Source organism: Pan troglodytes, chromosome 17 (assembly GCF_028858775.2).
Source record: "Pan troglodytes isolate AG18354 chromosome 17, NHGRI_mPanTro3-v2.0_pri, whole genome shotgun sequence".
Lineage (NCBI taxonomy): Eukaryota > Metazoa > Chordata > Mammalia > Primates > Hominidae > Pan > Pan troglodytes.
The window spans coordinates 89,642,670-89,713,939 of NC_072415.2; the positions used below are offsets into that span (position 1 = coordinate 89,642,670).

A 71,270-nucleotide genomic window follows, 5' to 3' on the forward strand; every position below is an offset into this window, starting at 1 on the left:
AAATTATACCTATTGTCCTTCTTAGTAAGTAGATAAAAACAAAGAAACTAAAAAGCTCCTGTCTCTGATTGCTGGCGTCTTAGCTGGTTTCCCCTCGAGCGAGCAACAAAGGCTTCTGTGCTAGCGGCGCCTTTCGGGATGGGGCCCCGACGCACGTGTGGGGCTCTGGAGTGGAGGCGCAGAGGGGCTGAGAGCCGAGGCTGGGACGCCTTCATGGATTGGTTATCATGGCCGCGTTGCAGATGACCCCAACACTGAGCCGCGTCCAGCAGCAAACGTGCACCTCATCCCCAACACTGAGCAGTGTCTGCAGTGAAGGAGCTGGGTTTGATGGGCTCAGGGCCTCTTGCTAGTGTGAGGTGTTGCTGTGTCTCAGCACCGCCATCATCTCTAGGTGCGTGGGAGAACCCTCTCCAAGAGAACCCTACCCCAGGAGAACCCCCCTGGGAGAAGCCCCCCCCAGGAGAAGCCCCCCAGGAGAATCCCCCCAGGAGAACCCCCCCAGGAGAAGCCCCCTCCAGGAGAACCCCCACGGGAGAAGCCCCCCTCCAGGAGAACCCCCCAGGAGAAGCCCCCTCCAGGAGAACCCCCCCCAGGAGACTCCCCCTGAGGAGAACCCCCCCCAGGAGACTCCCCCTGAGGAGAACCCCCCTGAGAGACTCCCCCCACAGGAGACTCCCCATCCAGGAGACTCTCCCCCAGGAGACTCCCCATCCAGGAGACTCTCCCCCAGGAGACTCCCCCCCAGGAGATCCCTCCCAGGAGACTCCCCCTCCAGGAGAACCCCCCCAGGAGACTCCCCCTCCAGGAGACTCCCCCCCAGGAGACTCCCCCTCCAGGAGACTCCCCCCCAGGAGAGTCCCCCTCCAGGAGACTCCCCCCCAGGAGAGTCCCCCTCCAGGAGACTCCCCCCCAGGAGAGTCCCCCTCCAGGAGACTCCCCCCCAGGAGAGTCCCCCTCCAGGAGACTCCCCCCCAGGAGAGTCCCCCTCCAGGAGACTCCCCCCCAGGAGAGTCCCCCTCCAGGAGACTCCCCCCCAGGAGAGTCCCCCTCCAGGAGACTCCCCCCCAGGAGAGTCCCCCTCCAGGAGACTCCCCCCTAGGAGAGTCCCCCTCCAGGAGACTCCCCCCTAGGAGAGTCCCCCTCCAGGAGACTCCCCTCCCAGGAGACTCCTTCCTCCAGAACCCCCCAGGAGACTCCCTCCTCCAGGAGACTCCCCCTCCAGGAGACTCCCCCCCAAGGAGACTCCCCCTCCAGGAGACTCCCCCTCCAGGAGAATCCCCCCCCAGGAGACTCCCCCTCCAGGAGACTCCACCTCCAGGAGAACCCCCAACATCCACAAGCCCCCATAACTGGCTGTCAGCTGGAATCTCAGCTTCTTGCGTGGCAGCAGCTCCCCTCCCAGCGCGGAGGGAGAGTGGACAGCCTGAGATGCTGTGAGCACCGGGGGGTGAGGTCACTGGGGCCGTCTAGAGGATGCCCAGCCCGGCAGACAGCATGGCCACCTTTATGGGCAAACCCTTCTGGAGGCCTTTGCGGCGAGTCTTGGGGCTGCTGACTCCACAGACGAGGAGAGGCCATGGCTCCTTTCTGCAGGGAGTAGTGGCCGAGCGAGAGACGGTAGAGGGGACTGAAGCAGGTCCACAGAGGTCCCCACATGCTGGGGATTCCTGAGGCCCTCACTCCTCACAGTGCCACGAGTCTGGCCCAGTGACCTTCGCCCAACCTGGCCCTTCTCAGCAACACGCAATAGAGGCACCCAGGTCTACAGAGAGGGCAGGCCCAGGCGGGCCGGTTCCATGGAGAGGGGGCCTCCTGTCTGCTTCCGGTTCCTGGTGAGGGACGCCCCCGGATGTTCTCCTCCTAACAGGACTGCCCTGCTGAGGGCTGGGGAGCCTGAAATGCTGTGGGTTGAGACTGAGGGCTTGTCCATGGGCCCCCAAAACCAGGGCACACGTGATGGGCATGCCCCCCAGACAGGACTGGGAGGGAGGCACTGCGGGTGGGACAGGAGCCTGGAGAGAGGGAGGTGGCTGAGCAGGCCAAAGGGGGGTACTGGGGCTGCTCCCAGGCCAAGGGCAGCCAAGGGGACTGAACGTGGCTCCTTCCCAATCTCACTCTCCCTGTCTGTCCCGATCTCACTCTCCCTGTCTGTCCCGATCTCACTCTCCCTGTCTGTCTGTCCCGATCTTGGCCGATCCGGACAAGCTGCTCCCTTCAGCTGCTCAGGTTCAACCTCTCAAGACTCCGGTGACTTGGTGGCCAGCCTTGTACTTCCCCCGTCCACCTCCTCACCACCGTCCTCTGTCAGGGGCCCACAGGCCTCCTTGTCCGGCGAGCAAGGACTCGCTACCTCTCAGGCTCCTGGCCCAGCCCTGGGCACCTTCCCCGACCCTGGTCTGCACAGCTCCAGACCCTGCTCGGAAGCCGCAGAGCTGGGAAACCTCATGGCATTGCGGCTGTGCTCAGAAGGCATGACCAGCCCCTCCACCAGCCTGAAGTGGCCAGGCGTGTGCAGGGGGCTTCAGGGGGACTGGGAAAGGCAGGGAGGGTCTGTCTGGTTGGTGAGTCCAGTCCCCTCAGCTCTGCCCTGGGTGCCTTGTGTAAGAGCAGGGGCTGTCTCGTGTTCACAGGTCGCAGGGCATCGTGACCATCTCAGATGTGGGCCACCATGACACGGTCATGACATGATTGAAGAGGAAGCCCTGAGCTTCAGGCGTGGGGTGCTGGGTGACGTTTAATGATGTTCCTCAGGAAATTCCTAATGATCGGTGAAATTGAGGATCTATTTTCAGAGAAGGTGCCAAGGAAGGAACTCCCCCACAGAGTGGGGAACACCTCCTCCTTCTCCACGTCCAGGCTGGAGGGGTGTGGAGCCCTCCCTGAGCACCAGGGACCCCTGGAGACCACTCAGATCCCTGAGATCCCTGCCAGCCTCCAAGGGCAGCTCTGACCAGGCAGGAGGCCCCAGCCTTGAAGCCCACAGTGAAAAGTGTCCAGAAGAGAAGCTGAGGTTCTGCTCGGAGCCAGTGAAGCCCGGGAAGCTCGTGGTGCCCAAATCTCAGGCGGGGGATGGAGTTGGGAGCAAGAAGGCGGGCACCCACCTACCCCAGCATCTGCCGTGCGGATGGGAAGTGCACGCTGTCTGCCATGGGGATGGTGGGTATAGCGATTTGCAGTGCGTTTTCCTGGGTGGGCAGGAAAAGACCTTTCCTGTCTGCTCTGCCGTGGCCAATGGCCTCTCCCTCCTCTCAGCTGCTCAGGTTCCACTGAATCTTGACCTTAAGAGGCCTGTTGGTTGTTAGTTGATAGATACCTGGACCAGGGGTCTCCAAGTAGGGCAAGAGCCTCCACAGGACTGTGACTTTAGCCAGGCGTGGTGGTGATGGCGCCTGTGGTCTCAGCTACTCAGGAGGCCGAGGCGGGAGGATTGCTTGAGCCCGGGAGGTCACGGCTGCTGTAAGCCGAGATTGCGCCACTGCACTCAGCCTGGGCAACAGAGCAAACCCTGTCTCTAAAACAAACACGCGGAAAACGAAAGAAGACGAAAGAAGAGCCTGTGTTCGTGTGTTCGTGGGTTCCTGGATTCGTGGGTTCGTGGGTTCGTGGGTTCATGGGTTTGTGTGTTCATGGGTTCGTGTGTTCATGGGTTCGGGGGTTCGTGGATTCGTGGGTTCATGGGTTCGGGGGTTCGCGGGCTTCTTTGGGTGCCACATAGAACATTTGTGGGTGTGGATTTTAGCAGGGAAGGGAAAAGGCACAGGAAGAAGTAGGGGTGCAGAGGCAGCTATGGCTTCTCAAGATATAATTTTGGTGTGATGGAAGGTTAAGGGCAGGCGTTGATAGGAGCAGCTTCACTTTTCTGTGAGCTGAGAATGGGACCATCGGTCCGCTGGGCCCTGCGTGGCGCTGACCTCTGTGGTTGGGGCCTGGTGGTGTGGGCTGCTGGGTGTCTGCGGATGGCTGCATTTCAGTCTTGAATGCTGGGAAACTCCCCGCAGTCCGAGGATGCCTGGCCGTGGTGTTCTCTCTGATGATGCCACACGTATGATCATCCCGGGACCACATTGTCACAGCAAGGAGAGGGAAGAACACAATATTCCCTGCTGAGAATAAGATGCCTCTTCATGATGGCAAGCCTGGTAACTTGGCGATTAATCCTCGGTGCCAGGAATCCTCATGCCGAGAGGGACAGATGCTCCTTTGTTTGGCTCCCGGCACTCAGTCGACACCTCTGGTTACGGTGACACAGGAGAGCGTCGCTAGAGAGGGTGGTGGCGTCCCAGGCTGTGTCTGCTCTGCCGGGCCAAGGCGTGGTCACCTGGCGCCCAGGGAGTAGAACAGGAAGTGCTCAATTACCAGGCCCCTGACAGGCCACGTGTGGGGGGCACGATTCATTGATAAAGCAGGGCCCGTCCTGCAGGTGCCCCCGGAATGGCCCTGCTCCACTGGGAGTGGCGGGGGGTTGGGACGGCAGTTCCCTGACCTGCAGGAGGGAGCAGAAGAGGCTCGCAGGCTTGTGCAGGGGAGTCGGGAGGCGGGCAGAGGACGGACCCCGTGGTGAGGGCTGAGCTCTTGCCGTCCTGGTGGCCTCATCCCATCTGGGCTACAGCATGGTCAGCGCCTTTCTTAGAGGGCACCTAAAATGAGACCTCCCTGGAGATTTGATGCCACCAGGAACTTACTGCTAAACTTGTATGTGTGGGGATAGTCTGACGGTAATGTTTTCTTTAAAGATTCTTACTTTTCAGAAACAAATGCCAACATGTTTTTATAATGAAATAGTAGAATGTCCAAAATTTGCAGGGAGTGGGGAGGTGGATGAAACAAGAGGGGCCTGAGTTGGCCCCTGGGAGGCTGGACGACGGGTGCTTGGGAGGTCTATTGTGCTATTTTCTCCACTTTTGTTTGTGTTTAAAATTTTTCCATAATATAAAATCAGACCGGGCACAGTGGCTCATGCCTGTAATCCCAGCACTTTGGGAGGCCGAGGAGGGTGGATCACTTGAGGTCAGGAACTTGAGACCAGCCTGGCCAACATGGTGAAACCCCATCTCTACTAAAAATACAAAAATTAGCCAGGCATGGTGGCGGGCGCCTGTAATCCCAGCTACTCTGGAGGCTGAGGCAGGAGAATCACTTGAACCCGGGAGGCGGAGGTTGCAGTGAGCGGAGACTGCACCACTGCACTCCAGCCTGGGTGGGACAGAGCGACACTCTGTCTCAAAATAAATAAATCAATACATAAAAATAAAAATTTCCACAACATGAAGTCGAATATAGTCCCAGAGTAGAAGTTGCCCATTCACATTTTCTGTGTCTTCATTCTGAGAGCTGAAAATATCTGCAAGACAAGGGCTCATGAGACCCTCTGTTTAAAACCCAAGGCTCGCAGACGCTCCATCCACCACCACGTCAGCCTGCCGTTGCCACCATCCCCCAAGTCAGCTCGGCTGTCTATGCCAGACTCCTCCACAACTCTCCGCACTATTTGGTATATAACATGCTCAACAAAATGCGGCTCTTATCACCATCAAATTATTTTCCATGATAGGAGTTTTGATAGGGGTTAGGCAAAAAAAGTATGAGGTTAGAGGAAGGGATGACCAAGGATGCATAAACAGGTACTAAGGGCACCAGAACTAACCTTTGCTAATTTATGGCGTGTCGTGGGCATTCAATAGATTGCCTATAGTAAGGAGTTTAAACTTGCGTATTGAAGTAGCCCCACATTAAAATAATAATAACCAAGGGGTTGAAGATTATATTGTCGGCAGAAGTTTTATGTTGGACTCATCCTAGTTTGTACTTTCAGCTTGAGCATGAGTGGAAATTAGGAAGCTCATCTCATCTTCCGACACCATAGTTCTAAGGGAACAAGCAGAAGGAACCTGTCTCAGATCTCAGGGGTGCTTACAAATCCCCACAAATACCTCTGTTATGTCGAATTAGGGCATCCAGGAACTTCTTACCGCTTAGAGAACAGGCCTGATTGCCAAAATAACGTTCAGACTCTGTAAATATCAGCCCGCTGGCCTCAAGTAATTCCCCCCGTGTTTAAGAAGGCCAAGCATTAGGAAACCTGAGCGTTAAGAAGCCTGAGTGTGGGCCAGGCGCGGTGGCTCCACCTGTAATTCCAGCGCTGTGGGAGGCCAAGGCAGGTGGATCACAAGGTCAAGAGATCAAGACCATTCTGGCCAAGATGGTGAAACCCCATCTCTACTAAAAATACAAAAAGTAGCTGAGCGTGGTGGCGCACGCCTGTAATCACAGCTACTTGAGAGGCTGAGGGAAGAGAATTGCTTGAACCCGGGAGGCGGAGGTTGCAGCAAGCCGAGATCACGCCACTGCACTCCAGCCTGGTGACAGAGCAAGACTCCATAAAACAAAAAGAAAAAGAAAAAGAAAAAAAGCCTGAGTGTTAAGAAGCCGGAGATTTATCATCAAGTGTCACCAAGTTGGCTTGTCATTTTAAATAAGTCAATCATTAAGGAAGATTTTTCTATGAATTTTTTATTATAAAAATAATCATTGAGGAAGAATTGCCTATTAATCTGTTTCCTTTTTTCTGTTTTTTGTTTGTTTGTTTGTTTTTATTTAAGACAGGGTCTCACTCTGTTGCCCAGGCTGCAGTGCAGTGGCTCAGTCATAGCTCACTGCAGCCTCAGCCTCTTGGGCTCAAGTTATCCTCCTGCCTCAGCCTCTCAAACGGCTAGAATTACAGGCACATGCTACCAGGCCTAGATAATGTGTGTGTGGTTATTTTTTTTTAAGATTTTTGTAGAGATAGGGTCCCACTATGTTGCCCAGGCTGGCCTTGAATTCCAGGGCTCAAGCAATCCTCCCACCTCTGCTTCCTGAAGTGCTGGGATTATAGGCATGAGCCACTGTACATGGCCAGAATTTTATTTTTCCATGATAAAAATTATAGCAACATTATAAAACTTCTAGGCATGTGAGAAAAATATCACACCTAATCTTACCACTCTACCTCATAATCAGCATTTGGTGTTCTTATTTCTGCCTTTTGTCTTACACATTTTTAACCTTGCCATAACCAAGATCCACTGGAGTTTTGTGTTCTGCTTTTTTTCTAAATATCTAAGCATTTTCCTCTCACATGATTACATAACCCCCTTAACCATTTCTTTAAATGGCAACATTATTGTGATGGTCAGTTGTATTTGTCAATTTGGCTGAACCGTGGTGTTCAGTTGCTTGGTCAAACACTGATCTAGATGTGAAAGTTTTAAAATACGTTATTAAAATTCGCCGTCAGTTGACTTTAAGTAAAGCAAATGACCCTCTGCAATGTGGATTACTCTTATTCAATCAGTTGAATCCTTTAAGAGTAAAGACAGATTTACTGACGAAGAGGGAATTCTGCCTCAAGACTACACCACAGAAATCTAGTCCAACTGTTCAGCCCACTGGCCTGCCCTGTGGATTTTTAGTTTCCAGTCCCCACAGTTGCACGGTCCAATTCCCTAGAATAGGTTTCTCTCCCTCTCTCTCATGTTTGTGTATGTGTGTGTGTTTATATTTGTGTATGTGTGTGTGTTTATATTTGTGTATGTGTATATGTTTATATTTGTGTATGTGTGTGCGTTTATATTTGCGTATGTGTGTTTGTATTTGTGTGTGTTTACATTTGCGTGCGTGTTTATATTTGCATATGTTTATATTTGTGTGTTTATATTTGTGTATGTGTATATTTGTGTGTGTGTTTATATTTGCATATGTATGTTTATATTTGTGTTATATTTGCATGTGTATGTTTATATTTGTGTATGTGTATGAGTTTATATTTGCATGTTTATATTTGTGTTTATATTTGCATATTTGTGTGTATGTTTACATTTGTGTATGTGTTTATATTTGTGTGTATGTGTTTATATTTGCATGTGTTTATATTTGCATATGTGTGTTTATATTTGCGTATGTGTTTACATTTGCATGTGTTTTATATTTGTGTATGTGTGTTTATACTTGTGTGTTTATATTTGCGTGTTTATATTTGCATATGTGTGTGTTTACATTTGCATATGTGTATGTGCTTATATTTGCATGTGTTTATAGTTGCATGTATGTTTATATTTGCCTGTGTGTGTTTATATTTGTGTGTCTATGTGTTTACATTTGCATATGTGTATGTGTTTACATTTGCGTGTGTGTTTACATTTGCATATGTGTGTTTATATTTGCATATATCCTGCTGGTTCTATTTGTGTGGAGAACTCTGACTGATACAATTATATTCTATTGAGTTCTTAAATTTATTTAATTGCTTCGCTATTGTTGGATATTTTAGCTTTTTCCAAATTATGCTACTAAAACAATACATCAGTAAATATATGTACACACTTGTTCATATTTGGATTACTCCATATTAGATTCTTAGGCATTGAATTACCACACTAACAGTGTGCCCACATTGTTGGCATACATACTTTCTTCTGTCAACACCAACAATGTAATCTTCAACTCATTGGTTATCATATTTTTAAAAATGTGAGCCAGTTCCATAAATAAATCCAAACCCCTCATCATGGGTTACACCTTCAATGCTTACTCCATGCCAGACTTTGTCTAGCTACAGGGAGCTTGCAAAAAATAAAAAAAAAGAAACATAAAATTCAAAAGAAAGAAAATGAAAATAGAGCACTCCAGGCAAGGGAACAGCAAGTGCAGGAGGAAGGTCTTTAAGTAAAAACAATGAATCCCCAGCAGTCTGCACCAGGATGCAATCCACGCACTGCTTCCAGAGAGACTTACAAAAACAATTAGTAATTTAATGTGTCTGAAAATTTTTGTGCAAATATATGTTATCTTCATCAAAACTACGTACAGTACACTTAGGAAAAAAGTTTAGTTGCAAGCAACTTCACATTCAAAAATTTGTACATGTATGAATACACAACATGTCCCAATTCACGGTGGTTGCACTTCTGGTCTGACTCCTTCCAGCCTCTGAGGAAGCTTGGAGGACATGATGCAATTATGTTTTCATTCCTTGGCCACTGCTCTGGTCCAGAAGTCGTCTTCTGGAAACAAGTGTTCTTGGTTCCAATTTACCCATATCTTCCTTCCTAAAGTAAATCCCTACAACAACCCATGCTGATTTGTGTGTGTGGTGGGGGGCGGGGCGGGGCGGGGGTGTACAAAAATACAAATGTAAAAGTAGACAGGGAGATGCCTTTATTTATTTATTTATTTATTTATTTATTTATTTATTTTGAGATGGTCTTGCTCCGTTGCCCAGGCCGGAGTGCAGTGGTGCAATCTCGGTTCACTGCAACCTCCCCGTCCCAGGTTCAAGCAATTCTCCAGCTTCAGTCTCCCAAGTAGCTGGGACTACAGGTGCCTGCCACCACGCCCGGCTAATTTTTTTATTTTTTTATTTTTATTTTAGTACAGGGTTTCGCCATGTTGGCCAGCCTGGTCTCGAACTCTTGACCTGAGGTGATCCACCCGCCTGGGCCTCCCAAAGTGCTGGGATTACAGGCGTGAGCCACTGCGCCTGGCCAATGCCTTTATTAATCACGGATATAAAAGGAATTTGGGTGGCTCAGCGTCTTGAAAGGAGAAAGCAAGGAGTCTCCACTTCTGACCATATTATGAAAAGGTAAAATGCCTTGTTTTTGCTGTGAACATGCTGTGACACAGGTGTGCGACTGAAGCTGACATGGCGGGGGGCTGTGTGAAGGGTCACAAGTCGTGTGCACGCCTGCCTTCCTGTTCCTTTGAGGTGAGGGTCCCGGGTCGTGTGCACACCTGCCTTCCTGTTCCTTTGGGTCTTTACTGGAGCTCATTTCTGGGCTTGTTCTAAGAGTCATTTCCGGAGAAGTCACTTGGGGAAAGGAGGAGGAACAGGAGAAAGTGTGGGACGTAGCGAGGGACCACCGCGGAGACGGATGGGGCTCAGCCGCAGCAGGTTCTGGAGGGACCGTGGCTGCATCAGAGGAGCTCCGAGGGGACTCAGCGTGCCCTGTGCGTTTGTGTGAGATCCGTCAGCCTCCCATCCGCGTGCCCCACCGCCCGGACTATCCTTGCTTCCAAGAGTGCCCCGTCCCTTTCTCATCTACAGAAGCTTAAACTGTCGTCACATGTGGTCTCTGAATTCTTTCTTCTTCTAAGCCAGGGCTTTGCAACTTTTTTTAAACTGAGACCCACAATAAGAGGCACATTGTACATCACAACCAGTACGTACACGCAGAAGTGAAATAAGAGTTTGTGAAACAACACTCCCTCTGATGAGTGATTCCCTGATAGAAATCACAACTTCCATTATGGTCATAGAAATAGGTGCTTCCATGCTGCTCTGCTCCTTTTTGAAAATGCTCGTTAGGACTCATTAAATTGATTTCACAACCAGCTGTTTCACAAACAGGTCTAAGTCGTTGCAGCCTGGAAGCTGCTTCTCTGAGGAGGCTGCGGCAGCACTGACCCGAGGGCCCGTCCTCATTTCCGCCTCTTCCCGGCCTCTCTCGCACGGGTCGTGAAACCCACTGTGTCCCCATCACCCCATCCCAGAGGACTCTCTTCTTCTGTCCCCACCCCACAATCCTCCTGCTGTACCTTTCCCCAGGCCCCACCGAACTGCACGGTGTCAGTGACTCGCCTCGGTGCCCGGGCACCCACCCCTGGCCGGCGCCAAGCCCGGCCTCATCCTCGTCCCTCTGGCCTCAGGCTGTGGGATCTGCCCTCATTCTGTAAAGGCTTTTGTGTCCCTGAAACGCTTCCTTTGTTGTGACGAGACTAAGGTGTGAGACAGGATTACAACACACCAAAATGCAGCCATGTCTTAGGCCTGGAGTTGTGGGTGACTGGTAGCATATTCTTTATATATTTGCATTGCATTTTCCAACTTGTCTCCAATGGATCACGTTACTTTTAGGACCAGAAAGAAAACTGACATTAGGATGAGAAGAAATGGAAAGGCATTGCTGGTCCGTCTGTCTGGGTCTCGCTGGTGCCGCCCCTGGTCAGGGGGTGCTGGTGCAGGTGGTCTGTCCCGGAGCCTGTGGCCCATTTTCAGTGAGGAGCAGGAAAGCCCAAAGCTGTTGCTAGCGGCTGGTGGTGCTGCTGCGGGGGGCTCCACACGGCGGGGCCATTGCTGCCCCTCAAGGGCACCGTGGGGGCCCCCAGTCTGCGGGGCTGGCGAGTGCCTTCCTGGCACAGATGTTTTTTATATGTTTGTTCCAGCTATGTCTGGCTAAGCCGCCTCTTTCTAAATGCAGGGCCTGTGCACACATTTGCTCCGGGGATTTTTTTCTACTTTGAAAGGCAGCTCTCAGCAGGGCTGGCTGTGTTTCCTTTGCGATGTGAGCTGCGCGGTGTCGGATGTCATGGATCTGGGGTGTTGGGGACGTGGAGGAGGGAGGCACAGGCCTCTGCTCGCCAAGGCGGATCCCAGCCCGTCTGCAGCCTCACCTCCTGTTTCAGTGGCCATGCTGATGATGTCACCCACATACCGAAGTGAACATGCTATTTCCTGACCTGAAGTCGGCCAAGGGGAGCGGGCAAGTCTGTGTGAATCTTCCTTTCCCCCTGAGATGGCGAAGTCAACACAGAAGACGTGGTTTCCCTGAGCTCCGACTTCTGGGCTCTGAGTTTCCCCCCAGCTCCCTCCACTTCTCCGCTTTCCGTCTCCTCCATTTGTCTAAGGGAAGAGACAGGGAAGAAGAAGTGTGGCCTGGGTGGATTCTGGCCCTAAAGTGAAGCATAAAAGAATAAAGAGAAAGAACAGGACATCTCCACGAGCTCAGGGCAGGCAAAGCTTGCTCAGGGCAGTCAAATAGGACACAGAAAATCCAAGCCATACAGGAAAAGGTTAATCTCATTTGACTTCGTTAAAATGACAAACTTTTGTTCATCGAAAGACATCATTCCAAAAAGAAGAGGCAAGTCAGACTCAGAGATTGGTGGTCCATGCAGCCAACAAATAACCAGAATATATATAAAGAACACTTACAAATCCATAAGAAACATGCTAACAGCTCTATTTTTTTAATGGGCAGAATACTGGCACAGGAGTTTCACAGATGAGGATATCCAAATGGTCAGTCCACATTGGAAAGGTGCTCAGTGTCACCATTCATCAGGAGGACAACCACGAGATGCCATCATCCCCCCACAGAAGGCTTGAAGCCGAGAGGACTGACGGGGCCAGTGTCAGAGGGGGTGCGGGGCAAACAGCCCACGCATTGTGGACAGAAGCCTCAGTGGACGCAGCCACCTTGGAAGCGCTGGTTATTGGTGATTCTTTCTCTGCAGGTGGTCCGACCTGTGTGCCCTCACTGGCTCACCACTCTTCCCGTGAGCTTAGGGCAAGCAAAGATTTCTTACACAGGTCCCGGAACATTCTTGCATTCCATGCATCTTGGAAAGCTACCCTATGCACGGCTTTGTTTTCTGCTCCACCTGCGTGGCTGTTACCTGTGGCACCTAAACATTGCTCAAGGACCTGGCAGCAGCTGCAGCCATGCTCCTGCCAGGCTCCTGACAAGATTGGAAATCACGTGCAACGCTGAGCGCCATCAGCTGAGATTTAGACCTTAAAGCTGCTTCTTATGCTAACATTTTTTTTCTCAGCATGGAACTGCGAAGTGTCCTAAATGTGGAAAATCGAATTGGGTGTCAGAAAAAAACCAATAAGTGCCTCTTCAATAATTAACAGATGGAGATCCAGACCAACAGCAAAGTTAATCAATGCAAAAAGGTGGTGCAGGACAGACAAACAGAAACTCAGGAGCTCCTTTTAGAAGCCAGAGGCTCCTGGCAGGAGCACTCACGACCTCCTCAGGTCACTAAGCTGTGGTATGCGCCACACTACCTGGCCACGGTCTCTTCCTCAGATTTGCCATAAACCTCACCTGGCGTCCTCAAATACACTTTGACCACGTGGGCATCAGAACATCAAGTGGGAAACACGCATGAATTTTCCACTCCAGGATCCTGGAAAAAGAAGCACTTGTTCCTAGAGAACCTGCTTATTCTGATCTTTGGGTAACTAGATAATTCTTTCTAAATCCTGCTGAGGGTGAAGAATATTGTGTTCCATGTTTTAAAAACACATTGGAAGAACACCGTTCTTTCTGAAGCCAGAAGGGAAATACATCAACAGCTGAGGTGAGGTTTCGCTACGGTGCTCCGCAGATTTAGATAACATGGTGTCTGAGTCCAGCAGTACATGCTCTCACCTTCACTGTCTCAGTACAACAGGACACGCTCTCACCTTCACCATCTGGGTACAGCAAGACGCGCCCTCACCTTTACCGTCTCAGTACAGCAGGACACACTCTCACCTTCACTGTCTCAGCACAGCGGGACACGCCATCACCTTCACTGTCTCAGTACAGCAAGACGCACCCTCACCTTCACTATCTCAGTACAGCAGGATGCGCCCTCACCTTCACCATCTCAGTACAGCAGGACGCGCCCTCACCTTCACCATCTCAGTACAGCAGGACACACTCTCACCTTCACTGTCTCAGCACAGCGGGACACGCCATCACCTTCACCGTCTGAGTGCAGCAGGACATGCCCTCACCTTCACCGTCTCAGTACAGCAGGACACACCCTCACCTTCACCGTCTCAGCACAGCTGGATATGCCCTCACCTTCATCGTCTCAGCTCAGCGGGACATACCCTCACCTTCACCGTCTCAGTACAGCAGGACACACCCTCACCTTCACCGTCTCAGTACAGTGGGACAGTGCTCTCACCTTCACCATCTGAGTACAGTGGGACAGTGCTCTCACCTTCACCATCTGAGTACAGTGGGACAGCACTCTCACCTTTATAGTCCCGGTGAGTGATCTATGGAACTGGCGCTTTTTTTTAATTTTAATTTTTTTTTTTTTGTGGAGTGTCTGAAAAATCTCTCCAGTGGTGGTGACTGGGGTGAGTTATCAAGATGAAGCGAATTGGACTGAACTATATGAGAAAAAGCCAGGCCTGCAGAAGACAGGCTGATGGAAGCCCACAGAAATGAGTGAAACTGAAGGCGGGGCAGAGGTTGTCCCAGACCTTAGCTACACACACCCCTCAGAGCTGTTTCTCAAAGATGTTTACACTAGCAAGAGGCTCAGCGTTCATCGTTTATAACAGCTTCTGGGAGCCACAGTTGAGTTTACCGTCTCGCCTTTCAGTACTTATGTATGCAGGGTGGCAACTCAAGCTATCATGGTCACAGAATTAAGAGGGACGAACGTGGATAGGTAGGGTTTCATTTTCCATATCCCTCCAGCAAGCAGGGTGGGTGAGGATGGGGACGCTTTCTTCTCCTGCTTGAGAGCCGACTTCTTAGAGGCCTTAGTAGACATCCACCGAACATCCAACCACCACAGAGGGCAACGGGAAGACCCCCTCATCCAGGGCAAGCAGCTGCGGAGCTCACACGGGGTCGGGGCGAGGGCATCCCGCTGGCATGCGCTTGTGGCCACGGCAGGGGCCCTGGAAGAGAGACAGGAATTAGTCATCCCACGGTTTGTCGTCTGGCGGTGTAGTTTGACACTTGAGAGATGTGATCTTTATTTCAGAAACACCATCTGGCCATCAGCCCAATTCTTGACTTTTTCATTTCTCTCAAGATGATCATTAGGAGTGGTTTCAACAAAACTGAACACAGAATTTTGAGGGCCCCAATCATGACTCAACCAGAGCCCTCACTGAATTCTTCATGAGTCAGCCCGGCCCTCTCCACTGACTTCACCCTAGCGGGCACCTGTCTTTCTTCTTCTTTTATCACTTTTTGCTTCTCTTTTGGTTTCCAGCTCTGACTGAATTCAGACCCAACACCTTCCAATTCTTCCCGGCCCCCTCAGGGAAACCCAGAGGCAAATCTGAGTGCAGGGAGCGGGGGCTTCGCGTGGAGCTGGGAATTCCCCACGCTGAGAGGGACCTGAGACGCCGGCGCCTTCCCAGGCTGCCCCGCGCTGAGAGGGACCTGAGACGCCGGCGCCTTCCCAGGCTGCCCCGCGCTGAGAGGGACCTGAGACGCCGGCGCCTTCCCAGGCTGCCCCGCGCTGAGAGGGACCTGAGACGCCGGCGCCTTCCCAGGCTGCCCCGCGCTGAGAGGGACCTGAGACGCCGGCGCCTTCCCAGGCTGCCCCGCGCTGAGAGGGACCTGAGACGCCGGCGCCTTCCCAGGCTGCCCCGCGCTGAGAGGGACCTGAGACGCCGGCACCTTCCCAGGCTGCCCCGCGCTGAGAGGGACCTGAGATGCCGGCGCCTTCCCAGGGAGCTCTGGAGAGCGGCCTCAGGTTGGGGAGGAGGGGGTCTGCCATCCTCCCCTCTCTACGGGGAGGGCTGCCTTGTGATGGGGGCTCAGGATCCACTACAGGGCCCCGACCCCGAGGCAGAAGTGGGGGTATTGCTTCCTGCCACCCCTCACCAGGCAGGGATGCCAGGGATTCCGCAGCCGGAGTCAAACCTACGTTTACCTGAATGGAAGGAGAGAGGCGTCTCTGGCCGAAGGAAGAGGGGAAGTGGCAACTCCCAGTGAAGAGGTCGTCGCCAAGCCACAGGATGGCTGGTGGCCACTTCGGGAGGAGGCTCCGGGACCTGGGGAGGAAAGGCCAAGCGAGGCGGGTGTGCGTGCAGAGGACGCTCTGTTCAGATTCCTCCCCAAATAGTGACGGAGCTCCAGGAGCTGCCCTGTCAGGGATCTGTGGGGCATGTGTGTTTCCTTTACCACCTCCGGAAACTGCACTACAATGGCAGTGAGTGGAGGGGATGACCCTGCGGAACGAAGAAAACAGCAAGCCACAGTGGTTCGGAGGAAAGGCCGGCAGTGGCACAAAGTGGGTCTGCAGGGGCAGGCGAGCTGCATCCCAAGCCCAGGAAAAGCCCGAGACACCGGGAGCTGGGCTGCCCTAGGAGGCTGCAGACAGAGGTGGGGCCACCAGTTCCAAAAGCAACTCCAAGACCTCAAGGCCGTCTTCCAACAAGCTCGGCCGTAGACGCACGTCCTCCCACCAGGCGGGAGCAGGGCACCCTTAGCCAGGGCTGCAGGGAGGGCGGACGGATGCCACGGGTGCTGGGCCCTGCTTCCCGCAACAGCAGCCCAGCTGCAAAAGGTCACCAAGATTTGATGACAGGGAGCACGTGAACTCTGGGCTCACTCCAGCCCTCCTGGCTGGCTGCCGAATGCTGGCCGCATGACATTTTGCAGTTCAGAACCCAAGTTGAAGAGGGGTATGTGGGACCCCTCAACAGCAGCAAGGAAACCCGTGGGCCGTGGGCAATGCCTTGGTACATTCAGGAAAAGGATAGCCTACCTAGAAGTTGAATCCAACCATATTATCAGTCAAGAGTAAAGAGAAAAAGACGTTTTCAGACCAGTACAGAGGCTGCTAGAGGAAGTGCTTCACCAAAACGAGGCATCAGCCCTGAAGGAGGACCTGGCGCCAGGACACAGGAGAGACACGGGGGGCTCTGGGGATGTGGGGAGGGGCTCCTGGGTGACAGTGCAGGAGAGCTGAGGGCTTCCAGGGGGGTCTGAACCAGCATTCTCATTGTGTGGAGAGATTTCCATTTCTGACTGAGAGGTTGGGAGAGAATTGAGGATGGGTATATGAGCAAAGCCATTTGAAAATCAAGGCAGTTATTAATTCCAGGCAAAATATAATTTTATAAGATGGGCCATGTAATCACAACACATTAGGCTACATTGGCTGCTGTGACCAAGGCCAAAATAATAGTGGTCTAAATAATCTAGACGCTCACTCTCTCAGGAAGCTGTTGGCATGGAAGTGGATACAGCAGCTCTGCAGGGCCAGGCCTGGCTGTCCTGAGCATATGGCAGGCATCTGCTCACAATCTGCCCACCATGAAGCCCACACTTCCCTCAGGGGAGACCAGGGGAGTGGTGTCTTTCCCCTTCCCATGTCCTGCCAGGAAGCTGTATGCTTCATGTCCACTCATGGGCACTGACCAATGGCCAAAGCCCAGTCCCACAGCCCACTGCAGAGGAGGCTTGCGCACCTGCCCACAGGCCCAGCAACACTGGGATTTCTATAAAAGATGTCTCAAGGCAACTGGAGGACGTTGGGCCTTGGATGCTATTAAGGGATGACCGCTAGTTTAGCTGGGTATGATAGCAATATTGTGGTGATACCGGTAAAAGCCCTTACCCGTAAGAAATATAAACAAAAGTGTTGATGGATGAGATGACATGGTGCCTGAGGTCTGCTTCAGAATATCCCACATGTATTTAGGTATTACTCGTGTGACTAAGAAGTAAATTTTTTAAAAGATCAAAGAATTTCTCCTGCCACATCTAGAAGAGGAGGCTGGAAGGTGATGGGGGACCGGCCATCCCTGTCCATGGGCATACCCACAGCTGCTGTGAACACCCACAGATGAGCTGATGCCCACCCAGCGTGGGGTCCACCTCCACCTGGGCCCGATGCAGGAGGGGCCCAGGGAAGGAAGCAAACAGCCCTGGAGGTGGACATTTCCAACAGCCCCAAATGGTCACCCTCCCCAGCAGGACATTAGCAGAAAATACCTATAACTTAGAAATCATTGAAAAGCAGTGAAACACTTTTTTTTTAATTGAAGGTGAGAACCAAAAGGAAGTTTAAAGAATATTCCAAGTGAGCAGAGGAGGTGGCGGGATCACCCAAAACTGCTACTTTGTGGTTATGGTCATTATAAGCATAAAATATATCTAAAATACTTGAAAGTTATCACTTTAATAAAAATAAAACAACAAAGAGATAGAAAAAGCCTTGCTGAAGCAAGGGAGGCTGATGTGCACAGGACGAACAGAAGTGAAGTGAGGAAGAACAAGGGAAACTGCGTGGCCCGGGCCCGCGTGCACGCCTAGCTGGGTTTACCACCCCCGCGAGGGCCTCATGCCATGCGTGGACACCGTCAGCCCAGTGGCCAGAGCCTGGCTGGGTTTACCACCCCTGCAAGGGCCTCATGCCACACGTGGACACCGTCGGGCCAGCGGCCAGAGCCTGGCTGGGTTTACCACCCCCATGAGGGCCTTGTGCCACACATGGACACTGTTGGCCCAGAGGCCAGAGCTCCCCAAAGCCAGGGCTGCTGCCTGGAGAACAGTTACCCTTGGGGTGGGAGCGGTACCTCCCACGAGCTGCAATGGGACTGTGTGTGCCGCCGGCACCTGGCATTGTGCATTCTGCGTGTGTCCCAGGAGGACCCTGTGCAGTGACTGTTCCACACTTTCCACATTTGCTTCTCCTGCGAGTCGCAATGGGGCTGCATGTGCCGCTGGCCCCTGGCATTGCACATTGCGGGTTTGTGCCAGGAGGACCCTGTGTGGGGACTGTTCCACACTTTCCACATTTGCTTCTCTGGTAGCAGGTGAGCTCCGGGATTCCGTCAGTGCTACCTCCGCGGGTCTCCTGAAATATTCAAAGAGTATGAACAGGTTAAAAGTTTTAACCCCTGAATAGCTGGGATGTAAAAAATGAAATCTGGCAAGTGGTTAAACGAAATTACAGACCTAATTGCTTACACTTAAAATAATACTAAAGCAAATGTGAGATTGTGTTTAACTTGGAGGACCAGCACCGTCGGCAACGTGGTTCTGTTCTAATTTTTCACCAGGGAGGGCTCTACATTCCAGGCTGTTATGAAATGAAGTCCTCAGTGTCTGTGAAGTTCAAGTGTTTTAAATGGAGCAGAGGCCTCTCCAGGGATTGCCCACCCCATTTCCACCTCAGTCCTGTTGGGAAACCATCCCTGCTGCCATAAGCAGAGAGCAGGAGCTCCCACCTTCTGATGCAGCGGCTAGATACCAGGAGGGCCACGGAAGCTGGGACCCTGAGAGACTCCGAACCACAGATCCAACTGGGGGATGCCAGGCGCTGACAGAACCACGGGGCCCTAAAAGGCGGAAACCGTGACTCCACAGGACTCCTCTCTTCTGCAACCTGCTCCAAGGCTGCCCCTGTGCAGAGCTCAACTATGCGGCTGTGGCCCTGACCCCTCTGCCAGGCTGCCCGCACCACTCCAGGGGACATGGTTTCCACTGTGGGCAGCTGGTGCAGTGTGACCGTGGTGCAGGTGGGGCCTCTGGGCAGAGGACATCTTGGTAAACTGGGCTGCAGCAGGGCCCAAAGGTCGGGATTGAGGGGAGGCCCTGCCAGGTGACCTCTGCAAGGACCTGGGGAACTGCACGCAAAATCGCAGAGAGAGAAGGATGTGGTTCTTAACCAGCTTCCACCCTGTCTTGCAGCCTTTGTGTTTACTTCCCAGTTGATCTTTAATTTCAGTTGCCAAAGCAGCTGTTTGCACCGTGCAGATGAGTCCCAGGGGCCTCAGACCCGCCCAGCCGCCCGCCCAAGGCGAGAATTGGGGCTGCGGCTGGGCTGGGCAGACAGGGTTGGGGGGCACAGCTCACAGGGCCCCCCACATTCCGCGCTGCCAAGTCTTCTTTTTCCAGTAGTCCCAAGCTAACTTGAAGAAAGAAAAATATGAGGGAGGGAAAGAGAGAAAGAGAGGTGAAAAAATATGGTCATAAATCTGGGACCTGTTTTTATTGGTGCTTCTATTTCAGATTTCCAGTTTGGAAAAATACTTTTTTATGCATCTCAGGCACCTTGGTGATGGTGGAGTGATGATGATAAATGCAAAAAGTTTTTAAAAGTCCTTTTTATGCCCAGGAGAACAAAGTCTGGTACAGTGCAGCCACCTCAGGGCCTGTCATCCTCAGACTAAAGAGGGTTGGCTTGTCCAATTTAACTTTGCCCCATGCCTCCGTGCTGGTGTGACTGTGCCAGGATGCCCTCGGTGCCCTGAGACCCCGTCCATGCCTGGCTGCGCTTCCCAGGTTTGTCTTAGGGAGCAGAGGTTGGCCAGGCGCCCTGTGGGAGGCTCAGCAGGGAAAGCGCCTGTTGTTGGGGAATAGCTCGGGGGAGGCGCTTTCAGATGAACCGCAGGGAACAGGTGAAGAGTGTGGACACTGGAGCATGGGGCGGTGAGAAGACACAATACGAGGCCTGCCGTCCGAACGCGGACCCTGCAGCCCCTGCGGCGGGAGGCCGCGAACACAAGGCTGAGTTTGCGCCTCTGATTTGCGCCACGTGATGGGACTTGCCGGGGCCTCCCTGCCCGTGAAGAGACTGTTTTTGCTGTGAGTCTGCGTGCACAGTGGGTCTGCTGCGCCTGCATAGGTGGGTTTAATTGGCTCCAGCTGCACTGGCGGCGCCTCTCCTCCACTAGGATGTGGCGCATGGAGTTATGGGTGGAGCCCTTTGAAGCAGCTGCAAGTCATTCTGTCGTATAAACTGAAAGAAGAAGAGGGTGAAAAATCCAAGCCCGTGACTCTGCCCGCTCCACAGCTGTGCTCACACAGCTCCACGAGACGGCCGCCCAAACAAAGCTACCTCCGTGGGCCTTGGCCAGCTGACAAGAGGAAGAAAAGGAGATTACTCTAAGCTCCAGGTATTCTGGTGAGCTGGAAGCTGGCCGGGAGAGCCAGGCGCCAGTGACACCTCCAGCCAGCAGGCCCATGTGGAGGCCCCATCCCGGGAGCGTGCCCAGGGGCGAGGCGTGTCCGGCCACCACCGACCACCAGCCGCCCAGGAGGCAGAGGTGACCCGAGAGGGGGCTGCTCGGTTCAGGGAGGAGCCCAGCCCCCAACGCAGGGCACGGATGGAATCTCTCAGGGTTCCCTGGGCATCCTGCCCACCCAAGCTGACTGCTAAGGTCATCAAAACGGAGCAGGAGCCCAGGCCTAGAGTGTCCAGGCCAAGTGACCACCATGAGTGCCTGAGAGGCCGGACGTGCAGGCTGGCTCCTGGCTTCTCACCTGAGCCTCCCCAGCTGCTTGCCTCCACGTCTGAGAATGCCCGGCGCCCCAGCATGGCCTTGGGGAGGCGGCAGTGCTGAGTGCATGGGGCCGAGAGGATGGCTCTGGGCCAGTCGGGTGCTGGGATAGTGGCTGGCAGGGGACCCATTTGGAGAAGAGCCCACTGCTCTGAGCAGCTCCAGCTGCAGCTCCCACCGCCCTCTTGTGAGGGCCTGCCTGGGCCCGTGTCCAAATCCCAGCACCACAGGCCAGATGGCCGGCAGGTCTCACGGGGTGAGCACAGCAGAGGCTGCTTTTACACAGGGACCCCTGGGGCCCCCTCCAAGGGCTGCTGCCTGAGAGGGAGCGTGGCCCACGGAGACCCCCTGGACTCGGCCTCTGGGGCCCACCTGGTGGTTTCTGAGGGTGCTGCCAGGCCAGAAGCTCAAATCCTGCTGGCTGCGCTGTCCTGAGGCCACAGCCAACACCCACTCCTGCCTTCAGCCCGGTGTCCCTTCCCACTGTTAGCGGGGCCTGGGGGATGAAGGAAGACCACCACAGTGCGGCGGGAGAGAGAAAGCCCTCGGCTTCATCCTGGGTATGTTGTGGAGATGCAGACGGGTCCGAGGTCAGACGAGGGTACTGGACTTGCCGAGGTGTCCACACTCAAAGGGAGCGTCTGGAGCGGGGGGCGGCGTGAGGAGTTCAGGGGCTTCCCGGGAGCAGTTCCAGCTGACAGAGCTCCATGGAAATCAGACATGACCTTGGGGACCGCCGACCTGTGGGGTGTGCACCAGAACCCCACACTGTGGGAGCCCAGCCTTCCTCTCACTGGGTGGCAGTGGCTGGGCTCACACAGACCACAGCAGTGTCCAGCTCCCCTGTCAAGGAGAGACTCCTCCTCAGGGTGGGCTGCGGGACCAGCGCCAGCGGTGATGGGGTCCATCCTCACCGTCTCCTGAAGGGCCCGGCCTGGCCTGAGACTTCGATCTCGGTGATGACAGCCACCAGCTGGATGAACTGGCCCCGCGTCCTTCCTACTCCTCATCTCCCTTCTCTTGCTGGGACTTCACAAGAGAGCCCGAGTTACTGAGTCAACAGGAAGTAGAAGAGACTCCCATGCAGCTCAGGCCCCCGTGGCAGGACCAGGAAGGAGGGAGAGGTGGCGCGTTGCCTGGGTGCTCATGGACACCAGGTCTGCTCCCCATGCACTTGTCGTCTGTGCCACGCTGCAGGGGCCAGGCAGCCACAAGCATCGTTTGGGCCCCGAGCCGGCCAGGCTGGAGTCAGGTCCCACTAAGCCGCAGGTGCCTCTCGCTTGGGGGTGGGGGCTGAAGGGTGTCTTCCTGCCGTGGAGCTGTAGCTGGTGCCTGGTTCCCTCTGTCCAGACGCAGCTCTGGGCTTGCAGCCTCTGCCTCCCTGATGGGACAGCAACCCTGGGCATCGCTGGAGGCTCTGAGGTCTGCACGGGGCACCATCCCGTATTCTGCAGGGTCCAGAGACACAGAGAGGGAGGCCAGCCCAGCACCATTGTGGGAGAAAGGCCAGTGATGTCATCAGGGGGCTGAGGCTGGCAGCCACCTTCTAGTGGACATTACTGCTGAGAACTGGCCAGGTGCCTGCACTCGCTGCCATGAGTAATTGCCCAGTGGCCCGTGAGGTGCTGGCAGCTCCTCCGTTTACAAGTTAGGAGACAGGTACAGAGAGACCAGCTGGCCTGTTCCAGCAGCACTGCTCTGGCTCCTGACCACCACCACATCAGCAGCAAAACCGCCAGGGCTGAAATCAATACAGATTTATCCATTCTCACCAGGCTGCGGGCGCCTTGCAGGTCTGTGCTCCTAGCTGGGGGCCCAGGGAGACTCTGCTTCCAGGACTGCCCGAGTGTGGAAGGAACCCAGCTGCCAGCTGCAGGACTGAGGTCCCATCTCCTCCCTGGCCTCGCACAGGCCCTCCTGCCTGCCAAGCAGCAAGTGATGCCGCACCTCAGTCTCTCCCTCTGCTCTCCAGTTCCCTGGACCCCCAGCCCAAGCTCCGGTGATTACCAGGTAATTCCTGTCCCAAGGGAGCCGTGCCGAGTGTCCTAACACAGTTGCCACACGGCTCCATGTCCTGTGCACAGGCCAGGGGTTCGAGTGGGCATCAGCAATGCTCACTTCAGAGCCCCTCCGCCACGACGTGGCCACGTGCACGCAGCTCCGTGGCCAGCGCTGGAAACTGCGTCTCCTGCCTCCAGCTGCGTTACTCGGAGAAGCAGGAACCTCTCCATCCTCACTTTCCATCCGCACATCCAGGGCCGCCCACGTGCACCCACACCGTGCGCTCACTGTGTGGCCTGTCGGGAACACAGTGTCCTCTGCCCCTGATTTCCCAGGAGAGTCGCACGTCTGTGATGGTGGTCTCCCAGGCACGCATGACCATGGAGCACGGGAACGTGTGCGCCTGCTGGGAGCACATGGGAAGACTGCACGCCGGGTGCTGAGGCTTCCTGTGAAAAAAAGAACCTGAAACAAGTACTAATTTTTTACATTGATTACAGATTTAAATGACAATTTTTTTATAGATTGGGTTCAACAAAATATTAAAACTAATGACACTTATTGGCTGGGCGTGGTGGCTCACGCCTGTAATCCCAGCACTTTGGGAGGCTGAGACGGGCGGATCATGAGGTCAGGAGTTTGAGACCATCCTGGCTAACAAGATGAAACCCTGTCTCTACTAAAAATACAAAAAACTAGGCGGGCATGGTGGCGGGTGCCTGTAGTCCCAGCTACTCGGGAGGCTGAGGCAGGAGAATGGCGTGAACCCGGGAGGCGGAGCTTGCAGTGAACCGGGATCATGCCACTGCACTCCAGCTTGGGCGACAGAGTGAGATTCTATCTTAAAAAAAAAAAAAGACACCTATTTTTTATTCTTTTTTTAATGTGGACATTAGAAACCTTAAAATTGCATATGTGGTTCCCATTAGATTTCCATCAGACAGTGTGTGTCTAGAAAATGGCTATAAAGTGTTCTGCCTCCTGCTGATTTTATTGGAATCGCGTCTGAGCTGCAGGACTAAGCACGTGGGCCTGGGAATGGAATCGCGTCTGATCTGCAGGACTAAGCACGTGGGCCTGGGAACTGTCCACGCCGGGGCACGTAGCGTTGCTGAGGAGCAGGTTAGATGTTGGTTTTGTTTTGTTTCCGATTTTTGAAGATTTAATTTGGAAAGATTTTGAGGTCATGCATGGTCTACAAATGACTTTTCTGTCCCGATTCAGGATGGACGCCCACACACCTGAGTCCACCCACACAGGCCTGTGAGTAACATGCATGTGTGTACATGAGCACGTGTGTACGTGACTGCGTGTGGCGGTACCAGCACAGGGGTGAGCTGCGGCCTCACTGGCTTCTCACTGCTGCAGCTGGATGTGCCACTGTGGACGGTCGGGGCAGGGGCCTCCTGCCCTCAAGCTGTGTGTGGCAGCCACGGGTCCCCGTGCCTGCAGCCTGAGACAGGCGCCTGGAGTCGCTGCCTGGGGCAAGTGAGTTCTGCTGGAGGAAACGATGTAGAACTGTGAGGATGCCGCAAGAAGGCAACAGCAGAGTCAGAAGTTCAGGAGAAGACAGAGGTAATAGGGAATTGCTCCTCAGCAACGACACATGAGAGTCGCGTGTGCCGTGATCCCAGGCAGCTGCAGCTGCGTGGATGCCACATGGGGAACCCGGCTTCCAGACCTGCCCTCAAGGGCCGAGCGTCTCACGCCCAGCTTCATTCCTCCCCATCTTGGGGATGCCGCTCTTGTGCTGCCCAGGGTCCCCCAGCCGTGCAAAGCCTGTCTTTGTTTTGTTAGCCAAAGTCCCAGGACGGGGGCCCACCCGAACCACGTCACCCTGTGATGAGGACAGGAGGGATGGAGCCTTCCTCGGTCTGAGCTCGGGCTGTAGCCCTGCGGCCTCTCCCGCTCCATATGCACGGCTGCGGTTCCCTCTGCTGGGCGGTCCCAGTGGACCCAGGAGCGGGGGGGCCCTATGACCTGGCTGAACGGAGCCCTGCGTGTGAAGTGCTCTTATGCAGCCTCAACTGCTGCCTTCACCCCAGGGCCTCCTGGAGAGGACAGAGCCACCAGCAGACAGCTTCTCCCTCACAGCCCAGGCAGCATCTGTGCCCAGGGAGGCCTGCGCACCCCCGCAGGAGCCTCGGTCACCCCCATTTCTGAGTGCCCTGCCACAGGCAGCCCTCAGGAGCCCCCGTGTGTTGGCCACCACCGTGGAGGGCTTGGCATGGACAGTAGGCCGTGGTAGGGGCATCCGGGGTGTCCCGTGGGAGCCAATGGGGGGCCAGCCGCCCCGCAGCATGGGCTGACTCCTCCCTCCCCCAACATGCTGCAGTTCCCACTTTGTTAAGCCCCTGGAATGCAACCAATTAAAGAGCTGTTTGTGTTAAATGAGATCCTGGTCTGAAAATGCAGATGCGTCTGGATGATTAAAAGGCCATCAGTCACCCGCGCATTCGTCTGAATAAGTTTGGTCTGCTTGATTTTACTTCTGCTGGTCTGACTTTTGGATGAGGGTCTAGGCAGGAGCTTCTGGGGCTCCAGCAACCCTGAGGGATGGACTAAGGGTCTGTCCCCCTCACCTGTTTGGTCCCCCTCACCTGTTTGGTCCTGCCCCTCAAGGTCTTCCTGAGACCCCGGCTGGTGTGGACACAAGGAAGCCCCGCCGGAGGGCCCTCTTTACATGGGGAGGCCTGAACCCTGAGCAGTCAAGGAAGTTTTGGAAGTGAGTAGCTATGGCTTCTCCACCTGCTCCTGCCTGGACGGCGCCCTTCAGAACTCAAGCCCATCCATGAGACAGCACCCACCGGGGCCAGTGAGTCACTCCATGAAGGCCAAAGGTGAGCACGTAGGTATTTCTCTCCAAAGAGAGCAGCAGGTACAGACATGGGTGTTGACACACAGAGGGACAAATGCACGTATGTGCACACATGGCACGTACATATGCACTGTGCACATGCACACATGGCATACATATGCACACATGCACAGTGCACACATGGCATATGCTTACACAACGCACATGCATGGCATACATACGCTCACATGCACAGTGCACACGGCATATACATATGCTCATGCACAGTGCATGCACATACATAGCATACATATGCTCACATGCACAGTGCACACGCACACGGCATACATATGCTGACATGCACAGTGCCCACACACACACGGCATACATATACTCATGCACACATGGCATACACATGCTCACGTGCCGTACACATGCATACATGGCAAACATGCTCACATACAGTGCACACATGACATGCTCACATGCACACTGCACACATGCACACATAGCATACATATGCTCACAGGCAGTGCCCGCACGCACACAGAGTACATATGCTCACATGTACAGTGCACACATGCACATGGCATACATATGTTCACATGCAGTGCCCACACATGGCATACATATGCTAACTTGCATAGTGCTCACGTACATGGTATATATATGTTCACATGCATGCTGCACACACACAGCATACATATGCTCACATGCATAGTGCACACACGCATACATGGCATACACATGCTAACATGCACAGTACACAGCATATATATGCTCACATGCATGGTGCGCACGCACATGGCATATATATGCTCACATGCACACTGCACACACGCACACACAGGATACATATGCTCAATGCACAGTGCACAGGCACGGCCTACATATACTCACATGTACAGTGCACATACATGGCATACATATGTTCACATGCACAGTGCACACATGCACACAGGATACATATGCTCACGTGCACAGGCACGGCATATATATGCTCACATGCACAGTGCACACAGCATACATATGCTCACATGCACAATGCACACAGCATTATAAGCTCACATGCGCAGTGCACACATGCACACACCGTACATATGCACACATGCACAGTGCATACACGCACACGGCATGCATATGCTTACATGCACAGTGCACACGCACCTGGTACACCTATGCTCACATGCACAGTGCACACACAGCATGCATACGCTCACATGCACAGTGCACACTCATGGTATACATATACTCACATGCAACGTGTACACGCATATGGCATACATATGCTTACATGTGCACACATACCATTCACATGTATATGCACTTGATTCATGCACACGTGCCACCTACATGCCACAACATGCACACAGGTGCACATTCGCAGGCTCACACACTTCCTGATGTCTGTGTGGACACCACACCAGTCCTCCTTCCCTGGGGTACTCCTGTCTGTCTGTATTTTGGTTGTGCCTTGGGAGCTGAGAAGGCTCTGGCCTGTTTTCACTGGGATTCAGAGGCATTGTGGACCGCAGAACTGTGTCAGCCCCACCCATCTTTTCCACAAATGTTCTTTATTAAGAGAACCTTAATTGAGACCATTAAGCAGAAACTGCAGAGATTGTTGACTTAATAGTGGAAACAGCCCCAGTGCACGTCGTTTTGAGGCCTGGGGCGAGTCATTAGGCTCCTGCCTCAGCTTCCCCTCTGTGGGCCGGTGGTGTGGCCTGTGTGGGCTCTCAGGGGATGAATGCTATGAACCACCACGGGAGGGGCTGCTCTGTGCTATTTCAGCAGGTTTTTCATCACCTCGCAAGGGCCTGGAGTTGGGAGAGAAAGAGCAAAATGAAAAGGCACCTCTGATGACAGCCGCCACCCCTGAGCCCCGAGCCATTCTCTCTCGGAGCTGCAGGAGCCACGGCCGCATGCGCTGCAGAGGGGCTGCCTGTGTGCAGCCTGAGGACATGGAGGCTTTATGTGCAGCCAGACGGAGTGGCCCTGTGGCTCTCCACAGCCCTGACCTGTGCCCCTGCACAGAGCTCAGCGAGGACGCTACCTTCTAGAGCGGATACCCACAGATGCACCGTGGAGTCCCCTTGCAACCCGCAGGAACCACGTTTTTCTGCTTAACCCATTGTTTTAGGGTCCTGGGGCTGCCAGGTCAATGTTCCACAAACTGGGGGACTTAACAATTTATCCTCTCAGAACCCTGGAGGCCAAAGTCTGAAACCCTGGCGCAGCAGGGCGTGCTCCCCGGGTGCTCCTGGGCGTAGGAAGGACGTGCCCCCCGGGTGCTCCTGGGCGTGGGCGTAGGAAGGACGTGCCCCCCGGGTGCTCCTGGGCGTGGGCGTGGGCAGGGCATGCCCCCCCGGGTGCTCCTGGGCGTGGGCAGGGCGTGTCCCCCCCCGGGTGCTCCTGGGCGTGGGCAGGGCGTGTCCCCCCCCCCGGGTGCTCCTGGGCGTGGGCAGGGCGTGTCCCCCCCCCGGTGCTCCTGGGCGTGGGCAGGGCGTGTCCCCCCCCCCGGGTGCTCCTGGGCGTGGGCAGGGCGTGTCCCCCACCCCCGGGTGCTCCTGGGCGTGGGCAGGGCGTGTCCCCCCCCCCCCGGGTGCTCCTGGGCGTGGGCAGGGCGTGTCCCCCCCCCGGGTGCTCCTGGGCGTGGGCAGGGCGTGTCCCCCCCCCCCCGGGTGCTCCTGGGCGTGGGCAGGGCGTGTCCCCCCCCCCCGGGTGCTCCTGGGCGTGGGCAGGGCGTGTCCCCCCCCCCCCGGGTGCTCCTGGGCGTGGGCAGGGCGTGTCCCCCCCCGGTGCTCCTGGGCGTGTCCCCCCCCGGTGCTCCTGGGCGTGGGCAGGGCGTGTCCCCCCCCCGTGCTCCTGGGCGTGCCCCCCCCCCGTGCTCCTGGGCGTGCCCCCCCCCCCGTGCTCCTGGGCGTGCCCCCCCCCCGTGCTCCTGGGCGTGCCCCCCCGTGCTCCTGGGCGTGCCCCCCCCCGTGCTCCTGGGCGTGCCCCCCACCGTGCTCCTGGGCGTGCCCCCCACCGTGCTCCTGGGCGTGCCCCCCCCCCGGGTGCTTCTGGACGTGCCCCCCCCCGTGCTCCTGGCCGTGCCCCCCCCGGGTGCTCCTGGGCATGCCCCCCCCGGGTGCTCCTGGGCATGGGCAGGGCGTGCCCCCCCGGGTGCTCCTGGGCGTGGGCAGGGCGTGCCCCCCCCGGGTGCTCCTGGGTGTGCCCCCCCCCGGGTGCTCCTGGGTGTGCCCCCCCGGGTGCTCCTGGGTGTGCCCCCCCCCCGGTGCTCCTGGGTGTGCCCCCCCCGGGTGCTCCTCCCCCCGGGTGCTCCTCCCCCCGGGTGCTCCTGGGTGTGGGCAGGGCATACGTGCTCCCCGGGTGCACCGGTGGCTCCTAGCCACCTGTCCCAGCATCTGCTGCTCTCAGCCACCTGTCCCAGCATCTGCTGCTCTCAGCCACCTGTCCCAGCATCTGCTGCTCTCAGCCACCTGTCCCAGCATCTGCTGCTCTCAGCTTCCCTGGCTTGTGCCGTTGCTCCAACCTCACCTTCTGCCTCCCATGGCACCGTGTTGGTCTCTTTCCTCTTAGGAGGATGCCCGTTCCTGGACTTGGGCCCCGCCCAGCCCAGCCCAGCCCAGCCCAGCCCAGCCCAGCGCTTGTCTTGACCACATCTGCAGGATCCTGTTTCCAAATGAGGTCCCACTCTCAGGTCTCAGGGGCTGGGACTTCCATATGCTTCTGGGGAAACAGTTGAACCTACAGCTCCCCCTCTGTGTTCCCATCTTTCTCTACTCTGGAGTTCACAACACTTTTCTGGTGCAGAGATGGCCCTCAGGCCCTGCCCCCAAAAGCCTCGTCTACACACCACTCCCTGCCCCCGAAGTCCTCGTCTACACAGCACTCCCTGGTGGTGTTCAACCCAGCTGCACCTTGAACCCTGGGAGCCCTGAAGGGACCGATGCCCTTGTGGTGGGTCCAGGTGGCCTGAGGGCTAGAGAGGCAGAGCTTGTGTAGACGGGAAACCCCGGCTGGGAGCAGGCAGCCTGGGCAGAAGGGGCCGGGAGCCAAGCTGCAGGGCTTGGGGAGGCTTGGGCCCACATGAGCAGGACCCATGCTGCTCGCTCTCCTGCTGCTGCTCCTGCTGGCACTGGGTGTGCTGTGGGCCGGGCAGGTGCATCCGCTGCTCCAAAAAGCACTTGTTCCTCCTTTCCACTAAAGTGCCCCTGTGTGCCCCACATGATGTCACATGCCTCCACATGCTCCCCATGTCCCCCTGGCCCCTGCGTGCCCCATCCCTATGTGCTCCCATATAGCACCTCCCAGATCACCTGGACACATGAGTCTCGGGGTAACCAGCCCCCCTGCAGACCTGCAGAAGCTCGGACAGCAAGTGGGAGTCAGCAGTCAGGAAACTCGGGGGCTTTGCACCTGGAGGGAAGCCCACCTGATATGAAAATGCTTTCGAAGCTTGTGGATCGGAGAGGCCAGTGGTGTACCGGGTGGTCCGATCGATCAGTCAGGACGATCATCAGCCCCATTTCTCAGGTAAGAAAACCAGGCTCCAAAACTTTCAGTGACTTGCGCACAGGGGCAGGTGGGTCACCCGTCAGCAGCAGAACCAGTGCAACCCCAGCAGGTCTGGGGCTGGAGGCACCCCTGCACCCCACACCCCCCGCACCTCCCCACTGCACCCGAAACCCCCCATACCTTCCCCACAGCCCCCCACCCTGCACCATGCACCCAGCACCCTCGCATCCTACACGCTTCTGCAACCCCGTCCCGCACACCCTGTCCCGCAAACCCTGTCCCCACACCCCCGCACACCTAGCAGCCCCCACCCCACACTCCATACCCCCTGCACCCCACACTCCATAGCCCCTGCACCCCACACTCCATAGCCCCTGCACCCCCTGTGCTCCCGTACACTCCCACACACCCAGCATCCCCCACCCCCCCAGCCCACACTCCATACCCCCCACCCCCCCAGCCCACACTCCATACCCCCTACACCCGCTGTGCCCCTACACACACCCACACCATGCACCCCATATCCTCATCCCCACTCCACACCACTGCACCCTGCACTCCCGCACGGTGGACACCCTGCACTCTGGTTGCTGTGCCAAGCCCCGGGGGTGCCTCCCTGCCTGTGTCCTCTGCTCTGAGCCTGGCCTCACAGCCCACCTCTCCCGGGGTGTCTGGCGGGGTTCGGGTTCCTGGTAGCAGCCCAGCTTGCCTGGCTCCAGCACTCCCCCAGGTCCTCCTACACCCTGCCCAGGCTCCATGCAGGCCTAGCACGCCCCTCCCAGCCCCCGTGGCCAGAGAAGAGAACAGCTTTCAAAAGAGGAGCCCCTTGGAGTCCAAGATTCTTCAAAACTTCCAAAAGAAGTTCTATATTTTGGACAATATCAGTTTCTTTCAAATAACTCATTTCATGAAAAATACATGACAATTGTAGGATGGGAAAAGGCATGTGGAGCCGTGGCACTGGGGGGGGGAAGGCGTGTGGAGCCGTGGCACTGGAGGGGGGAAGGCATGCGGAGCCGTGGCACTGGGTGGTGGGGGGAAGGCATGCAGAGCCCTGGCACGGGAGGTGGGGGAAAGGCATGCAGAGCCGTAGCACGGGAGGTGGGGGAAAGGCATGCACAGCCGTGGCACGGGAGGTGGGGGAAAGGCATGCACAGCCGTGGCACGGGAGGTGGGGGAAAGGCATGCAGAGCCGTGGCACGGGAGGTGGGGGAAAGGCATGCAGAGCCGTGGCACGGGAGGTGGGGGAAAGGCATGCAGAGCCGTGGCACGGGAGGTGGGGGAAAGGCATGCAGAGCCGTGGCACGGGAGGTGGGGGAAGGCATGCAGAGCCGTAGCACGGGAGGTGGGGGAAGGCATGCAGAGGTGGGGGAAAGGCATGCAGAGCCGTGGCACGGGAGGTGGGGGAAGGCATGCAGAGCCGTGGCACGGGAGGTGGGGGAAAGGCATGCAGAGCCATGGCACGGGAGGTGGGGGAAAGGCATGCAGAGCCGTAGCACGGGAGGTGGGGGAAAGGCGTGCAGAGCCGTGGCACTTTCCTTTAAAGGTGCAGTACAGCACGTCCACGTCCTCCCGACACCGTGAGTGCGGCCACAGCGAAGCCAGGGGAGCAGGTGCGCTTCTCCATGGGTCCTGGTTTAAAGCAAGCGGAACCACCACAGGCTCGGGATTGAGGTGGTAAGGGACGTCCAGTCCTCAGGTGAGGTTAAGTCCTTCTACAGAGACAGCACTGGGGGGACCTCACAGTGCCCCCCGGGAAGCGCTGGTTGGGCAGGCTGCAGGAGCTGAGGCCAGAGTCCTGGCACGGGGCTACGGGGCCCTTGGTGTCTTTCACTGCTGTGACGGGGGCTCCCTGCTGCCCCGGCACCTGCGGGCCTTGGCCAGTCCCGAATACCAGGTTGTGGCAGTGGAGACCTGGGGGTGGTCAGCGGCCCCCTATGGAGGTTCTGCCGTGCGTGTCAGGGCCCCAGGCAGGGCTGTGCAACGCCAGCCCCTCTATCAGTGTGGACACACATCCATGGGAGGGGCTCTCGTTTTCCCCACCTTCCGGTGAGGGAACCAAGGCAGACCTCAGCACCGAGCAGGGGTCAGGCCCTGGTGGAGGTGGATTTTCTTCACTGTGGCACAGTCCTGCTCAGTCTCTGGTCCTGATGGAGGTGGTGGAGGCCCTGGTGGAGGTGGATTTTGTTCACCGTGGCACAGTCCTGCTCAGTCCCTGGACTGCCCCCCTGCACCCAGCAGCACAGGCCGCAGAGCCCAGGAGATGTGGGCAGGAGCTTTCCCCTCGCCTGCCCCACTCCTGCCCACCCAGTGGGCACCCCGTAGATGGGAGCAGCTCTCCGCCTAGCACGTGGACTGCTGGGCTGAGTCATGGCTGCAGGCGACGGCTTAGTGGCATCTCCCAGGTGCCACTGCAGGGACAGCCTCTGTGTCTCCAGGCCCCGCGGAGCCAAGCTTACCCATGCCGCTGAGTCAGGGGCTGCAGAGGCCTGTGCGGGCTGCGGTGGCTGGACCTGGGCCTGGCTGCTCAGATGCTGCTGGAACCCTGCTCTCAGCCTGGAGGCTGGCAGGTCTGCCGGGGGCCAACGGGCAGGCATCGCCTGTCTGAAGCTCTTTGCCTCTGAAGGAGCTTCAGTGCCAGCCAGGGGCAGTTTATGAGAAATTCAGAGAAACATGTAGGCTTCTCTGTGTCTTCTGAAGAACTGCCAATGCCTCACCCACCTCTGGCCAGAGGACTCTGGAAAACTTGCGTTTCTGGTATGTATAGAAAAGCGACATGCTAAGCCGCAAAGCCGCCCCCTTCAAGACGCAGCACACGCAAGGCTCATCCTGCCACGAGCACTGGTACCGGCTCACTTTCCGCTCTGCTCGGCGGGACTCCGGCCAGGCCCAGCGTGCAGCTGCGGAAAGGTTTAGAGTGAGGCTTCCACTTCACTCTCCCATCCAAGAGTTATACTATCTGGTGAAAGTGTTTCTTTTTCCTTTTTTGGACAGTTAAGCTACAGCGATGGGCCAACTGGCACCAGTGTGGAGAGACAGGTATTCCTCACTTTGTGGCACCAACGTGGTTCTGGCAAAGTGGCCTCTTTTCCAGTAAAACAGTCTTCTCCCCTCCCTCGCCTTCCATTTTAGGACCAGTGGTTTGTCCCCGGGGAAGCAACCCCAATTACAGCCAGCTTTGCCATCTGTGGAAATAGCCTGGTCACCAGAGGCACAGAAGCCAGATGCGTGGCCATGCCGGCGGCAGCACCCGGGGCAGCCCCTGCCCCCGACCCATGAATCTCAGTGTCCCCCAGGCCGCCCACGTCCCACTCTGCCCAGCCTACACCACCTCCCTCACCGCAAAGTGCCCGCTCCGCAGCTCCATGCCCCTGCCCAGTGGAGCCTCAGCCCCGTCCCACCTGCAGCATGCCCAGCCCAAGTGCCCGAAACCCAGAGCCTCGGACTCAGGGCAAAAGGAAGCCGCCCCATTCCACCACATCAGGGTCTCCACTGTGCTTATTTAGAGCAGAGCGCAACTCTCCTTGCGTCTGAGTCCCTTCACACAGGTGACTGAGAGGCTCAGGACAGAGCATTGCAGGGGAGACAGAGGAGGGGCTCGGCCTCGCCAAGCAGCTGGCTCTATTCATTTAGCGGAACCGCTGCCCCACCCCCTCCCAGCCCCTGCACGGAGGGAGGCCACTGGGGCCGGCCCGTCCCCGACTTCTATTTTGTTTTCGCCAGAGCCGCCTCCAGACTCCCTCTTCACATTTTATGTCAACTCTGGGGCCCTGCTGGCTGAAAGTGAGTTCTGTTTTCCGGCAGCCCTGTGGCTTTTGGACTCGGCCTTGAAATTAGTTCATGGCGACCCAGGCACACATCGCGCTGGGAAGCCACGTGGGAGCCGTGCGGGTGGAGCGGCCGCCGCAGCCAGACTGAAATGTAGCACAGCGCCTGGGCCTCGTCAGGCCTTTATGACAGAGTGTAAAGGGAATTGCTGCTTAGTCACCAATTTGCTTGGCAAGATTGGATGGATTAGGAAACACGTCGAAGGTCAGACAGTAGGAGTTTGTCTAGACGCTCTATTTTGGACTCGGCGCTGACCCGAGGTGTTTCTGTAGCAACCTTTTCAACACTGCTATTCTGGCAATATTGGAGAAAACATGATCCCTCCTATCATCAGGTAGGGCCCGCTCTGAAAATCCTCGCCCCGTCACTGGGTTTGCTGCGGCGCCTCCAACTCCATTTAGGACGAGGAAGCCCGACGGGGAGGCCCCTGGGAGGGACCGGCTGCTTGGGCGGAGGCCAGGCCTCGGGAAGCTTGTCCAAGGCTCACAGGGAAAAGTGCCAAGAAATGGAAGTGGCTCATTTTTCCTCTGGGCCTGAGGGGAGGGTTTTGATTTTACAGCCGCCCCTAGTCATTTCTCACAGGTTTGAAGCAGACCTTTCCAGGGAGAGGGGAGAGAGAAGGGAGATGGGGAAGGATGGGGAGACGCCATGAGGAGGTAGCCACCTCCGGGGATCCCCGGAAGCCTGGACGTGCTCTGCCCAGTGGTTCTGTCCCCAGGGAACACGTGGTCATGTCTGGAGGCATCTGTGGCTGTCACAGTCATGGTATGGGGTGCTCCTGGCATAGAGGGGTGGGGCTGCTTCCTTTTGCCTGTCCCTGCTGCCCTCCCCACCCTGCATGTCTCACTCTCCATCGTACCTGAGGGCCCTCTGCCAGCTGGGAGAGGGGACAGCCCGGGCTTCAGTTTCCCTGCATTTCCCCGGGAGTAGGGGAGCCACGAGCAGGCCGTAGGTTCCCTCTTCCTCCCAGGGCCTCAGCACCAGATCCTGGAGCTCCGGACCCCGCAGTGGGTTCCCCAGCCTCACAGCCCTCCTGGGGCCCCACAGGGGAGGGACGCAAAGGTGGCTCTGCAGCTCCTTAGCACGTGACCTTTGGCAACTTCAGCCTCTCCTGCCTCAGTTTCCCGAACTCTGAAGGGAGGGAGAGTGACACGATGATTCCTCAGCAGAGACCCCAGGCCTCTCTCTCCCACTGACCGCCCAGGGGAGTGAAAGTCCAGGACTCCGTGCATGCCTGGGGACCCGGGCAGCGGGGGAGCAGAACTGCAGGCCCGGCCGCAGCACCTTCCCACCTTGCTGGTGAGGGGTGAAGGCTCCCAGGCCCTGGCCTCCACATCCAGACACCACCCTCACCCGTGCAGGAGCGGGACTCGAACCCACCTCTCTCGCCTCCTTGTGCTGCAGGGAACATTCAAGTCCTGATGTGGACTCTGTCCTGCTGCAGCAGGAAATCCAGAGATGCCTCTGCCACCACGGCGATGGGCTCTGGCCAGAGCAGCAGGAGGGAGCTGGGCCCACATGGCCGTCACCGTGGTTTGCCCACAGCTGCTGTTTCTGAGCCATCACAGGGTCAGGGGCATCCAGGGAGCACGCTGAGATGCAGCCTCTGCTGCAGCCCGGCAGATGTGTAGCTGCTTCTGGAGCACACCCGGGGAACACCCTTTCTTCCTATGGATGCCAGCTGGACTCACTGTGCAGACAGGGCCTGAACCAGACCAGAGGCACTGGCTTCTAGGCGAGGGACCTTCTCAGCACGGGACCTGCAGCTGCCTTTCCCACACTCACACAGGCTCTTCCCATTGTCCTAAGAACCCTGTGGAGGTACAGGCAGGGGTTATCCAAATGCTGACTCATGTGAGTCCGACAGGAGCATGGTGCCCGCCCGAGGAGTGTCGACCTCACGCTAGCCACTGTGATTATTGTCACTGTTACTGTGAGCTGCTCTGTTCGGGAGGGGAAGCCACGCTGAGGAGCAGCTGGGACACATGCCTGGCCCTGCCCTCCAGCTGGCCTCCGTTCCACACATGAGAGCCTTGCCTAGAAGGCCCTTGGTGGGGGTGGGGGGGTTGGCGCCTGAGCCCCCCACCCTGAAGCTCCCCTCATTCTTGTGCAGTAGGTCCCCTTTGCTGTTGGACTTGCAGCTTCTGCAGGCAAGAACCAGGTGACGTCCCCTCCGTTCTCCAGCAGCAGCTGTGGGCCCACTTGGGGTAGAAGTGAATGAATGAGTGACAAACTGAGGATGCAGATGCCTCGGCTGCAGAGGAGCAAAGACAGACATTTCATTTGACTGCTCGGAAACCACACAAGCAGGAAAAGAATGAAATGAAATATTTAAAGTGTTGAGAAAGGAAAAAATAGACGCCAACCTACAATTCTGTACCCTGTGAAGTTATCCTTTAAAGTGAAGGAGAAAAAAAAGACTTTCCCAGAAACACAAAACTTGAGGGAATCAGTTGTCAATAAACCTGCCCTGTGAGAAATGAGAAAGGAAGCTCTTTAGAGTGAGAATACTACTCAGATCCGAAGACAGGAAGAATGTTGGAGGAGGAAAAAGCAAAGTAAGATAAAAACACTGTTCTGATTCTCCACTGATCTAAGAGAGAAGTTTGTCCAAAGTAATAGCAACAATGCATTTGGTCATGTGTGCTTATATACATTAAATATGTATGCTGACATATGTATATACACATGCTTGCCTAGGTATGCTAATGTGTGAGTGAAATCAATTGCAGCAATGACACAAAGGATGAAAGGATGGGAGGAAAAAATTAAAGTGATTTTGTTATTAGAAGGTGTCACACTATCCATGAAGTGGTATTGTATTATTTGAAAATGGGCCTGGATTAGTTGTTCATGTATGTTATAAACTTTAGGGCAACCATTAAAAAAAATTAAAAAGTATAACTGATATGCTAAGAAAGGAGAGAAAATGGAATCATATAATTAAAACCACAAAGGACAGAAAAAGAGTAGAAGACAAAAATAAGAACAGAGAACATGGGCAACAAATAGGAAACAGTAACAGACATGGTAGATATTAACCCAACTGTATGTTATAAACTTTAGAGCAACCATTAAAAAAAATTAAAAAGTATAACTGATATGCTAAGAAAGGAGAGAAAATGGAATCATATAATTAAAACCACAAAGGACAGAAAAAGAGTAGAAGACAAAAATAAGAACAGAGAACATGGGCAACAAATAGAAAACAGTAACAGACATGGTAGATATTAACCCAACTGTATCCATAATTACCTTGAATGTGAATAATGAAGATGCACCAGTTAAAAGATAGACTGTCCAGGAAGCAAGACCCAACTAGATATTGTCTATAAGAAACCCACTTTAAATATAGGTACATGTAGATTAAAAGTAACTGGATAGAGAGATTTCTACCCTGCTAACACTAAGAAAGTGGGAGTAGCTATATTAATTTCAGACAGTACACTTGGGAGTGAGGAGAGGGTCGGGGATGAAGCAGAGCATTCCATAATGATAAAAGGGTCATTTCTCCAAAAAGATAACAATCCTGAAAGTGGGTGTGACTGCCAACAGAGCATCAAACTACATAAGGCAAAACGGATAGAAATGCAAGGAGAAATAGATGAGTCTACTATTAGAGTTGGAAACGTCAATGTTTCTCTATCAGAAATGGATAGATCCAGTAGGCAAAAGAAAAAAATCACTAAAGTCAAACTCAACACCATCAATCAAATGAATATAATTGACATCTATAGACTAGACTACTTCATCCAACAGCAGAATAACATCCTTCTTGAGCTCACCTGGAACATTCACCAAGACAGACCACATTTGGGTTATAAATCATACCTTAACAAATGTAAAAGAATTGTGTATTAGTCCACTTTCACACTGCTATAAAAGAACTATCTGAGACAGGGTAATTTATAAAGAAAAGAGGTTTAATTGACTCACAGTTCTACATGGCTGGGAAAGGCCTCAGGAAACTTACAACCATGGTGGAAGGCAAAGGGGAAGCAAGGCATGTCTTACGTGGTGGCAGGAGAGAGAGAGCGAAGGAGGAAGTCATACCCTTTAAACCATCAGATCTCGTGAGAACTCACTCACTATCATGAGAACAGCATGGGGGAAACCACTCCCATCATCCAGTGAGAGCAGACATTGCCTGATTTCTGTTTGATATGGTTTGGCTCTGTGTCCCCACCCAAATCTCATCTCAAATTGTGGGGATTACAAATTTCAGATGAGATTTGGGTGGGGAGACAGAGGCAAACCATAGCAAATAGAAATCAGGCAATGTCTGCTCTCAGACCACAATGGAGCTAAACTAAAAACCAGTAACAGAAAGGTAACTAAAAAATCACGAAATACACAGAGACTAAACAACACATTTCTACATAACACATGAGACAAGAAATACCAAGGGAAATTTCAAAATGTTTTGAGCTAAATGAAAATGAAAACACAACTTATCAAAATCTGTGGGATGCAACAAAAGCAGTACTTAGAGGGAAATTTATAGCATGTATATATATTAGAAAAGAAGGAAGATCTAAAACCAATTACCTAACCTAGTCATCTTAGGAGACTAGAAAAAGAAGAGCAAATTGAATCCAAAGTAAGCAGAAGAAAAGACATAACACAAATTACAGCAGAAATCAATAAAATTGAAGACAGAAAATCAATAGAGAAAAGCAATGATACCAAAAGCTAGTTATTTGAAAAGACAAAGAAAATTGATATGCCTCTAGCTAGGCTAAGAAAGTAAGAGAGAGGACACAAATGAATATCAGAAATGAAAGAGGGGACATCACTATGTAAAAGGATTATAAGGGAGTACTATGAACAACTCTATGCCCATTTGTAACCTAGATGAAATGGACCAACTCCTTGAAAGACACAGTCTGTCAAAACTCACACAAGAAGAACTAGCCAACCTAAATAGACCCGTATCTATTGAAGAAATTGAATAAATAACTAACAACTTTCCAGGCCAGGCACCATGGCTCATGCCTGTAATTCCAGCACTTTGGGAAGCCAAGTCGGGAGGATCACTTGAGGCCAGAAGTTCAAGACCAGCCTAGCCAGCATGGCGAAACCACGTCTCTACTAAAAATCCCCAAAAAATTAGCCAGATGTGTTGGCACACACCTGTAATCCCAGCTACTTGGGAGGCTGAGGCAGGAGAATTGCCTGAACCTGGGAGGCAGAGGCTGCAGTGAACTGAGATCACACTACTGCACTTCAGCCTGGGCAACAGAGTGAGACTGTCTCAAAATTAATTATTTATTAACAAGTTTCCAAATCAGAAAACATCAAATCTAGATGGGTTTACTAGTGAATTTTGCTTAACATGTGAGGAATAAATTGTGCCAATTCTCTACAACCTCTTTCAGAAGATAGAAGCAGAGAAAATATTTCCAAACTCATTCTATGAGGCCAGCATCACCCTACTACCACAACAAGATGAAGAAAAAACCACAGACCAATATATCTAATGAACATAGATGCAAAAATCCTCAGCCAAATATCATCAAATTCAATTCCATAATGTAGAAAGAGAATTACACACCAAGACCACATGGGACTTACCCCAGGTGTGCAAATCTGGTTCAACATTTGGAAATGAATAATGTAATCCATCACGTCAACATTCTTGGGAAGAAAAATTGCATTATCGCATCGAGAGATGCAGAAAAATCACTTGACAAAAAACCAGCACCCATCCATGATAAAAACTCAGTGAACTAGGAATATAGAACTTCTTCAACTTGCCATAGAATATCTACAATAATAATGGTGAGAAACTCAAAGCTTTCCTACCAAGATCAGGAACAAGGCAAGGATGTCCTCTCTCACCTCTTTTCAATATCACACGAGAAATCCTAACTAATGCAATAAGACAAAAAAGGGAAATAAAAAGTATACTGATTGGAAAGGAAGAAATAAAACTGTCCACAGATAACATGATTATCTATGTAGAAAATCCAAAAGAATTGACCAAGAAAACAACAAAGAAAACCCTCCTGGAACTAATAAGCAATTATAGCAAGTTTGCAGATTATAAGATTAACATACAAAAGTCATTTGCTTTTGTGTATACTAGCAATGAACAAGGAATTTGAAATTAAAAACATAATACAATTACATTAGTTCCCTCAAATGAAATACGTAGGTATAAATCTAATAAAATATGTACAAGTTCCATATAAGGAAAACTACAAATCTCTGATCAACAAAATCAAACAAGAATAAAGAAATAGAGATCAGGAACAAGGCAAGGAGAGAGACCTCTCTCCTTGAGGACACTGCAAGGCTCACTGCAGCCTCTGCCTCCCAGGTTCAAGCAACTCAAGAGGCGAGGTTGCTTGAACTCTCAGCTCTTCTCTCATGTTCATGGACAGAAGATTCAATATTGTCAAGATGTTCGTTCTTCCCAATTTGATCTATAGATTCAATTTTATCCTAGTCAAAATTTCAGCAAGTTATTTTGTGGATATTGACAAACTGATTTTAAAGTTGATGTGGAGAGGCAAAAGACCCAGAATAGTTAGCACAGCTCACTACAAAGAAAGGGTGATATTGGCAAAGGAAGAGACAAATCAACGGAGCAAAACAGAGACCTCAGACCTAGAGCCACATAGATACAGTCAACTGATATTTGACAGAGGAGCAGGAGCAGAGGTGATACAATAGAGAAAGATGGTCTTTCAAAAAATGGTGAACAACTGCGCACCCACATGCAAACAAATGAGTCTAGACTCAGACCTTTCACCTTTCACAAAAAATTAACTCAAAATGAGCCTCAGACTTAGACATAAAACACAAAACTACAAAATTCCTAGAAAACAACGTAGGAAGAAATCTAGATGAGCCACACCAAAGGTATACATTGTGAAAGAATTAGTAAGCTAGACTTTCTTAAAATTAAATTTTTTTTGCTCTGCAAAAGAACACTGTCAAGAGTGATGAGAAGAGAAGACACAGACTGGGAGGAAATATTTACAAAAAACACATTTGATAAAGGGAAAAATACGAAGAACGCTTAAAAGTCAACAATAAGAAAAGCCCAGTTTAAAAGTGGGTCAAAGACCTTCGTGGACCCCTCAGAAGATGGCAGATACACATATGAGAAGATGCCCCGTCACAGTCATCAGGGAAATACAAGTTAAAATGAGGAGACACCTTCACGCACCTGTTAGAACAGCCGGCCTCCAGAACACCGGCAGCATCAAGGACCGGTGACGACGTGGGGCTGCAGGAACGCTCATTCGCTGCTGGAGGGGATGCAGATAGCACGGCCACTTCGGGAGACAGTTTGGGAGCTGCTTACAAATGTAAACATGGGCTCTGACCCTGTGACCCAGTGTGCACGCACCTTGGTACCCGCCCAAAAGAGCTGAACTCCTTCGTCCACACGGAAACCTGCACTCAGAGGTTCACACAGCTTTCCTCTCACTGGCCCAACGGGGATGCGATCAAGATGCCCTTCAGTCGGTGAATGGATAAACTGGGCACTTCCAGGCAGTGGAGTGTCCCTCAGCGCTAAAACAGAAAAGGAAGCATCAAGACATGAAAAGACAGGGAAGCAGCTTGAATCCACAGCACTAAGGGAGCAAAGCCAGTCTGAAAAGGCTACTCACCGCGTGAGTCCAACTAGACGACATTCTAGGCAAAACTACGGAGACAGTAGAACGATGACAGGTAGCCAGGGGCTTCGGGAGAGAAGGACAAACAGGCAGAGCACAGAGGATGTTTAGCAGTGAAACTGCTCCGGGGGACACCACAGGGCAGATGCCTGCGATCACACGTTTGTCCAAACCCACGGAGTGAGTGGCCCCAGGAGGGAGCCCTGTAGTGAGCTCCGGGATCCGGACCATCGTGACGCGTCCGTGCGGGTTCATCGCCTGGCACAAATGCACGTTTCCAGCCAGGGAGGTTGGTGGTGGGGGAGGCTGTGCCTGTGTGGGGGCAGGAGGCATATGGAAACTCTCTGGACCTTCTTCTCCATGTTTCTGTGACTGTAAAACTGCTCTGAAAAAGTAGTCTTTTAAGAAAAATCAAACATTAAAAAAAAAGAGGCATAAACAATGTCTACGATCACCCAGAACCTAAGTGTCAGCTGGGATTGAAACCTGCGTCATGGGTTTGGTCTGAGGGTGACATTGATGGGAGGTCACCTGGCTCTGCTCCAGCGCCTGACCCGGCTCCAGCACCTCGCCCAGCTCCTGACCCGGCTCCAGCATCTCACTCCCTGGGCTGCCCGGACCACAGGAGGTGTGGAGTGGGAGCATTTTCATCAGTCCCCAGAAGGCAGGATGGGGAGCTGCTCGTGGTCCCTGGAGGAGTAGCACCCACTATCCCCAAGACAAATGCCCGCAGTTCACCACCTCTAAGATCTGACGTGATCTAGACAAAGGCATTTCAAATCCATGACTCAGGAAAAGCAGGGGAATTAATGGCGGGTTTGAGGGATGGGGGGCCCTCCCTGCCTGCATCGTGTCCAAATTCGCACCCAGGGAGACGCAGACCCCATGTCTCCTCTCCTCCGGGAAAGCACACATCACACGCTGGCATCCGACAGTTTCTGCAGCGAGGGTCGCTGTGTGGGATAGAAGGTCCTTTGGAAGTGTCTGTGGAACAAGGTGCACTGTTACTGAGCTACATATTTATATATAAAGTGCAGGGAGAAGCTCATGATGACATTGCACAAGATTAAGACTGGTCTGTGATGGAAAACCAAGGCTGAGCCCAGGCAGCGTGGGGGACCCCGTGCTCTGTCCTTGTGGGGGCAGAGCCTGTCAGAACAGCCAAGGGCTGTGTGACCCGGAACAGCTGCCTCTGTCTGAGCTCGCGGGGGCAGAGCCTGTCAGAACAGCCAAGGGCTGTGTGACCCGGAACTGCTGCCTCTGTCTGAGCTCCCGGGGGCAGAGCCTGTCAGAACAGCCAAGGGCTGTGTGACCCGGAACAGCTGCCTCTGCCTGAGCTCGCGGGGGCAGAGCCTGTCAGAACAGCCAAGGGCTGTGTGACCCGGAACAGCTGCCTCTGCCTGAGCTCGCGGGGGCAGAGCCTGTCAGAACAGCCAAGGGCTGTGTGACCCGGAACAGCTGCCTCTGCCTGAGCTCGCGGGGGCAGAGCCTGTCAGAACAGCCAAGGGCTGTGTGACCCGGAACTGCTGCCTCTGCCTGAGCTCCCGGGGGCAGAGCCTGTCAGAACAGCCAAGGGCTGTGTGACCCGGAACTGCTGCCTCTGCCTGAGCTCCCGGGGGCAGAGCCTGTCAGAACAGCCAAGGGCTGTGTGACCCGGAACAGCTGCCTCTGCCTGAGCTCGCGGGGGCAGAGCCTGTCAGAACAGCCAAGGGCTGTGTGACCCGGAACAGCTGCCTCTGCCTGAGCTCGCGGGGGCAGAGCCTGTCAGAACAGCCAAGGGCTGTGTGACCCGGAACAGCTGCCTCTGCCTGAGCTCGCGGGGGCAGAGCCTGTCAGAACAGCCAAGGGCTGTGTGACCCGGAACAGCTGCCTCTGTCTGAGCTCCCGGGGGCAGAGCCTGTCAGAACAGCCAAGGGCTGTGTGACCCGGAACAGCTGCCTCTGCCTGAGCTCGCGGGGGCAGAGCCTGTCAGAACAGCCAAGGGCTGTGTGACCCGGAACAGCTGCCTCTGCCTGAGCTCGCGGGGGCAGAGCCTGTCAGAACAGCCAAGGGCTGTGTGACCCGGAACAGCTGCCTCTGCCTGAGCTCCCGGGGGTCCCACAGGTTCCGGACTCCCTCGTCCAAAAATCTGTGACGAGGCAGATGCCAGGGAGCTGAGAACGCGCCCACTTCCCGCTGGGGGCCACCCGGCCTCCTCCTGAGGAAATGCTGGTGTGGAGCTGGGCACTCTTGTCCAGCCGTGGACCTCACAGGGGTGGGGATGAGGGTGAGACGCGAGGTCATGAGCTGGGGGCACCACCCACGCCCGGGCACTGAGAGCGGGTGGCTCGCAGTGAACCCAGCATCGCCTCCATGGCCTGTCATCATCGGGACTCTGCCGCAAGTGAAGACGTGCTTGTGTCCCAGGGTACAAGCCGCCAAAGCCCCAGAGGAGGACGAGGAGGACCCCCCCCGGGAGAGGGCCGGGAGCTCACAGCAGGGTGGGCACCAGGTAGGAGGCCTTGAAGGACAGCGGGGATCCCCAGAGCCAGGAAGGTGTGCACCATGTAAGGAAATCTCACTCACAAGGGATGAGAAACCGTCGTCCCTCCCTCGGCTCAGATTAGCCAAGATGGCAAGTCGCATCCAGGGTGAAAGCCACAGCACCGGCCCGGGTTTGGGATGACACCGCGGCTGTGATCTCGGCAGCCACAGGCTTCCCCGTCCGACTCGGCCGAGAAGCCTCTCCTGCCACCTCTGAGCTCCAGGCTTGGACTCTGGAGTGGTTGCGGGAGTCACTTCCCACCGTGCCGGGCAAGGGCTGCAGGAGGGCACAGCGTGCGGGACGCTGGCAACTCACAGCTGCCTCCCAGCCACCCCCCCCACCTCCTGCAGGCTCCACGGCCCTTTGTCTCTGAGAACGAGAGCTGCATCTTGTCCAGTGGGTTTCACAGGTCTCAGGACTGGGAATGACGCTGGGCGCGTGGACAGGTGAAGTCCATTGTTCCTGCTGCTGCCGGTGTGAGCCGCAGCCCACGCCCACCACCAAGGGGGCAGAACGGCGGCGTGAATGGAGAACCACTCATTTGCCAAGTCATTTAAATCAGACTTTTCACAGCTGAGAATGCCACCGCAAAGCACAAATGACTTTGTTCCAGAGAGAAAAGGGAGAGCAGGGCACCGAGGCAGACCACGGGAACACGAGCAGCGCCTTCCACGCTGTCCGGGCAGCGCACCGAGGCAGATCAGACTGCGGCACAGTGTCTGGGGAGCCCTCTCGACCAGTAAGGAAAGTGGCACTTGAGGCTGAGAGGAAGAGAGCGATTCCAGGTGAAAGGACTATTTTTAAAGACTCCCCAGCTAGCCGGTCTGTTTCTTCATTAATTTTCCTTAAAAGCTCCACTTGTGAGACAGGCAAATGCTCGCCACCTGCCCCCGCCCCCGCCCCCATCATAAACCAGCGCACCTGGAGGCGGGGGCTCGAGGCAGGCAGGCCTGGGAAGGTGGTGGGGCTTGCAGCAGACGGGCCTGGGAAGGTGTCGGGATGGGCACCATGACCCACCTCCCGGGATGACCACAGAGCTGGGGGTGTATTTTCTGCACTTTTTAAAACGACTGAAGCATTTCTAAGGTCAAAGTGGAAGGTTCAAATAGCCCAGCCAGAGCCCAGAGCAGCCCCTGGAACGTCCTCTCCAACACATTTACAAGGAAAAACCATCTGATTGAAAGCGAGAGACTCCGTGGTCACGTCTGTAATTGGCCAGAAAATCACCCATGAAGGCAGTGTGTTGTTTGAACTATGTCTTATTCCAAAAGAATTTCATTAAAGCAATTATATTTTAATAAATGTGGGAGGTTACAGATGGCACTTCAGTTCATAACAGAGCCTGTATGCCCTGGCAATTAGCAGCGGAAAATGAGCAGGACTGAGCCCATCGTTGTGCCTGCATAATGTTTTCATTACAGGAGTTACAAATAATCTATTACTCTTCCTCTAAACACCCAGCAACATGCAAGCATTCCTCACCTCAAAGTCGGTTCTAAGTAAACAAAATAAGATGCCAAGAGGCAGCGTGTCAGCATAGGATTTACGGAGTGAATCAGAGGCCTTTGTACGATTGAAGACATCGTTAGCCCTCAGGAGCCAAGTGTGGCAGCACCAGGAGCCGGCCTCACCACCGTGCAGCTCTGCCTGTCCAGCCTGGTGGGTCTTTCTGGAAAGGTCCGTCTGCCCGGGTCCCGCCTGCCCCCTGCCACTGCCGTCGGAGGAGCCTCAGGGAGCCCCAGTGGGTCCTGTCCCTCGGGAACCAGCTGCTGCCACGGCCGCCATAAGCCACGTCCCAGAATGAGGGGCTCCCTCAGGAGGAGCGTGTGGCAGAGGAGAAACTCCCCAAGCCTTTCAGACAAAAATGTTAGGTCTATTGAACTCTCCTGAGTGGCAGACGGAATGGGATGGCCCAAATCCGAAGGAACATCTGGAATCTCATCTTTCATCTTCTCCAACAGAAACGGACACCAGACTGGCTTTTGCCAAGAATATCACAGCCCTGGCATGATTTTTTAAGATCTATACATTTATGGTAAATTTCTTCAAAACCAAATATTACAGAATTAACGAGGCTGGGGCTGGGCTCTGGGGAGGGGAGGTCCAAATAGAGCTGCTGGGAGCAACCCTGGGACCCCCTCTGGAGTCTCCTGTTCTGTGGGGGAGACCCTGACTCTCAGGACGCAGCAGTGGGCGGAGTGCGGTGGGTGACAGGGACATGGCCCATGGGTGTTGGAGCCACTATCAAGACGGCTGAGGTGGGAGATCCCTGGGAGACTTGGCCCTGGGCCACTGGCAGAGGGCAGAGGGGTGTCTGTGTCTGAGGTCAGGCAGCCTCTGCCAAGGCACCTGTGCTGAGAAGCCACTGGTCCCTGGAAGCCACCCCCCTTCAGACATAGATGGCCCTTTTTGTCTTGACTGCTAGGAAGCTGAGTGTTCAAAGGTTACCACTCTCTGAATCCCACGACACCTGCCCTCCGCCATCATCTTATCCCTGCGGAGTTGTCTGTTCTTGATTGAGAACAACCTCAAATCCCTTTTGGAAACAAATGGGCAATAAATGAACGTGTGGTGGGAGCTCAGGCCCCCAGCTGGCTAGGAGACCCTTCCCCCACCCACAGAGGGCCCCTCCACACAGCTCCCAGACCCCCACCTCCCTTCTCAGACCCCTCCCCCACCCACAGGGGGTCCCTCCACACAGCTCCCAGACCCCCCACCTCCCTTCTCAGACCCCTCCCCCACCCACAGGGGGTCCCTCCATACAGCTCCCAGACCACCCACCTCCCTTCTCAGACCCTTCCCCCACCCGCAGGGGGTCCCTCCACACAGCTCCCAGACCCCCATCTCCCTTCTCAGACCCTTCCTCTGCACACAGGGTGTCCCTCCATACAGCTCCCAGATCCCCCACCTCCCTTCTCAGACCCCTCCCCCGCCCACAGGGGGTCCCTCCACACAGCTCCCAGACCCCCATCTCCCTTCTCAGACCCTTCCTCTGCACACAGAGGGTCCCTCCATACAGCTCCCAGATCCCCATCTCCCTTCTCAGACCCTTCCTCTGCACACAGGGTGTCCCTCCATACAGCTCCCAGATCCCCCACCTCCCTTCTCAGACCCCTCCCCCGCCCACAGGGGGTCCCTCCACACAGCTCCCAGACCCCCATCTCCCTTCTCAGACCCTTCCTCTGCACACAGGGTGTCCCTCCATACAGCTCCCAGATCCCCCACCTCCCTTCTCAGACCCCTCCCCCGCCCACAGGGGGTCCCTCCACACAGCTCCCAGACCCCCATCTCCCTTCTCAGACCCTTCCTCTGCACACAGGGGGTCCCTCCATACAGCTCCCAGACCCCCCATCTCCCTTCTCAGACCCTTTCCCCGCCCACAGGGGGTCCCTCCACACAGCTCCCAGATCCCCACCTCCCTTCTCAGACCCTTCTCCGAGAAATGTCTTTGAATATCAGGACTAAGCTCTAATTTTTTATCTTGCCCCAATTCCTATCTAAGGGGTCTCGGGAGTCATACCCTTCAACCATAAATTCTCATCAGATGGGTCTTATTTGACCCTATATATATCGTGACTTACTTTCCAGTCTGACTCTGGCATAACATTATAAGACAATTAAAAAATCAAAATATTTCATCCCAAAATATATTTCCTTGCCAGACCTTGAAATTGCCCTGCAAAGTCTCTTGTGGGAAAAATCCACATTCTATAGCGAATCCCCTTCCCCTTTGTTTTCCTTCCTTCCTTTGCAGATCCAGGAGATAATTAGCTAAGAGCCAGGCACCTTTTAGGTCTGGTAAGAAACATTTCACAATCTGCTCCCTCTGAAGTCTGCTATCTGAGAGCTTCCTCTGCACAGTAAGACTTGGTCTCCGCAGTCCTTTATCTCAACCTTGCATTTCCTTTCTGTTGATCCCAGGTCTTCTTAAACTCAACCAATAGTCAACCAGAAAATGTTTGAATTCACTGATAGTCTGGAAGGCCCCGCTCTGAGTTGTCCCGCCTTTCTGAACCAAACCAATGTATTTCTTCAATGTATTTGACTGATGTCTCGTGAATCCCTAAAATATATAAAACCAAGCTGTACCCCGACCACCTTAGGCACATGTTCTCAGGACCTCCTGAGGGCTGTGTCACAGGCCAAGGTCACTCATATTCAGCTCAGAATAAATCTCTAAAAATATTTCAAGGAGTCTGACTCTTTTCGTCAACAAATGTACAAAGCAGTTGAAACACAGTATCAAAACAGTTATGAAAGTTTTTTTTTTTTTTTTTTTGAGACGGAGTCTCGCTCTGTCGCCCAGGCTGGAGTGCAGTGGCATGACCTCGGCTCACTGCAAGCTCCGCCTCCCGGGTTCACGCCATTCTCCTGCCTCAGCCTCCCAAGTAGCTGGGACTACAGGCACCCGCCACCACGCCCGGCTAATTTTTTGTATTTTCAGTAGAGACGGGGTTTCACCGTGTTAGCCAGGATGGTCTCGATCTCTTGACCTCATGATCCGCCCGCCTCGGCCTCCCCAAGCGCTGGGATTACAGGCGTGAGCCACTGCACCCGGCCTTTTTTCTTTACTTCTCTCTTTTTTTTTTTTTCTCCTGAGACAGAGTCTCGCTTCTTTGCCCAGACTGGAGTGCAGTGGCACGATCTTGGCTCACTGCAACCTCCCACTCCTGGGTTCAAGTGATTCTCCTGCTTCAGCCTCCCCAGTAGCTGGGGTTATAGGCATGCGCCGCCACTTCACCCAGCTAATTTTTGTATTTTTAGTAGAGACAGGGTTTCAGTATGTTGGGCAAGCTGGTCTCAAACTTCTGGCCTCAAGTGATCTGCCCACCTCAGCCTCCCAAAGTGCTGGGATTACAGGTGTGAGCCACTGCACCCGGCCAAAAGTATTTCTTAAGAAACAAAATCAAAATGCAGTGATACATCCTTTCACGCCCGAGCAGTAAGAGCAGCGTCCCTCGGTGGTTCCAGTGAACTCCATCATTCCACGTAGGGACGGGCAGACAGTGTTGTTAGTGATTTGCAACAGCTGCAGTATACAAGAAACCACAACTTCTAGGGCAGGGGATTTAGCTCGCAGCATGAAGAAATGTCAGCTTCTTTCCTGTCTCCATGTTCTCCTGCTTTGACCCCAATCCCGCCTGGGCCCTTCAGTGGGTCCCAGCTCCCAGATGGGTCTGGGAGAGACCCTGCCCCTGCCCTGGCCCTGATCCCTGACCCAGGAGCCTTGCCGCTCATTCAGGCTGCAGGCCGAGCCAGGTACCTTCCAGCTACCCTCGACTATTCTGAAATACACATTTGGCCTTCCTCCCTATTTCCTGGCATACAACTCCTAAAGTCCTTGGGGTCTCATAAGTGATGTCTGTTTGTCTGCTAAGGAGATGACAGTGGTTGGCTACTCAAGCTGATCCCCAGCAGGACTGTCAGGGGGCTTCCGGATAATGGACTCTGGAGGTTCCTGGAGGGCAAGTGCCCAGGGAGGGCCTGGGAACTCCGGCCCCTTCCCCACACCTCGCCCCATGCGCCTCTCCATCTGTATCCTTTGCAATACCGTCTACAATAAACCTGGTACACGTAAGTGCATGTCCCTGAGTTCCACAGCTGCTCTAGAGAATTAATCGAACCCAACCGGGGAAGGGGTGGGGGGGGGTGGGGGCGTGTCATAGGAACCCAGCCTGTGGGCCAGAAGTTCCGAAGGCTCAGACTTATACCGCTGGTGTCTGAAGTGGGTGTGGGTATGGGGAAGAGTCTTGGGGACTGAGCCCACAGCCTGTGGGATCAGACACTGTCTCCTGGGGAAAGAGAATGAATTGAACGCAGTTGGAGGGTTCCTGCTGGTGTCTGTGCAGAACCGACTGTTTGCTTGGCGTGTGGGAAAAACCCCACACGTCTGGTCATGGAGTCTCTGTTGATTGTTGTGGGTAAGAGCAGAGAAAAGTCTGTTTCTTCTACTCAGGACCCCCAGGGCCATAGCCCCTCCCCGCTGAGATCCTGCCAGGCGGGAGTATCCGCAGGAGCCTGTGTAGCCCCATCTCCACCCCTGCCCGTAGCCACAGAGCGAAATACAAGCAGTTGCTTTTGGTCCTGCAATTCCAAAGCCCCTTCCCCAGGCAGGAGACCTGGAGGCCTGGCCACCTTCCTGCAGTGCCGCCCTCCGCTCCCGCCCTGAGAGGGCCTGCGTTCTTGCTGGCGGGGTCTTGGGTCACCGGCGTGGACGCCCCTCCCAGGCGGTGGGCTTTTCCAGGGCCTGCAGGGCTGGGTGGGTGCCTGTGAGGGCCCTGTGTCTGGAGCTCCACATGCGGCCGCAGTCCCAGCTCACTGGTTCAAGCAGAAGTTCTCTCACAGGCAGCGGCAGAGACTCCCTTCAGACCAGAACGTGGGCTGTTCACCCCGCAGGCCGTCCCCGCCTGGCACCTCCAGGATGGCGACCGCCCGGCTCCCTGAGGCTTTCCTGGGTTTTGCTCTGAAAGCCCCACACCCTGGAAACCCCTCAGTCCTGGGCAAATTGGCCGCCCTAAGGCCCAGCCTTCCTGAGATCCTCAGTCGGCCTCTGCCTCGCAGCTTTGGAGAAGTCGCCTAGGGTCCCTTCGAGGAGCCGAAGGCCTGGCAGGATGAGTCCCCAGAGGGCAGCGTGAGGCCACCACACCCACCCAGGTGAGGTCCCAGGCTCCTCTGTGAGCTGCATCCCTGTAGCCTGTCCTGAGACTGTCCTGGCAAAGAACCACACACTGGGGACTTAAAGCAATGGCACGTCACCCTCTCCCAGCTCTGGAGGCCCCAAGCCTGAAACTAAGGTGCCTCCGAAGGCTCCAGGGGAGGATCCTTCCTGCCTCTTCCAGCGTCCCCAGGCGTTCTGGGCTTGTGGCTGCGTCATTCTGCCCTCTGCCCCCTGGGCACGCAGCTGACTCCCCCGTATGGGCCCATCTCTCCGAATTCACATGACCGTCCTTCGGTAAAGACACCAGCACCAGTCCCTGACTCTGGGCCTTCCCTAACCCAGCGTGGCCTCATCCTAACTACAGATGTCTGCATCGACCCTATTTCCAAAAAAGGTCCCATTTGAGCTTCCTGAAGGACACGCATTTGGGGTACTGCTCAGCCCAGTACTCCAGTTTCTGCAACAGACAGCAGAGCCCCCACCGTGTCTCTGTGGCCAGGACAGTGCCCCTCACCAGCTGGACTCTGAGGTCCTGGGACCCCCAGGGGAACCTGGGCCGTGGGTCTTTCAGCTGTGGGTGTTCTTTATGGACACCGTCTGCCAAGGGCAACTCTGACCCCCAAACTCTCAGCAGCCAAATGTCCCTGGGACACCCCCACCTGTGCTGAACAGCGCTTCCCAGGGGGACCACAGGCCTCAGGGCACACTGCTGATAGATGCGCACACACACGTGTGCACACACATGCACACATACACACGTGCGCACACACATGCACACATACACACACGTGCGCGCACACAGGCACACATACACACGTGTGCACGCACACATGCACACACATACACGTGTGCATGCACAAATGCACACATACACACGTGTGCGCACACACATGCACACACATACACACGTGTGCACACACACACACGTGTGCACACACAAACCCTGCTTCAGAGCTCAGCCCTGGAGGAGCGTCACGCTCGCCCAGCCTCCTCACATTTCTGTACTTCTTCAGTCAGTTACAAGAGTATGGATTCTTGGACGCTTACTTTATGTCTTTGTAACCCAACACTACTTTATTTCTTGAGGGTGTAGCATCCAACCAAATTCTCCGGAGTTCTTCTGTAAGGGGACTCTGTCTCTTCTCCCCTAAACTTACTATTTAGCATAATGATTCTTAAGCTTTAGAGAAAGCCATTGTTTAGTATTTGTTGGCAGCGTGAACATAGTTTATCATCTTTTCCATCAGAAAATGCAGCACAGCACAGCTGTCCTCTGTCTCCACCTGTGTGCCCAGAGCCAGGGATGCCCCTCCTCGCCCTCCTGCCCAGCAAAGCTTCCCTCTGCCTCCCCCAGGGCTCCGTCTCTGCATTTGCCCCTGGCCCGGAGCCCACCCTGCTCTGCTCATCCAGCACCTGGACCCCTCGCCGGCTCCCGAGCTCCTGCCTTGGCTTCCCCACTGGGTCTGCGCTCCTCTGTGTGCTGGGGCTCCCACACCCAGTCTGCGTTCCCCGCCAGGTCTACGTTCCCCGCCAGGTCTGCGTTCCCCGCCAGGTCTACGTTCCCCGCCAGGTCTGCGCTCCTCACCTGGTCTGCGTTCCTCACCTGGTCTGCGTTCCTCGCCTGGTCTCTGCTCCTCGCCTGGTCTCTGCTCCTCGCCTGGTCTCTGCTGCTCGCCTGGTCTCTGCTGCTCGCCTGGTCTCTGCTCCTCGCCTGGTCTCTGCTCCTCGCCTGGTCTCTGCCCCTCGCCTGGTCTGCGCTCCTCGCCTGGTCTGCGCTCCTCGCCTGGTCTCTGCCCCTCGCCTGGTCTGCGCTCCTCGCCTGGTCTCTGCCCCTCGCCTGGTCTGCGCTCCTCGCCTGGTCTCTGCTCCTCGCCTGGTCTCTGCTCCTCGCCTGGTCTGCGCCCCTCGCCTGGTCTGCGCTCCTCGCCTGGTCTCTGCCCCTCGCCTGGTCTGCGCTCCTCGCCTGGTCTCTGCCCCTCGCCTGGTCTGCGCTCCTCGCCTGGTCTCTGCCCCTCGCCTGGTCTGCGCTCCTCGCCTGGTCTCTGCCCCTCGCCTGGTCTGCGCTCCTCGCCTGGTCTCTGCCCCTCGCCTGGTCTGCGCTCCTCGCCTGGTCTCTGCCCCTCGCCTGGTCTGCGCTCCTCGCCTGGTCTCTGCCCCTCGCCTGGTCTGCGCTCCTCGCCTGGTCTCTGCCCCTCGCCTGGTCTGCGCTCCTCGCCTGGTCTCTGCCCCTCGCCTGGTCTGCGCTCCTCGCCTGGTCTCTGCCCCTCGCCTGGTCTGCGCTCCTCGCCTGGTCTCTGCTCCTCGCCTGGTCTCTGCTCCTCGCCTGGTCTCTGCTCCTCGCCTGGTCTGCGCTCCTCGCCTGGTCTCTGCTCCTCGCCTGGTCTGCGCTCCTCGCCTGGTCTCTGCTCCTCGCCTGGTCTCTGCTCCTCGCCTGGTCTGCGCTCCTCGCCTGGTCTCTGCTCCTCGCCTGGTCTGCGCTCCTCGCCTGGTCTGCGCTCCTCGCCTGGTCTCTGCTCCTCGCCTGGTCTGCGCTCCTCGCCTGGTCTGCGCTCCTCGCCTGGTCTCTGCTCCTCGCCTGGTCTCTGCTCCTCGCCTGGTCTCTGCTCCTCGCCTGGTCTGCGCTCCTCGCCTGGTCTCTGCTCCTCGCCTGGTCTCTGCTCCTCGCCTGGTCTGCGTTCCTCGCTTGGTCTCTGCTCCTCGCTTGGTCTCTGCTCCTCACCTGGTCTCTGCTCCTCACCTGGTCTGTGCTCCTCACCTGGTCTGTGCTCCTCACCTGGTCTCTGTTCCTCACCTGGTCTCTGCTCCTCTGCTCTGTGTCGCCTCTGGCCCTGCTGTCACCACTGCTCCCAGCCTCCTCCACATCCCAGTTCTCCAGGACTGCAGTCCATGTGCGAAAATGCACAGACCCAGGACACTCGTGGAGACTGCAAAACGGTGAAAGGGTGTGGGGCAGGGAAACAACTCTGGCCAGGGCCAGCCCGGCTCCCCACGGCCCTGGCAGCTCCTCACACATCCAGCTGCACAAGGCACTGAGATTGCACACGGAGGAGCCTCAATGGCCTGCGGGATTCATGGCTGCTGGCCAGAGACACGACCCTCCAGGGTGGTTTTCACAGCAATGGTGGTTTTGAGGATTGGAGCCAGGCCCGGGACCTGCACACACACAGGGAGCCCTGGCAGGGAGACCCCAGATCCCGGGCGGAGGTAGCCACTGCCCCGGTCCAGGCGAGGCACCGTCTCTGCCTCCTGCAGATGTCTTTGAAAAGATCATCTGGACATGCCACAAGAGGCCGTGGAGTGCTGTCCCCGACAACCCGCCCTCAGAGTCCCCGCGTGTGAAACGCCAAGAGGGTTCCATGAGGTGAGGAAGGAAGACGGCGCCGCGGGGGGTGCCCGGCGTTCACGGCGCTCACAGGAGCCTGCCCGGCCCTTCCGCCAGGCCCGAGGCGGCCGAGCACAGACCACACATGCTCTGCCTCTTGCCCCACAGCCTGTGGAGACACAACAGCAGCCACGCGGCAGGCAGGGCCTCCAGCTAACTCTTGTGCACACACTACTGCACACCAGCAACACGCCAGGGGCCTCAAGGGCCAGGGCACAGGAAGGGACCTCTGCTCCTGGGACAGCAGCCCTGTGGGGGGATCCAAGGCCGGAGCCCCGGTGAGCAGCTCCATCAGGGCCCGAAGGCCCCGTCTCCATGGGGCCAGAGGGACGGAGACTGACCACTCGAGCCAGGCACTTCCCACAATCTTCCTGTCCCTGCCCTCAGTACCCCTGAGGAGCGTGGCCCCCTCCTCACTGTGGGTCCAGGCCCAGAGAGGAGGGCGCTGGGGCTGCTGGGCCTTTTAGGGCAGGCCACGGGCACCCTCAGCTCCGCAGAGACGCCTGAGAGCCAGGGAGATGCCTTAGAAAGGAAGCTCCAAGTCTTCTTGCTGGAAGCTTTCAGCACGGAGTGCAGATGCCAGCCCCAGTCCTTGGCCCACGGACCAGGGCACAGGAGTCTGAAGCCACTCACAACATCCCCTCCTCCAGGGCTTAAAACGCAGCCAGGGCTCACGCCCTCTTGGGGGCTTCCGCGTGGCCTGTACCTGTGAGGATGCCGGCGGGCTTGGCGCACGGGTGGCTCCGGGGTCAACTCCATGGGCGCTGCCCCCACCCTCGCTCCCGCAGTGCCTGAGCCCCACTGCCCTCCCCACTGCTGGTGTGCGTGCACCTCAGGCCCCTCCGGGAGCTGCACAGAGTTCACGCCGGGTCAATCCACCATCCACTGCATGGAGGGGCCAGCGGCCTGGGGCAGCTGTGCTGGGTAAGGCAGCGAAACCCTTAATCTAATGATGTTTTTCTCCAACTGCAACCCTTGCACGCTAGGAGCCACTTTCTCTTAATTAAGCTCAGCTCCCACATGCTTTTAACCATGCAACTTTAAAAGAAACATGTATCTTTCCAAATTAACTTTGTATCTAAGAATAATAAGAGAGCAAGAGTTGTACTAATTAACTTACAGTCGGCTACAGAACTCATTTGCCAGTGCCGTGTAGGCTTCAAGGGGAGCCGACATTTATTCAGTACAGAGGACATTCCAGGGCACTGGTCCCACCTGGGCATCACCCCTTGTTTCCACAGAGCCCCGAGGGTCTCAGAGGCAGGAGCCTGGGGACAGTGCGGAGCTGGGACTCGGATCAAGTGTGTCTCCCTTCCGAGCCCATTCCATATTCCAGAAGGATCCAGAGCCTTCCCTCCCACATGCCAGCTCACGGCATTGGCTACAGTAATAGTCAGTCTGCCTAGAGTGTGTGTTTTTGATTGAAAAAGCCAGGAGAAAATCTTTTTCAAAGAGTGGAATGTTCCAAGAATGGAAATCTGTGAAAATCAGTCCGTGTGATTTATCGGGGCTCATTTCCATGAGCTGCAGTTACATTCTCGACTGTGGCCAAGGACGCTGCCTGCCCAGCCTTCGCAGGGTGAGGCGCGGGGACACGCGGTTTCCAGGACCTGGCCACGGGCCACTCTCCAGGACTGACTGCAGGGACCTTCACCTCCGAGGAGCCAGGAGAGACAGAGACACCCAATCTGAGATGTTCTGACAGCTGCTTCACAGGCTGAGCTGCGGGAGGATGGCAGTGCCCTTCCTCCACGCTGAGCTCCGGAGCTTGGAAGCTGAGGCCACCAGCTCCGTCCCGGCCAAGCTCTGAGCATCACAAGCTCAGAAGGAACAAACTGCAGAGTCCATGCTGGACACAGAGCACAGGGAGAGACCCCTTGTCCCTCACCCATGGCACGGAGCATGTGATGGCAGATGCCTCTGCTCCAAGACAAAATGGGCAATGCCTTTGCAACTGACCAAGCAAATGCAGACACCAGAACTGCTTTCTAAAATTCCAGGGCTGTAAATCTCACATGCCCCAAGCAGGCAGAAAAACAGAAGAACGCTGTTACGGAGCGAGTGCACCCAGGGGTTTCCTGGACTTGGAGGGGGCTGAGCCTGGGAGGAGGAGGGGCTGCGTGTGTGGGCAAAGTTGGCAGAGCTGGTTGCTGCATGGCTGAGGGAAGGGGCTGAGAGGCCGTCAAGGCTCACCTGGACGTTCAGTGGCTTCCCAGTGCTTCCCCTCCAGCCTGCAGCCGCCTGCACCAACAGCTGGGCCCAGGTGGGATTTTCCAGCACGGGAGGGGCAAGGCAGCTTCCCCAGGCCGAGAGGCTGAGGAGAGCAGCGCCCAGCAGCAGGCGGACCTGAGGTGGGAACACAGCTCAAAGGAAATGGCAGCAGCCAGTGTCTGTGAGGGGACTGGCCACGTGGGCCCAGCTTTGGGGCTCAGGGAGGCCCCAAGACTCCCCACAGAGTGAAGCTGGGCCAGGTCAGATGCAGAGCCACGGCCCCGGACACACGACCCCGGACACACGACAGAGATACGGATGCAGAGACACACGCCCTACACAGCCCCCAGAGCAGTGACCTCGGCATTGGTGACTGCAAAGCAGGGGCCAGTGCGCTCCAAGTGATGCCATGTCATTGAAAATCCTCACATTCTGTAGAACACGAGGCCTTTGCTGTGGTTTATGGCCAGTTCTAGAGATGCCTAGGCTCTTGCCACTGGTGTCCCCAGAAAAGGGGGGACTCATAGAAGGGGCCCCTGTGATGAACAACTGGGCCCTTCCCCCCAAGCCCAGGGTAAACGGCCCCTCCGCAAGCCCCAGGAAGACGGGACCCCACATGCTCCGGGAAGACAGGACCCCACATGCCCCGGGAAGACAGGACCTCATGTGCTCCAGGAAGATGGGACCCCTTGTGCCCCGGGATGATGGAACCCCCACATACCCCAGGAAGATGGGACCCCACATGCCCCAGGATCACAGGACCCCCCACCGTGACCACAGGACACCGTGCACTCTCAGGCGTGCCATCCTCCCTGACTGACCGAGCTCCCCCAAGGCCGTCATCACCTCCTGGGTAAGGGCTTTGCCTGGGTGAGTGGAAAGTGACTGCGAAGGACTTGCTCCGGGCTGGGCTGGGGCCTGTCTCAGCACAGTGGCCAGGCTGGTGGCCTTGGCTGGTCAACGTGCCTCCCAATTGGTGTCCCTGCTGCATCTGCTGCTAGATGTGGGTCAGGACCCCAGAGCATAGGGCTGAGCTCGGGGCCTGCTCCAGCAAGTGCCTTTCTTCGTGGTAAAGCCCCCGCCACTGAGCCACCCCAGGGCAGGCTGAGCCCCCGCCACTGAGCCACCCCAGGCAGGCTGAGCCCCCGTCACTGAGCCACCCCAGGGCAGGCTGAGCCCCCGCCACTGAGCCACCCCAGGGCAGGCTGAGCCCCCGCCACTGAGCCACCCCAGGCAGGCTGAGCCCCCGCCTCTGAGCCACCCCAGGACAGGCTGAGCCCCCGCCACTGAGCCACTCCAGGCAGGCTGGGCCCCCACCTCTGAGCCACCCCAGGACAGGCTGAGCCCCCGCCACTGAGCCACTCCAGGCAGGCTGAGCCCCCGCCTCTGAGCCACTCCAGGCAGGCTGAGCCCCCGCCACTGAGCCACTCCAGGCAGGCTGAGCCCCCGCCTCTGAGCCACTCCAGGCAGGCTGAGCCCCCGCCTCTGAGCCACCCCAGGCAGGCTGAGCCCCCGCCACTGAGCCACTCCAGGCAGGCTGAGCCCCCGCCTCTGAGCCACCCCAGGCAGGCTGAGCCCCCGCCTCTGAGCCACCCCAGGACAGGCTAAGCCCCGGCCTCTGCTGCCCTCTGGACCCCGGCATCTGAGAGCAGAGGGTGGGGCCATACTCAGACCCCGGGCCTGGCCGTCCTTCCTCCCAAATCTAACCCTAGCCCTGAGCCACACCCCAGGCGTCCCGCTCTCTGGGTCAGGCTCCCTGAGCCGGCACCCTCCAGAATGTGCCTCCCTTCAGATCTCAGGCCAGCAGGAGGGCGAAGGACAGCACCGCCCCACCTTTTATCTGGGAGCTTGGCCAGGCAGGGGCTGGCCCAAGCAGCAAGAGCCTCCTCCTCCTCACCGCACCGTGGCTCGGAGGAGTTGCATCTTTTTGCCTCGGGAGCCTGGCGCATCGGAGCTTCCCTGCACTCATCCACGCGGGATGGTCACCTCCACTCCGGAATGGGCGTGAGTCGGGCAAAGGGCTCGGTTGGCTGTGCATATAAACTGGGCATGTGCTCTTGGAAATAAATTTATAAAATCCCCCGAGAAAGTAAAGTGGGGACAGCCGAGAGGGCCCCACACACCTCCCTATGGACGCCCAAGGCTGAGGCAGCTCTGTTTCCAGCCCCTTCCTCACCGGACGCCAGGTTCACCCCAGGCCGTGAGAACCCAGGCCTGAGGCAGCGCAGCCAAAGGCCCCGATCCAGCCCAGAGCCGTGCCCTGATTAGGCCCAAAGGAGAAGTCAGGATCAGGAAGAGCAGAAAACATCTGAGCAATGAGACACGTTGGGAATAAAGCTCCCGCCCACCGCATGATAACAGGCAGAGTGAGTCACGGGGACTGTGGGAATCTGTGTAGACGGGTTTGGTTTGTTTTCTTTGCTATTGTGGGGGTGTTTGTCTCCACCTAATAATTTTCATTGTGTGCTAATAAGCACAGTGGGTTGGCCTGCATGGAAACTGCCCAGCCGGCCTTTTCTGTTTGTTATGCAAAGGTGTGAAGGGGCCCAGGACCTCCCAGGGTCAGGGGAGGAGAAAAATACCTCTTCCATGTGGGAAGCGGGCTGGCATGTCACAGCTGTGGCTACGACGCCGAGGAAGCAAACTGACACCGCTGCCCCCACGCCCCTGTGCCCTTCAGAGGGTGGCGCTGACCCATCGCCGGAGGGTCCCACAGGCCCAGGGATGGGCACTTTCCCAAGAAAAGTTGGGGTCCCCTTTGGCAGCTCCCATGGGTGACCAGGAGCACGGCAGCATCTGCAGGACAATGGGAGTGGCCTGGCTGCCCTGACAGCCTTCTTCCTTTGTTCCCTCCCTGGATGGGCCGAAGGGGTCGCCCTGTCTGGTATCTGCTGGATGACCAAGTTCCCTGAGCTAGAGCGTCAGGCTGGCCTTCCTCTCCTTAAATAGTCTTCAGGACGGACACACTCCAGCTGTCGCGCAGAAAGTAATGGGCCCAGGCTGGGTGCGGGGGCTCACGCCTGTAACCCCAGCACTTTGGGAGGCCGAGGCGGGTGGGTCACGAGGTCAGGAGATCGAGACCATCCTGGCTAACACAGTGAAACCCCGTCTCTACTAAAAAGACAAAAAATTAGCCAGGCGTGGTGGCGGGCGCCTGTAGTCCCAGCTACTCGGGAGGCTGAGGCAGGAGAAGGGCATCAGCCCGGGAGGCGAAGCTTGCAGTGAGCCGAGACTGCACCACTGCACTCCAGCTTGGGCGACAGAGAAAAAGAAAAGAAAAAAGAAAGTAACTGCCCCAAAACTGTATTTGTCATGCAGGTTCCCAACCTCCAGAGGCACGTGACTTTAAAGACCATATCCTCACAAAATAGGATCAAGTAAAAGCTGCTCAGTGGTGAAGACGCGGAGCTGGACCAGCCCCGGTGCTGGGTGCAGCAGCCGCTGTGCAGGAGGCCGTGTCTGTCCTGTCCGAGAGAGTTGGAGTCAGAACCTCACCTGGAGCCCCACTCCTCCTAGAATAGAGGAACGGCCCAGGCCACACCCCAGCCCCACCAGTACAGCAGCTGCTTTGCAAAGTGGATGTCCGCAGGTGCTTCCAACACATGTCAGAACTAAGCTGGAGCCCTGTCCACGCTCCTTCGTGCTCCGTCGGGAGGCTCCGCAGGAGCTGGCCGCTGGGTGGGACGCCAGAAGGTGGCTTCATCTTCCCCGCAGGCTGGGTATGCCCCTCACTGAGGGTCCCAGGGTTTTCTTCAAGCCTCTGTGTCAGAGCCAGTGGGCAACTGTGCTGGCTCTGCCCACCCTGCCCACGTGGGCACACATGGGCACACCTGGGTACATGCAGGCACACCCGGCTACATGCGAGCACACTTGGGTACATGTGGGCAACCTGGGTATCTGCAGGCACACCCAGGTACATGCGGGCACACGTGGGTATCTGCAGGCACACGTGGGTACATGTGGGCACACCTAGGTACATGTGGGCACACTTGGGTACATGTGGGCAACCTGGGTATCTGCAGGCACACCCAGGTACATGCGGGCACATGTGGGTATCTGCAGGCACACGTGGGTACATGTGGGCACACCTAGGTACATGTGGGCACACTTGGGTACATGTGGGCAACCTGGGTATCTGCGGGCACACCCGGGTACATGTGGGCACACGCGGGTATCTGCAGGCACACGCGGGTACATGCAGGCACACCTGGGCACATGCAGGCACACCTGGGTACATGCGGGCATACTTGGGTACATGTGGGCACACATGGGCAGGGCAGCACTGGCAGCTGCTCACTGCCTGTCACAAGCCATGAACTCAGCTTTGACCTTGCAGGTATGCCAGGTTCAATTCGAAGGCATGCCGTGGCAATGTGTGTGTGCATATTGTACAAGCAATGTAGCTAGGAACAGTAGCTATTATTATCCTAAGGCTAAACATGGATTTTTTTTTTAGGTGAAAATTCAAAACCAAGGGAAATTACTGCCATCAGGGTTGCGGCTTCAGCCAGAGCTTGCCTCCCAGTCTCACACTCATGCTCTCCTGTGGAATCAGGCTCTGCAATTCTTTTGCCCGGAGCAGAAAGGACCTGCGATACGGCCTGGGGAGACAGCTCCACCGTCTGAGGTAGTAGCAAACAAAGCAGCAGCACGGAGGGTCAGGGGCGAGGGGAGCAGTCCCGGCTGTCTGCTGGCTTTCTGCTTTCTAAGCTTTTATTTTCATAGGGAGGAGAGAGAGGGCGCCTGAGTCTGACAAGAGGGTCTCAGCTCCCGTGCTGGCAACTCTCCTGCCGGCCACAGGGACCTCCGGGCCATGGCGCCCGGCCGGCCTACTGGGTGACAAGCTTGGAGGGTGTGTGGAAGGGTCCAGCTGCTGTGAGGGTGCCGGTGTTCCCTCCCTCACCTCCTGCCGCACCTGCTCTGAGCTGAGTTCTGCCATCACAGATGTGGGGTCGGCAGAGAGACCACCTGGCAATGAGGCACATGTGTCCGGATGGAGTGTCTGTAAGGGACGTTTGCTGATGACTTGCCGAGGCTATGGTAGAACCCGCCGGCCGTGGAAAGCAGGAGCTGGCACTGGCTGTAGCGCCCGGACCCCAGGCCTCCCGCCTGTGGCCCAGCTTCCCGGCTGCCTCATAGCTCTAAAGCAAACGCCCTGGCCAAAGAGACGCATCTCATCCCCAGCAGTCCCCAGCTCCTGACGCAGCATGGACCCCTCACTCACTCCTCCAGGCAGCCCAGGGCCTACGGTGATAGAGCCTCTAGAGTGGACCAGGTTCTGAGGGTCTTTAAAACAGTCACCAATGGGAAGTTTTGTTCACAGAAATTTAACATTGAGAAACAAATGGAAACATAACAGAAAAGACCGATTACGTTTCCCAAGTTGGAAAGAATCGGGTTCCATCTGCCCAGGAGAAACAGGCGTCTCCACGTGCTGGGAGTGGCGCATGGGAAGTAGAGGGAGTCTCAAGAACAGCAAGCCAGGGGCGCTGACCTGCAGGGAGGGGCGCCAGGGGCCCAGGGTGGCCTCTCAGGTTCACGAACCAGGGAAGGGACCCCAGCAGATGTGGACTCGCCCACATCGCCCCTGGGGGAGGCTCCCCAGCCAGCTGAGGACATACCCGGGGCTCCAGCCCCATCCACAGCCTCCCTCCCCGTCCATGAAGGATTCGTCTCACCCATGGCAGGAGGTTCTCACCGCGCGGCCTGTGGGTCTTGGCATGGGGTAAGTTCCCAGGGACTCTGCCAGTGGGTCTGCAGATCAGAACTACGTTTGTGACAAAGCTAAGTGACACTGTGTGACAATATGTCACTACTTTTGTGACAATGCCTTCTCCAGTGGGCGACATCTGCGAATGGCGGCTCCGTATTGGGCACAGGGCGGCAGCTCCACACCCTGCCTTCCCACCACCAGCACTTACTGTGCAGTAGAAACAATAGCTCCACTTTTAAAAGGCCCCCTGGGGCAGAAAAACTATCCGTTCTGTTCTATCTCAGCCTTGCACACAGCACAGCAGGGTGCATGGCCACAGGTGGGGCAGTACACGGGAAATGCAGGCAGAGTGCGTGGACCACACATGGAAGCTGACGGGACTGGGAGAAAGTGTGTGGCTGAGTCTGGAGCCACGGCCCCCACCCCCCAGCTACGTCTGTACCTGAAAAAACAACCAACAAGCCACGGTCATCGGGCATCGGGCAGGCATTTTCTTGAAAATGAGCAAAATGAGCCTGTTGCTTTAAGGTAAACTTGCAGTATTTGTTGCCAATAACAAAATTTGAGCTTTCAAGCAAAAATTAGAATTTTGGAAAACTTGTATCCATCACTGTGAGCTTCCCAGTCAGCACTTCAAGACTTTTCCAAGGAAGTTGGTGGTGATATTCGCAAATGTGACTTTTGATATTAAATAAAGAAACACGTCAACATTTGGAAGCTCCACATGACTCGGTGAACTGACCTTTTCCAGATGACTGTTGCAGGATGCTACGAAGCCACGCCGGGTGAGAACCCACCCAAAGCGTGTGATCGCCGCACGTCACAGCCTGGCTGAGCGCAGAGCGCATGCACCGTGGTCTCAGGTTCCACAGCAGCTCACCTTGAGGAAACCGTCACCTACCACGTGTTGCATAACCCCAAGAAAGACGATGACTCACCATGTGTTGCCTAACCCCAAGAAAGACGACGCGCAATGATCCAAAAAGGCTGGTAAATAATCCTCTGTCCCAACTCAATGTCTGTGTGTGGCCAGGTTTTCTTCTCAATTTCAACCAGAGCAACAGTATCACAGCAGTTCAAATCAGAGACCAGTGAAAGGGGTTTGCAAAATGTAAGATAATGCCATTCTTTTTACTAAAAATATTACTAAAACTTTATCCTATATGTTAACACTTAATGGGTTTATTATTGCTGTTTTTAAATGGATCAGAAAAGGATGAAATGGTTGCTTTGCAGCAATGTGGATGGAAGTGGTGCCCATTCTCTTAAGTGGAACAGAAAGACAAACGCTGCATGTTCTTACTCATAAGTGGAGCTGAATCACGTGTGGACACGGAGTGTGGAATGACAGGCCGTAGAGTCCGGGAGGGAGTGGGGGGTGGGGGAGAAAGTACTTAACGGGTACAGCACACCTTATTGGGGTTCCCTAAAAGCCGTGGCTTCACCACTGTGCAATGTATGCCTGTAACAAAATTACACTTGTGCCCCATAAATTTACATAAATCTAAAATGTATAAGTAAATTTTGAAATGTAAACATAAATGAAGCCATAAGTATTTTTAAATGTCTCAGCTCTAATTGCTAATACGGTATACATATATATGTATATATGTGTATATATGCATATATGTATATACATACATATGTATATATGTGTATATATGCATATATGTATATACATACATATGTATATATGTGTATATATGCATATATGTATATACATACATATGTATATATGTGTATATATGCATATATGTATATACATACATATGTATATATTATATACATATGTATACATACATATTTATATATTTATACATATGTATTTATATATATTTATACATATGTATTTATATATTTATACATATGTATTTATATATATTTATACATATGTATTTATATATACATATACATGTGTATATATTTATATATACATGTGTTTATACATGTGTATATATACATACGTATGTGTATATTTATATATATATGTTTTTTGTTTTTGTTTTGTTTTGGTTTTTGAGATGGAGTCTCGCTCTGTCGCCCAGGCTGGAGTGCAGTGGTGCGATCTCAGCTCACTGCAAGCTCCACCTCCCGGGTTCACGCCATTCTCCTGCCTCAGCCTCCCGAGTAGCTGGGACTACAGGCACCTGCCACCACGCCCGGCTATTTTTTTGTATTTTCAGTAGAGACGGGGTTTCACCGTGTTAGCCAGGAAGGTCTCGATCTCCTGACCTCGTGATCCGCCCGCCTCGGCCTCCCAAAGTGCTGGGATTACAGGCGTGAGCCACCGCGCCCAGCCGCTAATACGGTATATTTTGAAGGTTATAATGCACAAAAACAAAAGCTCTGAGAGTCTTCAATAATTTTCAAAGTGTAAAAATGTCCCAAGACTAAAACGCTTAAGACCCACCGGCGACTACAGCTTGGCACACGCTGGGGTTTCTGCCCATCTGTTGACACAGCCGAGGCCGCCCTGCGCCCACTCCGAGCTCCCGGGCCCTGCGTGTCTTCCCACGTGGAGGCCGCCGGGGCCCGGGCTGGGGACTCGGCCCCGTCTAGATTCTGTCCCGGCCTCTGGGCATCGCCTCTCGAGAGCCGGACCCCTCGATCGCCCGCGGCCCCTCTCAGCTCCCCCAGCACAATCCGATCCGCGCGCGGCCCTGTCCAGGCCCTTCGCGATTTGGCCGCTTCTCCCCACGTCCGGCCGTAGCTGGGAACACAGGGACCGGGGCCCCCGGGAAAGGGAGACGACGCCCCAGGAATGACGGCGCTGAGTCCCTGCGGCGGGACAGGCTCTGAGCGTCTGTTTCATGGGATTGGAAAGAAAAGAACGTTTGACTTTCCCTGAACACCGGCTGCCTGTGACTCACGGACCTGAGGCCCTGGGAGGAGCCGCGGCCCCAGGATCCCCCGGAGAAGCCTTTCGGGGCCGCGGCCGGCAGCCCCGGCCGCCCCCAGCCCCCGCAACCTCCCCCCGTGGCCCCGAGAAGCCGGAGACCCTCCCCGCGGGACACGCGCCCCCCACTCAGAGCTCCCCAAGCTCCCTGGAGAGGAGGAATCCGCCGTCAACTGGTCCCGGGACCCCGCCCTCCCCGGGACCCCGCCCTCCCCGGGACCCCGCCCCCCCCGGGACCCCGCCCCCCCCGGGACCCCGCCCCCCCCGGGACCGCGCCCTCCCCGGGACCCCGCCCCCCCGGGACCGCGCCCTCCCCGGGACCGCGCCCTCCCCGGGACCCCGCCCTCCCCGGGACCGCGCCCTCCCCGGGACCCCGCCCCCCCGGGACCGCGCCCTCCCCGGGACCGCGCCCTCCCCGGGACCGCGCCCTCCCCGGGACCCCGCCCCCCCGGGACCCCGCCCCCCCGGGACCCCGCCCCCCGGGACCCCGCTGCTGCATCTGCCTCTCCAGGCCCGGCCATTCCCCCGGGGTCCCGGCCCGGTCTGTCCCCCACAGAACGTTCTCCCCCAGGCCAGGCCCAGGCTCCCCACAAGCACCCCGCGACCCCTGACCCCACGGTCTGCCCTCGCCCGGGGCCGCAGCATGGGGGGGATTGGGGGGTCCCGCGGGGGTTGCTTGGCCGTGCCCGGAATCGGCCTCAAGGTCCCCCTGCGCCTCCCCGGTCGGCAGGACTCACGCGCTCCCCCGGAACCCCCGACCCCACGCGGACAAGCAGCTTCCTAGAGGCCTCAGGAAGCCCCGCCGGAGGGTGTCAGCTCCAGCTCTGAGCAGGTCCCGCAAACGCCCCAGCGTGTTCCCACCGGTGACCCCGACACCCCAACACCCCGCACCGCCCTCAGCAGCCGCGCCTTGGCCAGCGGGTGCCCCGGTGCCTGCGGCCTCTGACATAGAAAACGAGGAAGGAGGCCGGCGCGGTGGCTCACGCCTGTCATCCCAGCACTTTCGGAGGCCGAGGCGGACGGATCATTTGAGGTCAGGAGTTCAAGACCAGCCTGGCCAAGATGGTGAAACCCCATCTCTACTAAAAATACGAAAATTAGCCGGGCGTGGTGGCGGATGCCTGTAATCCCAGCTACTCGGGAGGCTGGGTTGAGGAGCCTCCCGGGCAGGTGCTGCCCCCAGCGCTCCGGGCCATGGGCCTGCGTGCCTGACGGGGACTCGGTGAAAAACAGCTGCGAACACGAGGCCTAGAACCAGCTGCACAGCGACGCCGTCGACACTGGAACCAACGCAAAGGGCCTGGCAGCTGCCCTAGCGCCAACTCCAGCTGGCCTCGGTCATCACGCACTCCTGGGGGGGTCCTGCCACGTCTGTCTACATGCTAACAGGACAACAGCAGACACTGTGTGAAATCAGTCAGTGTGAGCACACTGTTTACATGCTAACAGGATCACAGCAGACACTGTGTGAAATCAGTCAGTGTGAGCACACTGTTTACATGCTAACAGGACGACAGCAGACACTGTGTGAAATCAGTGTGAGCACACTGTTTACATGCTAACAGGATGACAGCAGACACTGTGTGAAATCAGTCAGTGTGAGCACACTGTATACATGCTAACAGGATCACAGCAGATACTCTCAGAAATCAGTCAGTGTGAGCACACTGTTTACATGCTAACAGGACGACAGCAGACACTGTGTGAAATCAGTGTGAGCACACTGTTTACATGCTAACAGGATGACAGCAGACACTGTGTGAAATCAGTCAGTGTGAGCACACTGTATACATGCTAACAGGATCACAGCAGATACTCTCAGAAATCAGTCAGTGTGAGCACACTGTTTACATGCTAACAGGATCACAGCAGACACTGTGAAATCAGTCAGTGCGAGCACACTGTTTACATGCTAACAGGATCACAGCAGACACTGTGTGAAATCAGTCAGTGCGAGCACACTGTTTACATGCTAACAGGACGACAGCAGACACTGTGTGAAATCAGTCAGTGTGAGCACACTGTTTACATGCTAACAGGATCACAGCAGACACCGTGAAATCAGTCAATGTGAGCACACTGTTTACATGCTAACAGGACGACAGCAGACACTGTGTGAAATCAGTGTAAGCACACTGTTTACATGCTAACAGGATCACAACAGACACTGTGTGAAATCAGTCAGTGCGAGCACACTGTTTACATGCTAACAGGATCACAGCAGACACTGTGTGAAATCAGTCAGTGTGAGCACACTGTTTACATGCTAACAGGATCACAGCAGACACTGTGTGAAATCAGTCAGTGTGAGCACACCGTTTACATGCTAACAGGATGACAGCAGACACTGTGTGAAATCAGTGTGAGCACACTGTTTACATGCTAACAGGATCACAGCAGACACTGTGAATTCAGTCAGTGCGAGCACACTGTTTACATGCTAACAGGACGACAGCAGACACTGTGTGAAATCAGTCAGTGCGAGCACACTGTATACATGCTAACAGGACAACAGCAGACACTGTGTGAAATCAGTCAGTGCGAGCACACTGTTTACATGCTAACAGGATCACAGCAGACACTGTGTGAAATCAGTCAGTGTGAGCACACTGTATACATGCTAACAGGATCACAGCAGACACTGTGTGAAATCAGTCAGTGCGAGCACACTGTTTACATGCTAACAGGATCACAGCAGACACTGTGTGAAATCAGTGTGAGCACACTGTTTACATGCTAACAGGATCACAGCAGACACTGTGAAATCAGTCAGTGCGAGCACACTGTTTACATGCTAACAGGATCACAGCAGACACTGTGTGAAATCAGTCAGTGCGAGCACACTGTATACATGCTAACAGGATCACAGCAGACACTGTGTGAAATCAGTCAGTGCGAGCACACTGTTTACATGCTAACAGGATGACAGCAGACACTGTGTGAAATCAGTCAGTGTGAGCACACTGTATACATGCTAACAGGATCACAGCAGACACTGTGTGAAATCAGTCAGTGTGAGCACACTGTATACATGCTAACAGGATCACAGCAGACACTGTGTGAAATCAGTCAGTGCGAGCACACTGTTTACATGCTAACAGGACGACAGCAGACACTGTGTGAAATCAGTGTGAGCACACTGTTTACATGCCAACAGGATGACAGAAGACACTGTGTGAAATCAGTCAGTGTGAGCACACTGTTTACATGCTAACAGGATCACAGCAGACACTGTGTGAAATCAGTCAGTGCGAGCACACTGTTTACATGCTAACAGGACGACAGCAGACACTGTGTGAAATCAGTGTGAGCACACTGTTTACATGCTAACAGGATGACAGAAGACACTGTGTGAAATCAGTCAGTGTGAGCACACTGTTTACATGCTAACAGGATCACAGCAGACACTGTGTGAAATCAGTCAGTGCGAGCACACTGTTTACATGCTAACAGGACGACAGCAGACACTGTGTGAAATCAGTGTGAGCACACTGTTTACATGCTAACAGGATGACAGAAGACACTGTGTGAAATCAGTCAGTGTGAGCACACTGTATACATGCTAACAGGATCACAGCAGATACTCTCAGAAATCAGTCAGTGTGAGCACACTGTTTACATGCTAACAGGATCACAGCAGACACTGTGTGAAATCAGTGTGAGCACACTGTATACATGCTAACAGGACGACAGCAGACACTGTGTGAAATCAGTGTGAGCACACTGTTTACATGCTAACAGGATCACAGCAGATACTCTCAGAAATCAGTCAGTGTGAGCACACTGTTTACATGCTAACAGGATCACAGCAGACACTGTGTGAAATCAGTCAGTGTGAGCACACTGTTTACATGCTAACAGGACGACAGCAGACACTGTGTGAAATCAGTGTGAGCACACTGTTTACATGCTAACAGGATCACAGCAGACACTGTGAAATCAGTCAGTGTGAGCACACTGTTTACATGCTAACAGGATCACAGCAGATACTCTCAGAAATCAGTCAGTGTGAGCACACTGTTTACATGCTAACAGGACGACAGCAGACACTATGTGAAATCAGTCAGTGTGAGCACACTGTTTACATGCTAACAGGACGACAGCAGACACTGTGTGAAATCAGTGTGAGCACACTGTTTACATGCTAACAGGATCACAGCAGACACTGTGTGAAATCAGTCAGTGCGAGCACACTGTTTACATGCTAACAGGATCACAGCAGACACTGTGTGAAATCAGTCAGTGTGAGCACACTGTTTACATGCTAACAGGACGACAGCAGACACTGTGTGAAATCAGTGTGAGCACACTGTTTACATGCTAACAGGATCACAGCAGACACTGTGAAATCAGTCAGTGTGAGCACACTGTTTACATGCTAACAGGATCACAGCAGATACTCTCAGAAATCAGTCAGTGTGAGCACACTGTTTACATGCTAACAGGACGACAGCAGACACTATGTGAAATCAGTCAGTGTGAGCACACCGTTTACATGCTAACAGGACGACAGCAGACACTGTGTGAAATCAGTGTGAGCACACTGTTTACATGCTAACAGGATCACAGCAGACACTGTGTGAAATCAGTCAGTGCGAGCACACTGTTTACATGCTAACAGGACGACAGCAGACACTGTGTGAAATCAGTGTGAGCACACTGTTTACATGCTAACAGGATCACAGCAGACACTGTGAAATCAGTCAGTGCGAGCACACTGTTTACATGCTAACAGGACGACAGCAGACACTGTGTGAAATCAGTGTGAGCACACTGTTTACATGCTAACAGGATCACAGCAGACACTGTGTGAAATCAGTCAGTGCGAGCACACTGTTTACATGCTAACAGGACGACAGCAGACACTGTGTGAAATCAGTGTGAGCACACTGTTTACATGCTAACAGGATCACAGCAGACACTGTGTGAAATCAGTCAGTGCGAGCACACTGTTTACATGCTAACAGGATCACAGCAGACACTGTGTGAAATCAGTCAGTGCGAGCACACTGTATACATGCTAACAGGATCACAGCAGACACTGTGTGAAATCAGTCAGTGCGAGCACACGGTATACATGCTAACAGGATCACAGCAGACACTGTGTGAAATCAGTCAGTGTGAGCACACTGTTTACATGCTAACAGGACGACAGCAGACACTGTGTGAAATCAGTGTGAGCACACTGTGTACATGCTAACAGGATCACAGCAGACACTGTGTGAAATCAGTCAGTGCAAGCACACTGTTTACATGCTAACAGGGCGACAGCAGACACTGTGTGAAATCAGTCAGTGCGAGCACACTGTTTACATGCTAACAGGATCACAGTAGACACTGTGTGAAATCAGTCAGTGTGAGCACACTGTATACATGCTAACAGGACGACAGCAGACACTGTGTGAAATCAGTGTGAGCACACTGTTTACATGCTAACAGGATCACAGCAGATACTCTCAGAAATCAGTCAGTGTGAGCACACTGTTTACATGCTAACAGGATCACAGCAGACACTGTGTGAAATCAGTCAGTGCGAGCACACTGTTTACATGCTAACAGGATCACAGCAGACACTGTGTGAAATCAGTGTGAGCACACTGTTTACATGCTAACAGGATCACAGTAGACACTGTGTGAAATCAGTCAGTGCGAGCACACTGTTTACATGCTAACAGGATCACAGTAGACACTGTGTGAAATCAGTCAGTGCGAGCACACTGTTTACATGCTAACAGGATCACAGTAGACACTGTGTGAAATCAGTCAGTGCGAGCACACTGTTTACATGCTAACAGGATCACAGCAGACACTGTGAAATCAGTCAGTGTGAGCACACTGTTTACATGCTAACAGGATCACAGCAGATACTCTCAGAAATCAGTCAGTGTGAGCACACTGTTTACATGCTAACAGGACGACAGCAGACACTATGTGAAATCAGTCAGTGTGAGCACACTGTTTACATGCTAACAGGACGACAGCAGACACTGTGTGAAATCAGTGTGAGCACACTGTTTACATGCTAACAGGATCACAGCAGACACTGTGTGAAATCAGTCAGTGCGAGCACACTGTTTACATGCTAACAGGATCACAGTAGACACTGTGTGAAATCAGTCAGTGCGAGCACACTGTTTACATGCTAACAGGATCACAGTAGACACTGTGTGAAATCAGTCAGTGCGAGCACACTGTTTACATGCTAACAGGACGACAGCAGACACTGTGTGAAATCAGTCAGTGCGAGCACACTGTTTACATGCTAACAGGATCACAGCAGACACTGTGTGAAATCA

The 71,270-nt window shown here is 55.0% G+C and overlaps 2 long non-coding RNA genes across 3 annotated transcripts; both read left to right on the forward strand.

The window, feature by feature from the left end:
* Positions 1 to 9,895: 9,895 nt before the first annotated feature.
* On the forward strand, positions 9,896 to 27,990 carry LOC104003209 (uncharacterized). 2 transcript variants are annotated; one of them, XR_675768.5, is made up of 7 exons: positions 9,896 to 22,819; positions 23,146 to 23,284; positions 23,740 to 23,932; positions 24,035 to 24,073; positions 24,179 to 24,385; positions 25,433 to 25,650; positions 27,402 to 27,990. It is a non-coding gene; the product is annotated as an uncharacterized LOC104003209 (long non-coding RNA). The 2 variants fall into 2 exon arrangements; XR_001711446.4 differs by having other exon boundaries at positions 27,405 to 27,990.
* Positions 27,991 to 33,854: 5,864 nt separating this feature from the next.
* On the forward strand, positions 33,855 to 36,646 carry LOC104003210 (uncharacterized). Its single transcript, XR_010152006.1, has 4 exons — positions 33,855 to 34,293; positions 34,519 to 34,724; positions 35,364 to 35,871; positions 36,073 to 36,646. It is a non-coding gene; the product is annotated as an uncharacterized LOC104003210 (long non-coding RNA).
* Positions 36,647 to 71,270: the final 34,624 nt, after the last annotated feature.